Source organism: Triturus cristatus, chromosome 12 (genome assembly GCF_964204655.1).
Source record: "Triturus cristatus chromosome 12, aTriCri1.1, whole genome shotgun sequence".
NCBI lineage: Eukaryota > Metazoa > Chordata > Amphibia > Caudata > Salamandridae > Triturus > Triturus cristatus.
This window is the reverse complement of record NC_140595.1, coordinates 858795182-858867009: the sequence shown is the minus strand read 5'-3', so window position 1 is coordinate 858867009 and position 71828 is coordinate 858795182. Positions and strand designations below refer to the sequence as shown.

At 48.6% G+C, this 71828-nt stretch overlaps 1 protein-coding gene across 1 annotated transcript; it reads left to right on the top strand.

Annotated features, from left to right (window-relative positions):
- The first annotated feature begins 13035 nt into the window (after positions 1 to 13035).
- Positions 13036 to 54185, top strand: LOC146783115 (E3 ubiquitin-protein ligase TRIM39-like). The gene is made up of 3 exons (XM_085638281.1): positions 13036 to 13229; positions 48868 to 48900; positions 52379 to 54185. The coding sequence occupies exons 1-3, from the start codon at positions 13202 to 13204 to the stop codon at positions 52900 to 52902; spliced, it is 585 nt and encodes a 194-aa protein (XP_085494407.1). The 5' UTR covers positions 13036 to 13201; the 3' UTR covers positions 52903 to 54185.
- The last annotated feature ends 17643 nt before the right edge of the window (positions 54186 to 71828 follow it).

Genomic DNA, 71828 nt, shown 5'->3' with positions numbered 1-71828 from the left:
TTGCTCACTAGCCCCCCAGTTGCCTCCCCTCCTATGACAAATTTCCCATCCCTCATCATCCATATTTGTCGTGTGATGGGTTTGCTGCTGCCTTCTGTAGTTGGGGAATTCGCTCCATCCTCTTGCCAACCCCCCACCCATCTCTCTGGATAGGTGCCCTGTGCATTAATTTCAGGGTGCCCTTGGTATTGGCTTCTGGGATGATAGAAGTCTCCCCTTCTTCTGCTGTCTCCCCACCCACCCGGTCTTTGCGTCCGAGCCCCCCAACTCTCATCCTCTCTACCATGTACCAAAGGGGGATAGAAGAAGGAAAGGGGTAAAGATTGGATGGTAGTCCCCTCATCCTCTGAAAACCATCCGCATATGTGCGTGACGGTCCTATGGTCTTTAAAGCTGACTATAACACAATCACCATTAATGGATTTGTTTGAGCTACCCAGCCAGGGCACCCTTCGTACCATAAGGACTGTGCTCAATATGCCTTCTGGGAGCGGTCTGTACGTACATAGCCAATTTATCACCTTATTCTTAAGAGAGTCGGTGGATTCATTGGAGGTAACGTTCAGTTCTGGTACCCCTGCTAAAACTACAGTGTATGGAGCTGCCTCCGGAGGGAGGTGTACTGGTCTAGGCTTCTTCCTCTTATTAACAGCCTCGGTCATTAATTCTCCAGTGTTCGGTGGTTTATTAGGAGCAGGATCGTTTTCCCTGACTTGCTTTGCACTAGTTGGGGGGGGAGGATGGATGAGTATGCTGTTCTGCAGGGTTTTTGGGAGCATTTGCCTTCGGGTGTGTGTTATTACTTTTAGACGGGGTAGGTTTTGCCTGCTGCACTATGGGTATAGCGCTTTTAACCTGATTGGTAGCCTGGGATGGTCCCTTTTTTGCCTCTCTATCGGCAACCTTGGTCCCACCATTACTAGTTGCTTTAAAACTGTCAGCTAGTTGTACTGTCGACTTTTCTATGGACACTAACCTAGCTTCAATTTTGATTAACCTTGCTTCCAGGGGGCTTAAAAGGTTTCTTATAAGGGCACCTATATCAGCGAGGGTGGCGTCCTCCTCGGTGGACTCGGGTGGATTTGGATTGGCGTGGATACTTGTCTCCCCCGGTAGATTGTCTAAGGGCATGGCCTCAGCTCTATCAATTTGCGTGTTTTCCCTAGTGTTTAAACAAGAGCTGTTTAATGCCGGGCACGGGGAAGATTTTGAGGTGTTCGGCTTTCGTCCACCCTCGTTCTTGGGCCCTCCTCTCTTTATCAGGATTGCTCCTTCTCTAGTCCCCTTTAGCTTGTTCACTTCTGGGCCTGCGAGGTTAACAATGTCGGGATCAGGGTTAAGAGTGGTAGTAGATATAGGGTAGGGTTGAGCAGGCGGGAGAGTTAACATACTAAGGTCTACAAAATCGCTAAGGTCCTTCGTGCTTAACTGGGAGGTACAATTTAAAATATCCAAAGTCCCAGAGGGGTCACTTGTGCCGGCTACCCCCATGTCCAACACAATGGGTTCTGGCCTTACCTCAGGAGACTTAGCCTGAGCCAAGGGACCCATAGACGATCTCCTCACCCAGTCTAGTTCCTGCGAAATTCGCCTCTCCAGGAGCGTAATATCCTCTATTAGTAGGGACCCAGCTTTCACAAAGTAGTTGTCCAATGTTCCCTTTGCTGCAGCAGCGGCAGCCGATGCGCTTTTACTCCTTGTTTCCCTGGTCGTCATCTCTGATGGCAAGAACGTCAGATACCCTATGGATCCAGATGAATGGCGTGGGCCAAGGGGGATAGCCCAGGCCCAGCCTCTCCCGTCCTCTAACGGCCTCAAACGGCCCGCCCTTTGCCCGGGCTTCGCCCCGGGCGCTCCCCCGCGCGCTCCCGCGCAGCGGAGATGGAAGTCACAAATATAGTAAGTGTGCCGTACAGGGGGCGGGGCTGACAGGGAGAGCGGGCCAGGTGATTCCAATCGGCCTGGCAGGGACTCCTGGTACACGGAGTCCCTGCAGCAACGCTCGCAGCCCTGCCCAAGTACCCCAAGACACCACAAACTTCACAGGCACTGCGCCCGGATTCCAAAGTCAAGAGACGAGGGACGGCAAAAGGGCTTCCAGCTCAACAGATTGACCCACTGACGAAAGGCAGGCAGGCTCCTTAATGCGATCCGTGTGCAGGGGGCGGGGCTGACAGGGAGAGCGGGCCAGGTGATTCCAATCGGCCTGGCAGGGACTCCTGGTACACGGAGTCCCTGCAGCAACGCTCGCAGCCCTGCCCAAGTACCCCAAGACACCACAAACTTCACAGGCACTGCGCCTGGATTCCAAAGTCAAGACACGAGGGACGGCAAAAGGGCTTCCAGCTCAACAGATTGACCCACTGACGAAAGGCAGGCAGGCTCCTTAATGCGATCCGTGTGCAGGGGGCGGGGCTGACAGGGAAAGCGAGCCAGGTGATTCCAATCGGCCTGGCAGGGACTCCTGGTACACGGAGTCCCTGCAGCAACGCTCGCAGCCCTGCCCAAGTACCCCAAGACACCACAAACTTCACAGGCACTGCGCCCGGATTCCAAAGTCAAGACACGAGGGACGGCAAAAGGGCTTCCAGTTCAACAGATTGACAAATCATCTTCTTGTGTTTGCTTTGTTCGACCTAAGTTTGCAGGGTATGTCCAGACGTGGGTCCCTTGCTCACTTTGCCACTGGATTCAAGCTAGCCTGGCTGAAGAGGGCTGTTAGCCTGAAACCGGTCCCAGGCTCTTGTTTCCGGTCAAGGGAAGACATGGCTTGGCAGTTCGGGCTGGACTATTCCCATGAGGCACAGGGTCAGACTGATTTGCATATGGCCATGTCTGAACTGGGGTGGGGAGTGAGCTAAAGAATAATGATGGATTCAACCCAGATTTGTGACTGGGGGTGAGTGTCTGAAAAGTTTCAGTTCTCCCGTCCATCATCTCAGTTGCAGTGGATTGGGCCAAGACACTAGGGGCCCATGTGCCTCTCTGCCAGACCCTGGGGCCCTGCCGTGGAGAGGGCAGGAGGGCTGAGACACCAGGGCCTGTGTGCTTCTCTGATAGACCCTGGGGCCCTGCAGTGCAAAGGGTGGGAGGAGGGCTGAGACACCAGGCCCCCCCTGCTTCTCTGATAGACCCTGGGGCCCTGCAGTGCAGAAGGGAGGACAGGAGGGCCAATACACCAAGGGCTCCTGTGCCTCTCTGTTAGACCCTAGGGGCCCTTCAGTGGGGAGAGAGGGCTGAGACACCAGGGGCCTGTGTGCTTCTCCGTGAGACCCAGCAGCCCTGCAGTTGGGAGGGAGGGCTGAGACACCAGGGGCCTGTGTGCTTCTCTGTGAGACCCAGGGGCCCTGCAGTAGAGAGGGTGAGGGGGCTGAGACACCATGGCCCCATGTGCTTTTCTGTTAGACCCAGGGACCCTGCAGTGGGGAGGGAGGGCTGAGACACCAGGGGCCTGTGTGCTTCTCCGTGAGACCCAGGGGCCCTGCAGTGGGGAGGGAGGCCTGAGACACCAGGGGCCTGTGTGCTTCTCCGTGAGACCCAGGGGCCCTGCAGTGGGGAGGGAGGCCTGAGACACCAGGGGCCTGTGTGCTTCTCTGTGAGACCTAGGGGCCCTGCAGTAGAAAGGGTGAGGGGGCTGAGACACCAGGCCCGGCTCCAGGAATTTTTATTTGGGTGGGCCAAGGGTGCATTTGGGTGGTCCACTGTGGGCTCAATTTGTCTCACATATGACTCCCAAGAAACATTCCATAATTGTATGCGGGAAATGGGGAGTTGGTTGAGAAACAACTCATTACAGTTTAACAACGACAAAACGGAGATTATGCACTGTGGGGTGGGCAGAGTTCCGCCAGTTTTATCGACTGACTTCTGGCCTTTCTCCACAGATGCCCCCTTGGTACCCACGAGTACGGTACGCAATCTGGGAGTTAGCTTTAATGATAAGCTGAATCTGGAATCCCATGTCAATAGGCTGGTTGGAAGCTGCCACACTCTTACCAGAGGTCTCCGGAAGGTGCTGCCATTGCTACCCTCCCAGGCCAGAGCGACAGTGGTTAGGCGTGTTATCCTGAGCCGCCTGGATTATTGTAACGCCTTGCTACTGGAGTCCCCGAGCTACTTGATGACGAGGCTCCGGAGAATTAAGGCGGCAGCAGCGAAGCTTGCATTGGCAAGACCTCGCCGGTCATGAACAACTCGGGCGTTAGCGGAGCTGCATTGGCTTCCGCTGACCCAAAGGATAGTGTTCAAGTCTTTGTGCGTTGTCTTTAAAGCACTAAATAGACTTGGACCTAAACCTTTGCAGGGGATGTTCGGGTGGTACTCAACAGCGCACAGCTTACAATCCTCCTCAGCCAACCTGCTCAAGATCCCTAGGATAAAGAGATCTACCATGGGGGGATGAGCGTTTGGCGTGGCAGCTGCCCGCCTTTGGAACAGCCTTCCCTTGGAGTTGAGGCAAAGGCAGGATTTACTGTCGTTTCGAAAGAAAGCCAAGACCTGGCTCTTTCCTAGAGCATAATCACTGGATCTGTCACACTGCTTACCCGCCAGCTTCTTACTAGTATCTTAGCGCCAGGATGCCCGTGGGGTTACAGCGCGCTTTATAAATGTCAATACAAATACAAATGTCTAGGTAGGCCTGCTTCAGGGCCCTCCTTTATCTCTTCTTAGTCTTACAAGGCCCAGTAAAACACACTCTTTTCCAAATCTTTCTAAATATTATCACTCTCAAAAAGTGTTTTTCCATGTAATGTTCCTTTGATGGGAAGAGGAGGTTTATGAGGTGGGAGTATCAGGCAAGTGACACTACTCAGGCTCCCTCTGTGCGAGCCTTCAGGGAGAATCCCTCTTCAGTACTACCTCCACCTGACCCCGGACTCTGCAACGCACTCCCTTACAGGCTCCCTCTGTGCGAGCCTTCAGGGAGAATCCCTCTTCATTACTACCTCCACCTGACCCCGGACTCTTCAAGCACTCCCTTACAGGCTCCCTCTGTGCGAGCCTTCAGGGAGAATCCCTCTTCAGTACTACCTCCACCTGACCCCGGACTCTGCAACGCACTCCCTTGCAGGCTCCCTCTGTGCGAGCCTTCAGGGAGAATCCCTCTTCATTACTACCTCCACCTGACCCCAGACTCTGCAACGCACTCCCTTACAGGCTGCTTCTGTGTGAGCCTTCAGGGAGAATCCCTCTTCATTACTACCTCCACCTGACCCCGGACTCTTCAAGCACTCCCTTACAGGCTCCATCTGTGCGAGCCTTCCGGGAGAATCCCTCTTCATTACTACCTCCACCTGACTCCGGACTCTGCAACGCACTCCCTTACAGGCTCCCTCTGTGCGGGCCTTCAGGGAGAATCCCTCTTCATTACTACCTACACCTGACCCCGGACTCTGCAACGCACTCCCTTACAGGCTCCCTCTGTGCGAGCCTTCAGGGAGAATCCCTCTTCATTACTACCTACACCTGACCCCTGACTCTGCAACGCACTCCCTTACAGGCTCCCTCTGTGCGAGCCTTCAGGGAGAATCCCTCTTCATTATTACCTCCACCTGACCCCGGACTCTGCAACGCACTCCCTTACAGGCTTGATTATCCACTACTCCTCTCCAGTGCACCTTCTCACAGCTGACCTTGGGCCCCAGCCCCATATCAGGCACCATCGGGCTCCACTTTAATTTTTCCCGGTAAAAACATTAGTAAAATCACCTTCAAACTTAAAACATTGAATATAGCAGTAAATATAATTAGCACGCACTTTAAAGTATGTTCCACAGTAGCCCTTATGACCCGACTGCTAATTAAATAAACAAAAACAGAAAGGCCATGACAGGGCCGGCTTTAGCGCTGATGCGAAAGTCTTTTTTGGCGCCGCACCAATAACCTCTTTCCCTGTAAATACCTTTACTACCACCTTCCACCAGTGCCCCTCATCCCTCCATGGCCCCCCTATTGACCTCCTCCTCAGATTCCCTCACTGCCTCATGCCACAAGTGCCCTTCATCTCCCCATAGCCCCTCCCCATTATGACCTCCTCCTCGGATTCCCTCACTGCCACCCTCCACTATTGCCCCTCATCTCTCTGGAGCCCATCCCCCTCATGATCTCTTCCTCAGACTCCCTCACTGCCACCCTCCAGCAGTGCCCCTCATCTCTCCCTACCTTCCCCCTCCACCCCATGACCTCCTCCTCAGATTCCCTCACTACCACCCTCCACCAGTGCCCCTCATCGCTCCATAGCCCCTCCCTCTATTAACCTCTTGTCGGATTCCCTCACTGCCACCCTCCAAATAGTGCCCCTCATCGCTCCGTAGCCCCTCTCTCATCTGCATTTCATTTGTTGTACAGCGCTACTCATATCAGTGTAGTGTGTGTCAGTACTTTACACCACGCACACATTATACAGAGACAATGAATCATACAAGTATGTAAATCAGTCTACAGGGAATGTCACATAAGCCAATGAGGATTACAAGGTGTAGGAATCACATGTCATCCATACTGGTGGGACGGATATTTTAAGAGGGTTTCGTCTGGGGAAACACAACCATAGGATTTAAAGAGTATTCCATAGGGGTCAGCTTTACTTATAAAAATGTATATCTGCCCAAACATACTCATTTCAGCAACATTAGAATAATGAAAGACTGAGGAAGTTCTAACTATACCATTCATGCTTGAATGCAGCTCTTTGATGACAGTTCATTGGTCACTGTCCTGTGTTAGGATTGTAACTTCTGAACTGCAAGTAACACAAGGATCTCTGTCACAATGACTGTAACCCACTGAGCTTCCACAGAAAATACAGCTCATCTGCATTTAAAAACTACTAACAGACAAATGATTTCTCTCCAGCAGGATCATTCATCACCAGCGTTATCTGGGCATTTTGTATTCTCTTATTGTTGTCCTGCATCGGCCATAATAAGGATAAAAACTGTTTAAATGAAGCGCACACGAAGTATGCGTCCTGCTGGGCCTGTGCAGATTTTAAAAAGAAAAACAAACAGTAACACATTCTCTTACCTACTCCATGAGTCAAACTTTGTGCCACAGCCTGGTGTGATAAGCAGCTGCAGGGGTCCGGAAAGGTGAACAGGAATAAACAAACTTATTTTCTCCTGCGCTGCAGAGAAAAATAAATATCCACGCAGCAGGACAGTGGGCAAAGGTTACCCCTGCCAAAGAAAGGATTTGTCCCTTTCGCCATGTGGAGATGAAGGGGTGAAAAAATAAACAAAGCCTTTAACATGTAAATGGACTTTGAAAGACCAGTGAAGTACCGGGGTGCGGCTGCGATAATCTCTAAAACTGTCTGTGCGCGCCCGGGAAGTTGTCTCAGCCTGGGCTGACACTCACGAGCGGGGGGGGGGGGGGGGGGGCGTTGAAGCCCTTTGAGCGCTATGGCGTCGCAAGCCCGCCTTGAAGCCCTCACTGTGAGTGCCAAGGCTCATGTTTAGTTGGGCCAGCCTCATGCTTGGCTACAACCGGGCCTGTGAGACACCATGGCCCCATGTTGGCCCCATGTGCTTCTCTGTGAGACCCAGGGGCCTTGCACTAGAGAGGGTGGGGTGGCTGAGACACCAGGGACCAGTGTGCCTCTGCGCCAGACCCTGGGCCCTGCAGTGGAGGGGGGGGGGGGCTGAGACACCAGGGGCCCGTCTGCTTCTCTGCCAGACCCGGGGCCCTTCCGTGGAGAGGATGGGGAGGGGCTGGGGAGGGCAGGGACACCAGTGGCCCTTGTGCTTCTCTGTCAGACCCCGGGCCCTGCAGTGGCATCACCTCCACCGCCCTGGTGAGTCACAGGCGCCTGAACCCTGTGAGCAGTCCCGGGTGAGCAGGATGCCCGCAGGCGCAGAGGGTATATTTAGAGCCGTGTTTGCAGAGCCAGGGAGGCCGCAACTCACCCCTGGGTGCGCCGAGAGAAGCTTCAATGACTGAGAGGCGGAGAGATCCCGCCAACCCCGCCCCGGGCGGCCTCATTCCCTCCAAGAAACAGCATTAAAAGAGGACACGGAAGGAAGCGGGAGTGCCGGCCCGAGAGCTCACTCCGTGATCGCACTCGCTCGTACAGATGGGCGAGCCGAGCCGAGCCGAGCCACGGGTCTGCTTCGGATCTTAGAGCCCGTGCTCGAGTCGAGTCCTGGACATGTGTCACGTGCCATCGAAACAGTAAAACAAACATCACGTGAAATATGATGAAGTCTTTTCAAGATTGAAAGAGTGCATCTCGACTATATGGAAACGTTGACATTAATACGTCACATTATAGCGCTGCGGTGAGTGCCATTAATGAACTAAGCGCACAGGACAATTGTCAAGTCAACCTCGTACCTGGCCAATGCTATTAGAAAGCAACAATATATATAGTCTATTCCATCAAATACATTATATTTTTGTACAACTGGTATTCTGAGCTCAAATATTTGAAAGTGTTTTCATATGCAATAATGAAGAAAAAAATGGAGGGAAATAAACTATTTGCCTAAAATCACACATGTTAAGTGCTGAAGCCATGATTTAGCCAGGGTTTCTGGTTTCACTTTGTACAAATCAGTCAGTGAAAACAAGCTGTGTGCAAAATAGCAATGTGCAGTAATGGGCTGCAGGGAATGGGCCAGACCTCCAGGATAACTCCAGAGAGCAAGACGAGCCCCCGAGAGACACCGCAGACTGTGAATCAACCTCCCACCCCACCAACCCCACAGGGCCCTGAAACAGAGCTCAGGGTGAGGCCACGGCCTATTGCAGACCCCCCCATGACAAAATAGAGAGTGCACAATAGGTCCGCAAGGCAGGGTGCAGGCTAATTCTCGCCTCATCCTGAGACTGAATTCACCCTAAGAGACAGACTTACGGGTGTTTGAGAACCTCCCCTCTTCCCATTCACTCTGAGACAGATCTCGGTGCAAGATCAGTTTATCCCAACCCTCGAAGATAGACTTCAAGTTGTGAGTGGAGATCAAGGCAGCAACGGCTGAGAGACCAGCTTTAGTATATGTGAGGCACGCTTCAGTATATGTAAGACAAGCTTCAATTTATGGAAGGCAATCTTCAGTGTAAGACATGCTTGAGTATATGTAAAACAAGCTTCAGTATATGTAAGACACGTTTCAGTATGTGTAGGAAAAGCTTCAGTAAGACAAGCTTCAGTTTATGGAAGACAAGCTCTCAGAGACAGACTTTGAGCTGTGAGTGGAGATCAAGCTTCATTATATGTAAGATAAGCTTCAGTGTGAGACATGCTTCTGTATATGTAAGACAACCTTCAGTTTATGGAAGACAAGCTTCAATGTAAGACATGCTTGAGTATATGTAAGACAAGCTTCAGTAAATTTAAGACATGTTTCAGTATGTGTAGGAAAAGCTTTAGTATATGTAAGAAGCTTCAGTATATGTACAGCAAGCTTCAGTGTATGTAAAAAAGGCTTCAGTTTATGGAAGACAAGCTCTCAGAGACAGACTTCCAGCTGTGAGTGGAGATCAAGCTTCATGATATGTAAGATAAGCTTCAGTGTGACACATGCTTGAGTATATGTAAGACAAGCTTCAGTATATGTAAGAGAAGCTTCAGTATGTGCACGAAGAACTTCAGTATATGTAAGAAGCTTCAGTATATGTACAGCAAGCTTCAGTGTATGTAAAAAAGGCTGCAGTATATGTGAGGCACGCTTCAGTATATGTAAGACAAGCTTCAGTATGTGTACAATGAACTTCAGTATATGTACAGTGTAGGAGAGTAGGATCTGCTTCACATGGGTACCCCCACTTTTTGCTGGTGTTTCACTGTTTTTCGACATTAGTCTGGCTGTGGCCCTGCTAATCAGGACCACAGCCTAGCTGCTTGCTCTCTAAAATGGTTTGCATGTACATTAGGTACATATCTAATTGGATTCTGGAGTGCCTTAAAAGCCCCTAGTATATGGTATACATGGTAAATGCTAACTTTGGACTGGCTGCATGGAAACATGTCGTGTTTGGTGTCAAGCGCTTTGGAATACTACCCACCCCCGCGGCGGGGGTTGCATTCCACCCTTCTAGAGGGAGAGACATGTTCATACTGGTCTAACCCGGTAGGACTTTCTACAGCCCTGGTACCACAAAATGGATGCCACTGCCACAGACACGGGTCTAGCCTCCTGCTGCTGACCGAAACTCCGGCAGGGGAGGCCTGGACAATAGGTTTCCTGTCCCAGGGAGGTGTAACCACCTCCCCAGAGGGGCAGATGTGTATTGGGGCTGGGCAGGAGCACTCTCTGGTGCTTTAAAGTCCTTCACTGGGGGCACACTTGGTGTCCCTGTGCATAGTCCAGTTCAAACCGGTTGCAGGGGCTACCTGCCCCTGCTCTGGTGCGAAACTGGACAAAGGAAATGGGTGTAACTACTCCTCTTTCCAAACCCTCCCATAGGTGGGTCCCTAGAGTATGTCCAACCCCAAACTTAGTATAAGTATGGGCACCCAGTCCTTGTGACTTCAGATTACCCTGGACGAAACTCCGCATTATATATCCTGGACCTTCGAAGTTCTACTTTGCTTAGAAGACTGAAGAAATCTCCCTTGGGGTCAAGGTGTTACTCCCCTGCTTGGCAGGCACCAAAGAAGCAACTGTCCTGTCCTGTCTGCAATTCCGAAGCTCCTGTTGGATGCCGAAGTCTCTGCATCACCAGAGGTGGATTTCCTGTCTTCCCCGAGGCTACCCTGAGTCCATAGCAAAGCTGAGGCCCGTGGCCCTCGTGGGTGACAAGGAACCGTGACCCCTGTGCACTGCGTACTATTGCTGGTACATGGACTTCTTGTGTTTCCCTGAAGTTCTGCTTTGGGTTCCTAGTAGCCCCAGCCTTGAGCACTATCTGCACTGAAGATCTCTGGCCTCCACTCCACGAGTGACCCGTGGGCTAGTTTCCAGTGCGACCGCTCGAGGCTCCTTCGTGATCGCTAGCCCGTTGGCTAGTGGGTCCCCACGAAGGCAACTCCTCTTCTGCTTGGGCTTTCCTGGTTGCTCCAGATGTGCCTTGACTTAACCTCGCTGGGTGAGTCCCTCAGACCTTGCTGGTCTGCACCGACATCCTTCTTCTCTTTCCACGAGACTTGCCATTGCCAAGGCTTGTTGGGTCCATTCTAGTCGCCAATACCGCAGCACTCAACAGACTTTGTGGGACAGCTCGAATCCGGTTCGTGGACTTCGTCGACGCCTCCTGGACCTCGTGGCCGATGAGTCAAGACACCCATCAACTCACCTGAAGCACCCAACATCTGTGGGCATTGGTCCAGCCTGCCCTCGGTCACTGGCAAGTGACCCAGACTCTGTCCCCTCTGCTTTCAGGTTCTTCACATCCTAGATCCAGGCTTGGATCTCTTATGACACTTCTCCTCTTCCCTGCAGCAGCACTTCTTTGCCAGCTTCCATTGAAATCGAAGAGGCGACCCGACACCAAAAGACACCTATGCACCCGGCTTCCCTGGGTGAGGTAACACGAGAACTCCGGTGCTCCCGTGGGTGCTAGCCCTAGAACTGCTTAAATCCAAAAGGGTTTGGTCCTGACTCGATTCTAAGTGTCCCTAATCTTTAAATTTCCAACCGCGACATTGCCCAGAGAAGCTAACGGGAACCCGCGGCTGTGTTCACACACTGCACACGGCCCCCGTGGGTCCCCTGTGTCACTACCTTGGGTGGTTCCTTGGGGTCCCAGCAATTCTACAGGCTCTAGGCCCTGTGTCTAGTTCAGTCGTGGCTCTTATAGCACTTTTTTGTATATGGTTTGGTACGCCCCTAGTGCCCAAACGGCTATTTGTGCTAATGTTGTTGATAACTAACTTGTGACCTAAGTACTTCGAACTCCAGTCTCATAAAGAGAGTAGAGGGGTGTGTTTGATCTTAGGTACATATTTTTTAAATATATACCTGGTGTGGTTGTCCTTTCATTTGATCATTCAAGAGATCATAGACTGGTAAAACAAACTGCTTTACATTCCTTCAAGACTTAGCCTGAAGGCTGCTCTCCATAGCTACCACTAAGATAGCTTTCAATAAAGGTTGTCTTTAACCAATCACCATAAGGGGTTGTTTGGACTGATACAGGGTGCCCACTAGAACTAATGGACAGTATATATCAGGCCAACGTCTCACATTGGTGTGCAGCGTGTGGGATTCCAGCTTATGTAAGACAAGCTTCAGTTTATGGAAGACAAGCTCTCAGAGACAGACTTCCAGCTGTGAGTGGCGATCAAGCTTCATGATATGTAAGATAAGCTTCAGTGTAAGATATGCTTGAGTATATGTAAGACAAGCTTGAGTATATGTAAGAAAGACTTCAGTATATGTGAGGCACGCTTCAGTATATGTAAGACAAGCTTCAGTTTATGGAAGACAAGCTCTCAGAGACAGACTTCCAGCTGTGAGTGGCGATCAAGTTTCATGATATGTAAGATAAGCTTCAGTGTAAGATATGCTTGAGTATATGTAAGACACGCTTGAGTATATGTAAGACAAGCTTCAGTATATAATAAGACAAGTTTCAGTATGTGTAGGAAAAGCTTCAGTATATGTAAGGCAAGTTCTCAGAGAAAGACTTCTAGCCTTTAGTATATGTAAGACAAGTTTCAATATATGTAAGAAAAGTTTCAGTATATTTATAAAAAGCTGCAGTGTATGTAAGACAAGCTTTATTATATGTAAATGAGCTTCAGTATATGTATAACAAGCTTCAGTATATTTTGGAAAAGCTTCAGTATATGTAAGGCAAGTTTTCAGAGACAGACTTCTAGCCTTCAGTATATGTAAGACAAGCTTCAATATATGTAGGACAAGCTCTTGGAGACAGACTTACAGCTGTGCCAGTCTGGGTTCATATAATAAGAGTCGGCTGTTAATGAAGCTCACAAACAAACAAACCAGAATGATTACAGAACAAACTAATAATTATAGATGAGAGGCAGGCGGCGCCAGACTACTGGATCGGGTTCGCCTCTATTGGGCGTTTTCTAGACTTTATAAATGTTGCATCAGCCCTGTCCCTTAGGGTATCTGATGTACAGCACTGACCGGGCCACTGGTGCAGACACGGTAAACCACAACACGATCAGCAGAAGGACAGCATCAAGCTGAAGCAATCAGTACTTGGTCTGTGTTCCAGCCGAAACGGAAAAGGAAGTGAAGCAGGCACGTGCTGGCCAATTAAAAGGCAGGAAATAAGAGTGGCAATGAAGCAAACGATGAAGCGAACACAAGGTAAGCTGTAGTCATGCTGAAAGCCCCTTGTAAGCAATATAACTCTCAAGCGAGGAGCATGCAGTGCTGTTGCAGGCAAGAGCTAGATTGGGAAACCAAAGGCTACAACATTAAAATCCGTTTTACACATTTGTAAACAAGAGTTTGAAGTGTGGGTAGGGATTTCTCCATAATCTGTGTACAGTTGCATCCATTTTCAGTCCTTTGTTTACAGGCCTGGAACAAATCAATTGCTGTTTCACGTGGAGCATGTGTATGCATTCCTGTTTTCAGTTTCTATTTTTGGTAAATTCAGGTGTTTTTTTTTCAGTGATTTCAATACCTTAAAAAACAGTGGTTATCCGTGGTTACACATTTCTGTGACATTAAAAACAATGGAAAAGTTTTTTCCATTTTTTTATAGAATATTTGGCTTTATTATTGCTTGCTTTCTGCGCTGATAGTGCATAGTGGATAGACAGTGTATATGAGGTCCAAATACATTTTTACAAATCAAACTTATTGTACTACACCATACAATCCTTCTTCAGTGAGTCTTTGGTCAGGCGTGATTGATCTTTCTTTCCCATGTAAACTTTTATCTGTAAAAAAGCCCTCTCAACATTGGCACTTGAGACGGGCAACGCCAAAACCGCCGTTACACAATATGCTAACTCTGGCCACCTACATTGCTTTCCATGCCATTGCTGGTGCACCTGAACATTGTGATTCTCTGCGACAGGTTCTGGAACAAATGTGTTGCACTGGGCGCATATGCCCTCAGAGTTATTGGAGAGGTGAAAAATGAAGCAGTACTTTTCAAAGTGCGGAGTAGAGCACCCTTTACAGAAGGGATCTAGAACGCGTGCAGAGTACCACAGTGAGGCCTCATTGACTTCAGATGCCATGGCTGGTGAAGGGACATGTCTATGCATCATTGTAAGCCATTTCTCATACATTGTAAAATAACGTTTCCTGAATTGTTCCTCAACATTTCTTTGCTGACCGAGTGACAAGAATTCTAACATGGAACATGTTGCAGTGACAAAGTCACTAAAAGTGTCACACAGCCTACTCCAGAGGAGATGTTTAACATCTACACCAATTATGTTAAACCGTTGGTAGACAAGGGTGTTTTCAGACTCTAGTTTTTTCATTATGTCACCTACAGCTGTCATGTTTTCCTGTAAAAAAATGTAAGAATACAGTAGAGTGTACTTTTTTTCACATCACTATCAAGTTGCGTCCGAAGATTCTCTAATTTCTTGACTTTGGCATCATCACTAAGCAAGAATTCTGCAAACGGTCGCCACATGGATAATACGGCATTCACGGCCTCTAGGACTTAGACCCAGTGGCAAAATCACACAGTTGGGATGACTCTTTCTTTGATACCACACAAAGCGAGAAATATTTGCATTAGGTCCCGTGGATAACAAAACCGTGCACCAGAAAGGACTACAAAGTCAGTAGCATTCTTCATTAACTCCAAAGATTTTAAAGATTCTTGCAGTATACTATCTAGCAAGTGGCAAGGATCTCTTACAGGGAAGCACTTCAGCTCAGGTATCGATTTTGACACATTTTGACACAACTTTTTCATATACGTAGCTGAATCACTGAAAATACAAACAATATCACTCCAATCTTTGTTGAATTTGGTAAGAATCTTTTTTACAGCAGCATTCCAATTGACAATGTGTTACGTATTTACCAAGAGCCTGGTCCCATGTTTTAGCACTATCCCAGATGCTCGGTGACAGCGCTCTTTTCCATATATACCCATCACTGCCCCTTGCATTTAATGTTTAAAGCCTGGAGTGTTTTGCAATTCACTTACTATCAATACTGGTTCCCTAGAAAAGGGGGCTGATGTATCAAAGGCTTTCATCCATTCTCCGTCTGTGGGTAAATGAGATGGTAGATATTGGGAATATTCTTATCAAACCAGCCATTTTAACAATTGGTAAAAGAATCAAACATAGCCAAAATATCAAATATGTTCTTGATATTTCCTACTTCTCTAGTTTATAAAATAATCAAAAGTGACCTAAAACATGCTTCTCAACCATGCAATGTGAAACCAAAAACCACAAAACCAAAACAAGCAAATGTGATCTTCCTAAAAAGCAAAGCCCCTTTCTTGCTGCTACCTTGTATAACAAAGTTTCATTGTATTGGCCGTTTCAGGAAGAAATAAAAAACAAGCATTGGCATAGCCAATAGGTCTCGCTTTTGGAACCTTCTAAGTATTTAGTTATGCAGCACAATATCCTTGGTGCAACCACATCAACTGTTGCATGGCTAAACACTTATAAGGTCCCAAAGGCGAGACCTATTGGCTATGCCAATGTTTGGTGTGGTTGTGTGTGTGGTTGTGTATGTGGTTGTGTGTACGTGTGTGTGTGTGTGTGTGTGTGGTTGTGTGTGTGTGTATGTGGGTGTGGTTGTGTGTGTGTGGTTGTGTGTGTGTGGTTGTGGTTGTGTGTGTGTGGTTGTGTGTGCGTGTGTGTGTGTGTGTGGTTGTGTGTGTGTGGTTGTGGGTGCGGTTGTGGGTGCGGGTGTGGAGACGCCCAAGCTCTAATATGGATGGAATGCACTAAGGGTGCAGCGCATGCGCAGTAACATCAAATCACATACAAATGTTTAAGGCGCGGACAGCACAAGAATTCAATTATGCGTAGTAATAACAGATAAAGATGTTAGGAATGGCCTGTAAATGACAATAGGCAAAGGCTACGCACAAAGCTTAAAACGTTCTTACTGCACGCACAACGCATGCTAGAAGTTCGAGTTCAAACAAAAATGCCAAACATCAACAAGCATTGGCCGCGGGAGCGGCCGCGAGACGCGATCTGTGGAGGGGAGGGGGGAGAAGCAGGAGTTCTGTGTGCGCACTTGGCCCCTTCTCTAATTGTTCTATCTGCTGTCGTGTGGATAAGAAAACTGGTGTGAAATAGCAGCAGGGAAGGGGGCGTAGAGGAGGCTCTGAGGGAGAGCGACGTAAAGCCATATGGCTGCTTAGCGCGCGTGCACGCCTCGTGCACTGTAGCTCTATGCCAGCGGTAGCACTTTGAAAACTTCCTTACTAAATGTCTTGCTAGCAGCGCATGCGTGCTGGCTCAGCGAGACCTAAAAATATGTAGGGGCACGATGGCGCCAAACTCACTAGATATGCCGCACTTCTCCCGGGCGTTCCACGAGCAGGAATGGAAGGACTTCCTTCCTGCTCAGCGGCACGCAAATTCAGCCAATCCTGGAGCTGCTCTCAGCTTTAGAGCAGTTCCAAGATTGGGGGGGGGGAACAGGCTAACCCAGAGCTCAATTTGAGGCTGCGGGCGTGTGCCAGCAATCCCTGGGCTGTTTCACAGCCAGGGGATTGCTGGGTCTACAGTGCGCATGTCAGGCTGACCGTATGTAACCACCTGGCCAACCCGACATATGCAACGAAATGGGCAGCAGTAATCCTGCAATAGCAGGGTTCAGCCCCACCCCCTGCCTCACTCTCACGCTGTACACAGCTCGAGCTGTTGGCAAATTAAAATGGCATTATTGGGCCATTTTGTTTTTGTGTTTGCAATGCTGCCCTCACAGCAGGCGGGGCAAGAGCGGAGGAGCCGTCACTGCTGAAAATCTGCAGGTCAAACTATAAAGATAACACAATAAGAAGGTAAATGCAGGGAAAATATAGACAAACTGCCATAAATAATAGTTTGTCTGCTCCTTGGAAGGGATTTCTCTGTGAGGTGAAAATGTTGCTACAAGAAGGCAAGTAGCAGATGAATCTCGCCGAGTTCACGGAGACGCCCAGCGGCGCTTGTGGAGAGGGTGGTTCTCTGTGCCAAAGGCATAAAGCCTTGGAACCAACTGGCGCCCTTGAAAGCGATCACAAGCAGGATAATAATGAAAGACAGAAACAGGAACTCGGTTCAGGCCAAAGCTGCACAGGAATACAGATCAGGGGCAGGAGTGGAGCACACAAACCTGAGTATACTGGAATTCTGCACACTAACGAGGGCAGGAATATGCAGTCCGAGCATCAGCTTTTCACAGGAATATTTATTCAACCCGGAACATTCTAGACCTCCTGACTGGTGTTTCTCTAGCACAGCTCTGGGCGGACAGGACCCTTCTGTCCTCTCTGTGCTGAGGCTGGACTGGAACCAGCCGAACAGAACGCCAGCAGCATCCCTCACTCCTCCCTCACTCCCTCACTGACTCTCACTCCGTCGCAAGGGAACCGGCCGCCTTACTCACTCACTGACTCACTCCATCATGAGGGAAACACCTTTCAGAATTAACCAATGACTTCTAAAAAGTGGTGTTCCCTCTTTCCCCTGCAACCACGCCGTGACATCACGCCCCCTGCACTGGAAATATCCAGAGGAAAACTGCCCACAACCCCAAAGTGCAGTGTTGGAACCAATGCACTGTTCAAAGCAAGGCTGCAAGGAGGCGGGGCTGCCCCTCCCACCAGTGGTCTTTCCAGCCTCCCCTTGTTTACAATCATGTCTTACCTGCTAGGTGCTCTAACATACCAACCTAGGAATAGTAACATTCAGACCTGCCACCTCACACAGTGCTATTGTGTGCCACACGATTTCGGCTCCCATCACAGTCACCCGGTGAGGAGCCAATATCACACGGTGGCAGGGAAAACGAGCGGGAAACCACTGGAAACAGGCAGTAACCAGTCGATGTCCTTTAAGAAGTGTGATAATACCCCAGGACATCGGCGACAGCCTCAATAACCCTCTGGATTTTTTGAGGTGGGGGGAGTGGGTGGCCTTGTGCGGGGCATAGCGTCAGGCGCGGCTGGCCCAGGTAAGAGCGGTTGAGCAGGGAGTGGGGGGGAGTAAGTCGAAAGACGGAATAGGAAAAAAATAAAAAAATAAGACCACTTACCTTGCGCTCGCCGCATCGCCCCGCCCCCACCCACCCGGCCCCCTCTGATCTTACCTGCGCTGGCTGTGCCTGGGCATAGTGCCTCCTAGGTAGCTCTCTGCACATGCCCCGCCCACTCCAAGGCCCCACCCCCTCTTCACACGGGGCATTCGTTTGTAAATTGGCAGGTATGAACATTAACAAACATCAGGCTTATTTAAAAATCTATGGATAGATTTAGCAGTAGCGCGAGGCGCTGCAAAGGTCGACTTGGCACATAGCGTCCCCGTTCAGGGCGCTGCACACCCAATAAAAGCGACGAGTGAACGCACCGAGGCCCATCGAAGCGCTAAACTTGTGAAACTGAAACAGCAACACAGCATCCAAAAACCCATCACTGCCTGAGGGCAAATCGCCCCGGCAGGTACCCAAAATTCATCACTGTCAGAAGGCAACCGCCGCGGCAGCCATCAAAAGCTCATCACGGCCAGAAGACATTTGGCAGACGAATACAAGACTCTGCGACTAAACTTGCTGACACTTCCGCAAACCATATTGACCGCAACCTGCGGCCTTTCACAGCGCTGACCTTGTGATCCAACCTCAACTGTGACAAAGCGTCACATATCAATAAGACAACCGAAACAGCGACTAAAAAAACTCAAAATGAATGTGGAGTAATGAGGCTATCGCCTCGGTATCCAAAAACTCACCGCTGTCAGATGGAATCTGAAAGGCGAAAACAAGACACACTGACTGAGGGTTCATATGGTTTGCAACAATGCTTACAGCTGGCAAACAATGACTTTTGTTGCCTAATGTTACAAGATATTAAGAACTCCATGCGCTGTAAGCTGTAAGCATTGGCCACGGCTGCGGCGCGCGGGGAACAAATACCTTTCCGCATTAACCAGGTGGCCACCTTACTCTAAGTTCTGTTTAGTGTCCTGACCTTGTCACCTACAACTCTTTGCTTTCATGTGTCTTAATATGGCTGGTTTAATGGAAGCAAAGCAAGACTACAACACCCAGAATGCATTTGTAATGACACAAACGTTCAGGACTGGACACAGTGTCCCTGGCGACCTGCTTGCTGCTTCTTCCAGGGACGTGACACCGTTATATGATGGTTTTTCCATTACAAGGTGGGCTGTGGACCCTCCATTGTCTGTTAGCAATCACGGGTCTGTTTCACTGTGGCTTGTAGGCCCAAGGACATACACAAAACCTCCCATGTTTGTTGAGACTGTAAAACCAGGGATGGGAGGAGAGGGTAAAGAGTGTGTCATGGGCCAGAGTGCAAAAAAAGAAACTGGCCCCACCGGAAGCTGTTTAAATTATACACAATAGCAATAATCACGGTTCAGTGGGCCCCGGTGCCACTGCACCTGTTGCACCCATTGGATGAGAGTCACAAAACCTGCACACATGAGGCCCGGTGTTTCCCCTGTGGATGGGTTGCCAGCTCCACTGAGGCAGTGTGTGCACTGTGTGCCAGAGGTCACCCCTCGTGATACACGGTGGCGGCGTGAAGTGACTGGTGTGATGTGTTATTGTGAGAAGCGCGGGGAACGTGCCCTGTGGGAATGATTACGCATTTCTTCTATGGTGGCAGCGTTTAGACGGTGAACTTTCACTCTAACTCCATGGGGTTTGGCAGCACCAACTCAGAGGTGAGATTAGTGAAGTGACCTGGTTCTACTGACATTGAGCTAGCACCTCGGCTCACAGTAGACATCCAGAGATTGACAACTTGGGAGAGGTTCCTCATTTCTTTAAAAAGGCAGCTGCACATTAACACGTAGTATCAAGAGATGTACTGACTTTGGCTGAAATTACAAATATCGCCAGACACCTTTTCTGGTGACAGCTCCCAAACGCTCACCTCACGACTACAGTCCAACACAGAGAGACTGCAGGTACATCTCCTACACGACTGTCACAGGGGCCAGCAGCATTTAAAAAACACCAAACTTGCAGCTCCACTCCTCACCACAGCTCTAATTCAAACAAGAGCAAAAACACCGCAGAAACTGGCACACGGAGGTATGGGCGACCGGTGTTGTGGTCACTGGTGGGGCTCACGGTGCCAGGTAGTTGTGCCACATGAGGAGTCTCTTTTCTTTAAGACAAGTTTCTTCAAGTCACACTAGTTTAGTTACACACCAGTCTATTCAGGTTACACGCATGGTTTCTTTAGTCTCCAAATCATCGCCAATTGAAGTGACCTGGTTCCATAAGTTGATGTGACACAGCAGACGTAGCCAGGATAGATCTTAGGCGTATTTATTAAGTTAGTAAAGTCCATAGACTAGCCCCACCAGGAGCAGCCTGCTAGCTGCTCAGCCCATCCTCTCAACTGTCTCACACCACACCAACCTCCAGCATTCCAGTCACGTCAACATTCCACATGGAACTCTCACACTGGCTGAGCAGCTAGTTACAAGATACAGGAGAACAGTAATAACCTTACATGAAGATACTACAATTAGCTTTCTTGTATGAGTGTAGCTATCATCGGTGTAGACTGTGCAGTGGTACCGGGTTTGGGGGTACAAGGACCAACTGCACCCCAATTAAGCCATACCTTATTTACAGCAAAACACTGTAATGATCAGAGTCCGGAAGGCCGTGTTCCCTGCGAGAGGTAAACACGCGCCCAGCGTCAGCTGCCAAAGGGTGACGGGCAGCAGTGTGAGAAGTTGGCCTGGTATATGATGTTCACTAGTTAAAGTGACCACCTTGTACCATGCCAAGCAACCCTTATGGTGTGGTTGTAAGTCAACCTTTTCGGACTAGCTGCCCTAGTGGTAGCGTAGGCTAAGCAGTCTTTGAGGCTAAACTCGTGAAACGTGTTAAGCAAGCTGTTTTACCAAATGTAACCCCCTTTTATACCAATGAAAGGACACCACACAGATATATATTGAAAATATATATGTATTTATTTCTCAAAGTATCCCCTAGACTCTTTATGAGCACAGGAGCACAAATCGTTAAACAAGAATACGTTAGAATACACAGAAGTTGCACTTTGTATGGATAGGCCCTGGTGGCCGCTCGAACCATATACTAAAATAGTGGTATAAGTACCACGAACAGAAAGGGGAAAAGGCCTAGGGCCTCTAGAATCGCTGGGCCTACAAGGAGCTAACTTTAGTTAGTGACCAGGATGTCCACGGGTTGCGTGTGCAGAGCAGATAGTCACACGCGAGCTCCCATAGGTTTTCAATGGGTGCGTAAAAGTTACAGAGTTACTGCAAAAAGGATCTTCCGGATGGACTATGAACTCAAGATTGGAAACACAGACACTAGAGATGATACTCTATACTTGGGCGCCGGAGTGCCAGCTTTACCTCACCCACAGGAAGCGGGTGCATAGGTCTCGAAGTGCGTCTGGTTTCTTCTATCTGTTCAATGGAGCCTGTAGTCAAAGGTGCTGCAGGCGATCGGTCCGGAAGAGATGCGGTGGATCCAAGAGTGGATCGGAGTTGTAGAAGACCTGTAAGCAGAGGGGACAGTGTTCACAGTCACTAGCCAGTGACCAGCGTGGCACCAGGTGGGTACCAGGCGATGTCGGGTGCAAACAGGAAGAAAGGTGCAGCTTGTCTCTGCAGCCACGTGGTCCCTGAAGGGCGACGACGTCCAGGAGTCGGTTCACGAGCTGTCCCACGCAGGCTCTCGCTGTCGGCGGTGTCGGCGACTTGATCGAAGCAAACAAGCCTTGGCAAAAGCAATTGTTGTGGAAAACGAAATAAGCTGATTGTTCTGACCAGCAAGGTCAGAGGGATTGCTCCTTTGGAGGGGAGCAAGGGCCAGTCTGGAGCAACCAGACCAGCGGTGTAGTTCTTGAAGTTCGTCGCCAAGATGGCCACTAGCCAGCGGGCCAGCAACCGGTTAGGCGCATCGAGTGGCAAAATGCAGAAGGGCCCCACGCAGATCGTGGAGATGCTGGAGGGCTCACCTTTGGTGCAGATGCTGCTCGGGTGTTGGGCTTCTCAGATCCCAAAGCACAACTTGGAGGGAGCCTCGGTTGTTGCACTTGCAGCTTGTCGTGGTCTTTTCAAGATGGATGGCTCCACGTGTCTCGGTGCCTCCACGGGTTCCTTCTTTTCAGGGACTGTGGATCGGGCGGTGAGAGGTCTGGAGGTCCAGGTCTTGTCAGTCTCTGGGCTCGGGCTCCGGCGGGAGGCGGCGGCAAAGCAGACGTTGATTCGCTGGATGGTGCTTGCGTTAGCAAGGTGGTCACTCCCTGACCACAGGGGAGATTGGCTTCAGTCCTTTGTGCGGCAGAGCGTCGAAGTTCCCGTCTTCTTCTTGTAGTTAAGTTGATTCCAGGATGTCTGAAGTCTTAGGACACAGCTCCTACCTTTAAGCGGATTCTAGGGGCCGGACTACCTGCTAGGTCCCTCCCTAAGGGTGGGACCAGGAAGGGGGGTGGTTACACCCCCAATCCTTTGTCCAGCTCGCCACAGGTCCGGGGCTGGTGTGCCCCAGGACCGGTTTGAACTGGCATATGCACCGAGGCTCCTTGTGAGCCTCAGGCATGTCTGGTTTCTTTCAAGCCCTACCTGACCAATACACAAAATCCTGTCTGGGGTGGTGCACGCACCTCCCCTGGCAGGAAACCCTTTGTCCACACCTCCCAAGCTGGAAGGACTCCCAGCAGCATGAGGGCAGACTTGTGTCTGTGGTGGCAGCATCCATTTTGTGGAGCTGAGGCTATGTCTGATTTTACCCGGGTTTCAGGTACTGTACATGTCGTGTCCCTCTAGAAGGGTGGAATGCTAACCCCGTCGCCAGAATTGGCGAGGGGTTAGTATTCCAATTCGTATGACACCTTACTCGACATGTTTTGATAAAGTCAAACCAAAGATAGCATTTAACCGCGAGGTTCATAATGCACTTAAGAGTATATGGTATGACGATATCTGGAAACAGTAGAAGGAAGTGGTTCCGACCACTGCAGACAGGCTCAGCTCATGCCAGAGCACCATCTCACATGGAACCAAGCACTCTGCCTTCAGGATTGTCAAGGCCTGCTATGGGAGTGGCTGATAGGTTACCATGTGTTCCATTTAAGGTTAGGTATAGGTATACTACACCTAAGTAAGAGGTGGTTACACCAACTTACCCCAGCTGAATGATCAGCCAGTTGTGTCAAATTTGTTAGGCCAGTCCAGGGGTGGCATAATACATGCTTCAGCCCCTAGTAGGCCTTAGATACACCAATGCCCTGGGTACCTAGTGTACACTGGTACAGGGGCTCACAGGGTGATCCACTTCCAATTGGTTATGCACCTAGGGTGCATAGTGTAAATTTAGTAGAGAGAACAGCAGGCTGGGGGTCTGATTGGCAGGCCCACAGCCTCAATATGTCAAAAACCAGTGAAGCAAAAAGCAAAAATTTGGGGTGACCATAGGATAGCAGACCCTACTCTCCTACACAACCCCCCCCAAACGCAGGGACATTAAACTAGCCTTGACCAGTCTCGTCTTCATGTCCTAAGTGGAAGTACCTGGAGAGACCATCTGCATTCCCATGGTCAGTACCTGGCCGGTGCTCCACTGTAAAGTCCATCCCCTGTAGGGAAATGGACCACCTAAGCAGTTTGGGGTTTTCACCCTTCATCTGATTTAGCCACAAGAGGGGCTTATGGTCGGTCTGAATCTTGAAGTGAGTGCCAAACAAGTATGGCCTCAGCTTCTTCAGGGCCCACACCACAGCAAAGGCCTCCCTCTCAATAGCTGACCAATTCTTCTCTCTGGGGGTCAACCTTCTGCTAATAAAAGCAATGGGTTGGTCTTGACCATCTACATTAAGTTGTGACAGCACAGCTCCCACACCCAACTCAGAAGCATCTGTTTGGACAATAAACTCTTTGGAGTAGTCAGGACTTTTCAGGATAGGTGCAGAGCACATGGCCTCCTTCAGGTCATCAAATGCCTTTTGACAGCTTACTGTCCACTGAACCTTTTGGGGCATCTTCTTGGATCTCAGATCGTTAAGAGGAGTCACAATGGACCCATAGTTCTTAACAAACTTCCTGTAGTACCCAGTCAAGCCCAAGAAAGCTCGAACTTGAGTCTGGGTGGTTGGAGGAGACCAGTCCTTGATGGATTGTATCTTACTCTCCAGTGGTTGAACTTGGCCTCCACCTACAAGGTGGCCCAAATACACAACCTTACTCTGCCCTATCTGGCACTTAGTAGCCTTGATAGTGAGGCCTGCCCTTTGCAGAGCCTCAAGAGCCTTCTTCAGGTGGATCAGGTGATCCTCCCAGGTGGAGCTAAAGACAGCAATGTCATCAAGATATGCTGCACAAAAGTAATCCAACCCAGTAAGGACTTGATTCACCAACCTTTGGAAGGTGGCAGGTGCATTCTTCAGACCAAAGGGCATCACCACAAATTGGTAGTGCCCACCTGGGGTTGAGAATGCTGTTTTGGCCTTAGACTCCTCAGCTAATCTGATTTGCCAATAGCCAGCTGTCAAGTCAAATGTGCTCAAAAACTTAGCAGAAGCCAGTTTATCTATGAGCTCATCTCCCCTTGGAATAGGATGTGCATCTGTCCTAGTGACAGCATTGAGACCCCTGTAATCCACACAGAACCTCATCTCTCTCTTGCCATCCTTGGTGTGAGGTTTGGGGACCAGGACCACTGGGCTAGCCCAGGGGCTCTCTGAGGGTTCAATGACACCCAACTGCAGCATTTTGTGTACCTCAGCCTTTATACAGTCCCTGACGTGGTCAGGTTGTCTGTAAAGCTTGTTCTTTACAGGCAGACTGTCACCAGTGTCCACCACATGGGTACACCAGTCAGTACGGCTAGGTATTAGGGAAAACAGATGTTGAAATGATTGTAGAACTTGTCTACATTCAGTCTGCTGATGGGCAGTGAGGTTGCCTCCAAGGGTCACTCCTTCAACTGAGCCATCTTCAGGGTTCTGACAGGTCTGGGAGAGGGTCACTCTATTCCTCCTGTCCCTCATCCGTAGCCATGAGCAAGCCCATGTCTGCCCTGTCAACATATGCTTTTAACCTGTTAACATGGAGTACCCTGTGGGGACTCCTGGGAGTTCCTAGGTCCACCAAGTAGGTGACCTCTCCCTTCTTTTCCAGGATTGTATGGGGTCCAGACCATTTGTCTTGGAGTGCTGCTGGGGCCACTGGCTCCAACACCCATACCTTCTGTCCTGGCTGAAACTCAACCAAGACAGCCTTTTGGTCATGCCAAGCTTTCTGTAAGGCCTGGCTTGCCTCAAGGTTTTTGGATGCCTTCTCCATATACTCAGCCATCCTGGAGCGGAGACCAAGTACATAGTCCACTATGTCTTGCTTAGGCTTTTTGAGAGGTAACTCCCATCCTTCCTTCACTAAACACAGTGGGCCTCTTACAGGGTGCCCAAACAACAATTCAAAGGGGCTGTAGCCAACCCCCTTTTGTGGGACCTCTCTGTAAGCAAACAGAAGGCAGGGTAGACGGATGTCCCATCTTCGCCTAAGCTTTTCAGGTAATCCTTTGATCATACCCTTTAGGGTCTTGTTGAATCTCTCAACAAGCCCATTGCATTGTGGGTGATAAGGGGTGGTGAACTTGTAGTTGACACCACATTCCTTCCACATAGCTGTCAAGTATCCTGACATGAAGTTGGTACCTCTGTCAGAAACTACCTCCTTAGGAAACCCCACTCTGGAGAATACTCCCAGCAGGGCCCTGGCCACAACAGGTGCTGTAGTGGTCCTAAGGGGAATTGCCTCTGGATACCGGGTGGCATGATCCACTACCACCAGTATAAATCTGTGCCCAGATGCAGTGGGAGGATCCATTGGACCCACTATATCTATTCCCACTCTTTCAAAGGGGACCCCCACCACAGGTAGTGGTATTAGGGGGGCCTTTGTTGTGCCACCTGATTTGCCACTGGCTTGGCAGGTCACACAGGAGCGACAAAACTCCTTTGTATCTTCATTATTGTGAGGCCAGCGAAAGTGAGGGACAAGCCTGTCCCAAGTCTTGTTCTGGCCTAAGTGTCCTGCTAAAGGAATATCATGGGCCAAGGTAAGAAGGAAGCCCCTAAATTGCAGAGGTATAACCAACCTCCTGGTGGCACCAGGCTTGGGGTCTCTAGCCTCTGAATAAAGGATCCCTTCATCCCAATACACTTTATGGGTACCTTGAGCATTCCCAGCAGCCTCAGCAGCAGCCAGCTGTCTGAGGGGTTCAAGAGAGGGACAGGATAACTGAGCCTGCCTCAAGTCAGCCCTTGAAGGTCCCCCTGTCCCCAGAAACTCAACCTGATCAGGTTCAAGCTCTTCAGGGACAGTTCCTTCAGGGTTCTCTAGATCAGCTTCCTGGGAAGGTTGATCATCACTCTGAGGCAGGGGGGAAGGCACAGCCTTGACCCTCCTGTTCTTCTTCTTGGTAGGTGCTTGGTCCATTGTTCCAGGATCCAAGACCTGAGGTTCAGTAAAGCACTTTTTGGCCTCTGACCTGGTCACAGCAAGGACATGTGGTGATATACCTAACATCTCTGCATGTGTCCTGTACTCCACTTCAGACCATAGAGAACACTCTAGGTCATTGCCCAACAAACATTCTACTGGGAGGTCTGCACTAACCACAACCCTTTTGAGGCCAGTTACCCCTCCCCATGAGAAGTTAACAACTGCCACACTATGTGAAGTAGTGGCATTGCTGGCATTGGTCACCAGGTAATTCTCACCTGGTATGTACTGTCCAGGGTCCACAAAGCCTGGTGTCACCATGGTGACACTGGCACATGTGTCCCTGTAGGCTTGAGCCACTTTTTCATTAATTAAAGGAGTCTGTCTGTACTTGCCCAGGTTACTGGGGCTCACAGTCAGGGACAAATCTATGTCCCCATCACAGATCAGGACTGCCTGTGTCAGGGTTCTGTCTAAGTCAGAATCTCCTTCAGTTCCCATAGTGATTCCCACTACACCCTTTGTCTGGGGACCAACACTGCTAACAGTAGTACTGGGAGCAGGTGCCTTAGGGGCAACAGTGTTGGGGGCTCCACCCTTTTTGCAATCACTAGTCCAGTGAGTTGTATTCTTGCAAGAATTGCACCAGGGTTTCTTTTGACCTTCTTTCTTCTTCCCTTTAGGCTGGGACCCACCCTCTTTAGTACTAGTTTGGGGCCCTGTTGAAGACTTCTGGTCTTTAGATTTCTGATCTCCACCCTTTTGGTCTGTTTTCTTCTGATCACCCCCTTGGCCCTGGTTCTGGTTCTTTTGCTTAACCCTGGTTCTGACCCATTTGTCTGCCTTCTTTCCCAATTCTTGAGGAGAGGTCAGATTAGAGTCAACCAAGTGTTGATGCAGTTGCTGGTTTTGACAGTTATTTAAAATCTGTTCTCTCATCATCAAATTGTACAATCCTGTATAATCAGATACCTTACTTCCCAGCAACCAACCCTCCAAAGCCTTAGTGGCACATTCAATGTATTCAGACCAGTCCTGAGTCTGTGTCTTCTGGGTGTCTCTGAACATTAACCTGTACTGTTCAGTGGTTAAGCCTAACCCATCAACTAGGACACTCTTCAGGACTCTGTAATTTCTGACATCCTCTTCTCTAACAGTGAGGAGTCTATCTCTGCCTCTCCCTTCAAAGGAGAGCCATAAGATTGCTGCCCACTGGTCTTCAGGAACCTGCTGCACTTTGCAGGCTCTCTCAAGAGCAGTCATCCATTTGTGGATGTCATCCCCACTTTTGTAGGGGGGCACAAGCTTGGACAGGTTCCTATTATCAAAGACCCTATCTTTGGCCTTAGGGACAATGCTGCCACCAGTGGGTATAGACCCACTCTCTTTATGCTGCCTAGCCTTGCTCAGTTTCTCTTTCATCAGAGCTACTTCTAGCTCCTGCTTCCTGATCCTCAGCTGGGCTTCTTGCATTCTGGCCTCATGCTCCCTCCTCTGAGGGGTGGTCATCCTTCTCCTGGAGTGACCTTGAGAGCCTCTAGAGGTATGAGAAGCATTAGAGTCACCTGAGTGATTCCTTTGCCTCCCAGACCCCTGGTTAAGTCCACTGGGGAGATCCAATGGAGTGATCCCATTGTCAGTCCCCAATAGCCTTAAGTTAGCTGGGCCACGTATAACACTTGGCACTGGGCTAGGTCTCCCTTCATCCTCACTACCTTCTGTATCCCCACTACTTTCCTCCTCTGTAGTATGATTCTCATCTAAGGGATGACTATTGGAAAGGGGTACTTCAGTAGCATCTTCAGAAGGGGGGCCTCCTGTTCCTGTCCCTAAGGGGCCTAACTGGGAGGCTTTCCTGAGAGCTTTCTGATCTTCATCAGCCTGTAAAAGCTCTCTGAGTTCAGCAGAAGTAGGGTTCTTGGGCTGTTTAAGGCCCCTGATATTTGCCAACTGCCTGAGCTCATTTTGATTAAGGGTAGCAAAGATGGATGGTGCCCTCTGGGGGTCACTCTCAACAGAGATGGGTACATTGGACCCCTCTGCCCCACCCATTGCTCTTAAGTGTGGGTGGATGTGTTGCAATCTACCTACACTTGGGTTTACCTACTAAACCTATCTAGTAGTTGTAGTCAGGGTGTGCTACTCCCTTTGCTCTACAACAACTAAGTTCAGTAGAACTTAAGTATATCTATTCTTGTTTTATATGTACCTACAGGTACCTATGTGATCTTTCAATTGGTAACCAAGAGATTACAATGGTAAAACACAGCAAGCTCAAATCCAACCGCTGCTCACCAATGTGAGAAGTTGGCCTGGTATATGATGTTCACTAGTTAAAGTGACCACCTTGTACCATGCCAAGCAACCCTTATGGTGTGGTTGTAAGTCAACCTTTTCGGACTAGCTGCCCTAGTGGTAGCGTAGGCTAAGCAGTCTTTGAGGCTAAACTCGTGAAACGTGTTAAGCAAGCTGTTTTACCAAATGTAACCCCCTTTTATACCAATGAAAGGACACCACACAGATATATATTGAAAATATATATGTATTTATTTCTCAAAGTATCCCCTAGACTCTTTATGAGCACAGGAGCACAAATCGTTAAACAAGAATACGTTAGAATACACAGAAGTTGCACTTTATATGGATAGGCCCTGGTGGCCGCTCGAACCATATACTAAAATAGTGGTATAAGTACCACGAACAGAAAGGGGAAAAGGCCTAGGGCCTCTAGAATCGCAGGGCCTACAAGGAGCTAACTTTAGTTAGTGACCAGGAGGTCCACGGGTTGCGTGTGCAGAGCAGATAGTCACACGCGAGCTCCCATAGGTTTTCAATGGGTGCGTAAAAGTTACAGAGTTACTGCAAAAAGGATCTTCCGGATGGACTATGAACTCAAGATTGGAAACACAGACACTAGAGATGACACTCTATACTTGGGCACTGGAGTGCCAGCTTTACCTCACCCACAGGAAGCGGGTGCATAGGTCTCGAAGTGCGTCGGGTTTCTTCTATCTGTTCAATGGAGCCTGAAGACAAAGATGCTGCAGGCGGTCGGTCCGGGAGAGATGCAGTGGATCCAAGAGTGGATCGGAGTTGTAGAAGACCTGTAAGCAGAGGGGACAGTGTTCACAGTCACTAGCCAGTGACCAGCGTGGCACCAGGTGGGTACCATGCGATGTCGGGTGCAAACAGGAAGAAAGGTGCAGCTTGTCTCTGCAGCCACGTGGTCCCTGAAGGTCGAAGACGTCCAGGAGTCGGTTCACGAGCTGTCCCACGCAGGCTCTCGCTGTCGGCGGTGTCGGCGACTTGATCGAAGCAAACAAGCCTTGGCAAAAGCAATTGTTGTGGAAAACGAAATAAGCTGATGGTTCTGACCAGCAAGGTCAGAGGGATTGCTCCTTTGGAGGGGAGCAAGGGCCATTCTGGAGCAACCAGACCAGTGGTGTAGTTCTTGAAGTTCGTTGCCAAGATGGCCACTAGCCAGCGGGCCAGCAACCGGTTAGGCGCGTCGAGTGGCAAAATGCAGAAGGGCCCCACGCAGATCGTGAAGATGCTGGAGGGCTCACCTTTGGTGCAGATGCTGCTCGGGTGTTGGGTTTCTCAGATCCCAAAGCACAACTTGGAGGGAGCCTCGGTTGTTGCACTTGCAGCTTGTCGTGGTCTTTTCAAGGTGGCTGGCTCCCCTTGTCTCGGTGCCTCCACGGGTTCCTTCTTTTCAGGGACTGTGGATCGGGCGGTGAGAGGTCTGGAGGTCCAGGTCTTGTCAGTCTCTGGGCTCGGGCTCCGGCGGGAGGCGGCGGCAAAGCAGATGTTGATTCGCTGGATGGTGCTTGCGTTAGCAAGGTGGTCACTCCCTGACCACAGGGGAGATTAGCTTCAGTCCTCTGTGCGGCAGAGCGTCGAAGTTCCCGTCTTCTTCTTGTAGTTAAGTTGATTCCAGGATGTCTGAAGTCTTAGGACACAGCTCCTACCTTTAAGCGGATTCTAGGGGCCGGACTACCTGCTAGGTCCCTCCCTAAGGGTGGGACCAGGAAGGGGGGTGGCTACACCCCCAATCCTTTGTCCAGCTCGCCCCAGGTCCGGGGCTGGTGTGCCCCAGGACCGGTTTGAACTGGCATATGCACCGAGGCTCCTTGTGAGCCTCAGGCATGTCTGGTTTCTTTCAAGCCCTACCTGACCCATACACAAAATCCTGTCTGGGGTGGTGCACGCACCTCCCCTGGCAGGAAACCCTTTGTCCACACCTCCCAAGCTGGAAGGACTCCCAGCAGCAGGAGGGCAGACTTGTGTCTGTGGTGGCAGCATCCATTTTGTGGAGCTGAGGCTATGTCTGATTTTACCCGGGTTTCAGGTACTGTACATGTCGTGTCCCTCTAGAAGGGTGGAATGCTAACCCCGTCGCCAGAATTGGCGAGGGGTTAGTATTCCAATTCGTATGACACCTTACTCGACATGTTTTGATAAAGTCAAACCAAAGATAGCATTTAACCGCGAGGTTCATAATGCACTTAAGAGTATATGGTATGACGATATCTGGAAACAGTAGAAGGAAGTGGTTCCGACCATTGCAGACAGGCTCAGCTCATGCCAGAGCACCATCTCACATGGAACCAAGCACTCTGCCTTCAGGATTGTCAAGGCCTGCTATAGGAGTGGCCGATAGGTTACCATGTGTTCCATTTAAGGTTAGGTATAGGTATACTACACCTAAGTAAGAGGTGGTTACACCAACTTACCCCAGCTGAATGATCAGCCAGTTGTGTCAAATTTGGTAGGCCAGTCCAGGGGTGGCATAATACATGCTTCAGCCCCTGGTAGGCCTTAGATACACCAATGCCCTGGGTACCTAGTGTACACTGGTACAGGGGCTCACAGGGTGATCCACTTCCAATTGGTTATGCACCTAGGGTGCATAGTGTAAATTTAGTAGAGAGAACAGCAGGCTGGGGGTCTGATTGGCAGGCCCACAGCCTCAATATGTCAAAAACCAGTGAAGCAAAAAGCAAAAATTTGGGGTGACCATAGGATAGCAGACCCTACTCTCCTACACAACCCCCCCCAAACGCAGGGACATTAAACTAGCCTTGACCAGTCTCGTCTTCATGTCCTAAGTGGAAGTACCTGGAGAGACCATCTGCATTCCCATGGTCAGTACCTGGCCGGTGCTCCACTGTAAAGTCCATCCCCTGTAGGGAAATGGACCACCTAAGCAGTTTGGGGTTTTCACCCTTCATCTGATTTAGCCACAAGAGGGGCTTATGGTCGGTCTGAATCTTGAAGTGAGTGCCAAACAAGTATGGCCTCAGCTTCTTCAGGGCCCACACCACAGCAAAGGCCTCCCTCTCAATAGCTGACCAATTCTTCTCTCTGGGGGTCAACCTTCTGCTAATAAAAGCAATGGGTTGGTCTTGACCATCTACATTAAGTTGTGACAGCACAGCTCCCACACCCAACTCAGAAGCATCTGTTTGGACAATAAACTCTTTGGAGTAGTCAGGACTTTTCAGGATAGGTGCGGAGCACATGGCCTCCTTCAGGTCATCAAATGCCTTTTGACAGCTTACTGTCCACTGAACCTTTTTGGGCATCTTCTTGGATGTCAGATCATTAAGAGGAGTCACAATGGACCCATAGTTCTTAACAAACTTCCTGTAGTACCCAGTCAAGCCCAAGAAAGCTCGAACTTGAGTCTGGGTGGTTGGAGGAGACCAGTCCTTGATGGATTGTATCTTACTCTCCAGTGGTTGAACTTGGCCTCCACCTACAAGGTGGCCCAAATACACAACCTTACTCTGCCCTATCTGGCACTTAGTAGCCTTGATAGTGAGGCCTGCCCTTTGCAGAGCCTCAAGAGCCTTCTTCAGGTGGATCAGGTGATCCTCCCAGGTGGAGCTAAAGACAGCAATGTCATCAAGATATGCTGCACAAAAGTCATCCAACCCAGTAAGGACTTGATTCACCAACCTTTGGAAGGTGGCAGGTGCATTCTTCAGACCAAAGGGCATCACCACAAACTGATAATGCCCACCTGGGGTTGAGAATGCTGTTTTGGCCTTAGACTCCTCAGCTAATCTGATTTGCCAATAGCCAGCTGTCAAGTCAAATGTGCTCAAAAACTTAGCAGAAGCTAGTTTGTCTATGAGCTCATCTGCCCTTGGAATAGGGTGTGCATCTGTCCTGGTGACAGCATTGAGACCCCTGTAGTCCACACAGAACCTCATCTCTCTCTTGCCATCTTTGGTGTGAGGTTTGGGGACCAGAACCACTGGGCTAGCCCAGGGGCTCTCTGAGGGTTCAATGACACCTAATTCCAGCATTTTGTGTACCTCAGCCTTTATACAGTCCCTGACGTGGTCAGGTTGTCTGTAAAGCTTGTTCTTTACAGGCAGACTGTCACCAGTGTCCACCACATGGGTACACCAGTCAGTTTGGCTAGGTATTAGGGAAAACAGATGTTGAAATGATTGTAGAACTTGTCTACATTCAGTCTGCTGATGGGCAGTGAGGTTGCCTCCAAGGGTCACTCCTTCAACTGAGCCATCTTCAGGGTTCTGAGACAACAGGTCTGGGAGAGGGTCACTCTATTCCTCCTGTCCCTCATCTGTAGCCATGAGCAAGCCCATGTCTGCCCTGTCAACATATGCTTTTAACCTGTTAACATGGAGTACCCTGTGGGGACTCCTGGGAGTTCCTAGGTCCACCAAGTAGGTGACCTCTCCCTTCTTTTCCAGGATTGTATGGGGTCCAGACCATTTGTCTTGGAGTGCTGCTGGGGCCACTGGCTCCAACACCCATACCTTCTGTCCTGGCTGAAACTCAACCAAGACAGCCTTTTGGTCATGCCAAGCTTTCTGTAAGGCCTGGCTTGCCTCAAGGTTTTTGGATGCCTTCTCCATATACTCAGCCATCCTGGAGCGGAGACCAAGTACATAGTCCACTATGTCTTGTTTAGGCTTTTTGAGAGGTAACTCCCATCCTTCCTTCACTAAACACAGTGGGCCTCTCACAGGGTGCCCAAACAACAATTCAAAGGGGCTGTAGCCAACCCCCTTTTGTGGGACCTCTCTGTAAGCAAACAGAAGGCAGGGTAGAAGGATGTCCCATCTTCGCCTGAGCTTTTCAGGTAATCCTTTGATCATACCCTTTAGGGTCTTGTTGAATCTCTCAACAAGCCCATTGCATTGTGGGTGATAAGGGGTGGTGAACTTGTAGTTGACACCACATTCCTTCCACATAGCTGTCAAGTATCCTGACATGAAGTTGGTACCTCTGTCAGAAACTACCTCCTTAGGAAACCCCACTCTGGAGAATACCCCCAGCAGGGCCCTGGCCACAACAGGTGCTGTAGTGGTCCTAAGGGGAATTGCCTCTGGATACCTGGTGGCATGATCCACTACCACCAGTATAAATCTGTGCCCAGATGCAGTGGGAGGATCCATGGGACCCACTATATCTATTCCCACTCTTTCAAAGGGGACCCCCACCACAGGTAGTGGTATTAGGGGGGCCTTTGTTGTGCCACCTGATTTGCCACTGGCTTGGCAGGTTACACAGGAGCGACAAAACTCCTTGGTATCTTCATTCATGTGAGGCCAGTGAAAGTGAGGGACAAGCCTGTCCCAAGTCTTGTTCTGGCCTAAGTGTCCTGCTAAAGGAATATCATGGGCCAAGGTAAGAAGGAAGCCCCTAAATTGCAGAGGTATAACCAACCTCCTGGTGGCACCAGGCTTGGGGTCTCTAGCCTCTGAATAAAGGAGCCCTTCATCCCAATACACTTTATGGGTACCTTGAGCATTCCCAGCAGCCTCAGCAGTAGCCAGCTGTCTGAGGGGTTCAAGAGAGGGACAGGATAACTGAGCCTGCCTCAAGTCAGCCCTTGAAGGTCCCCCTGTCCCCAGAAACTCAACCTGATCAGGTTCAAGCTCTTCAGGAACAGTTCCTTCAGGGTCCTCTAGATCAGCTTCCTGGGAAGGTTGATCATCACTCTGAGGCAGGGGGGAAGGCACAGCCTTGACCCTCCTGTTCTTCTTCTTGGTAGGTGCTTGGTCCATTGTTCCAGGATCCAAGACCTGAGGTTCAGTAAGGCACTTTTTGGCCTGTGACCTGGTCACAGCAAGGACATGTGGTGATATACCTAACATCTCTGCATGTGTCCTGTACTCCACTTCAGACCATGGAGAACTCTCTAGGTCATTGCCCAACAAACATTCTACTGGGAGGTCTGCACTAACCACAACCCTTTTGAGGCCAGTTACCCCTCCCCATGAGAAGTTAACAACTGCCACACTATGTGAAGTAGTGGCATTGCTGGCATTGGTCACCAGGTAGTTCTCACCTGGTATGTACTGTCCAGGATCCACAAAGCCTGGTGTCACCATAGTGACACTGGCACATGTGTCCCTGTAGGCTTGAGCCACTTTTTCGTTTATTAAAGGAGTCTGTCTGTACTTTCCCAGTACTGGGGCTCACAGTCAGGGACAAATCTATGTCCCCATCACAGATCAGGACTGCCTGTGTCAGGGTTCTGTCTAAGTCAGAATCTCCTTCAGTTCCCATAGTGATTCCCACTACACCCTTTGTCTGGGGACCAACACTGCTAACAGTAGTACTGGGAGCAGGTGCCTTAGGGGCAACAGTGTTGGGGGCTCCACCCTTTTTACAATCACTAGTCCAGTGAGTTGTATTCTTGCAAGAATTGCACCAGGGTTTCTTTTGACCTTCTTTCTTCTTCCCTTTAGGCTGGGACCCATCCTCTTTAGTACTAGTTTGGGGCCCTGTTGAAGACTTCTGGTCTTTAGATTTCTGATCTCCACCCTTTTGGTCTGTTTTCTTCTGATCACCCCCTTGGCCCTGGTTCTGGTTCTTTTGCTTAACCCTGGTTCTGACCCATTTGTCTGCCTTCTTTCCCAATTCTTGGGGAGAGGTCAGATCAGAGTCAACCAAGTGTTGATGCAGTTGCTGGTTTTGACAGTTATTTAAAATCTGTTCTCTCATCATCAAATTGTACAATCCTGTATAATCAGATACCTTACTTCCCAGCAACCAACCCTCCAAAGCCTTAGTGGCACATTCAATGTATTCAGACCAGTCCTGAGTCTGTGTCTTTTGGGTGTCTCTGAACATTAACCTGTACTGTTCAGTGGTTAAGCCTAACCCATCAACTAGGACACTCTTCAGGACTCTGTAATTTCTGACATCCTCTTCTCTAGTAGTGAGGAGTCTGTCTCTGCCTCTTCCTTCAAATGAGAGCCAGAGGATTGCTGCCCACTGGTCTTCAGGAACCTGCTGCACTTTGCAGGCTCTCTCAAGAGCAGTCATCCATTTGTGGATGTCATCCCCACTTTTGTAGGGGGGCACAACCTTAGACAGGTTCCTATTATCAAAGACCCTATCTTTGTCCTTAGGGACAATGCTGCCACCAGTGGGTATAGACCCACTCTCTTTATGCTGCCTAGCCTTGCTCAGTTTCTCTTCCATCAGGGCTACTTCTAGCTCCTGCTTCCTGATCCTCAGCTGGGCTTCTTGCATTCTGGCCTCATGCTCCCTCCTCTGAGGGGTGGTCATCCTTCTCCTGGAGTGACCTTGAGAGCCTCTAGAGGCATGAGAAGCATTAGATTCACCTGAGTGATTGCTTTGCCTCCCAAACCCCTGGTTAAGTCCACTGGGGAGATCCAATGGGAGGATCCCATTCTCAGTCCCCAATAGCCTTAAGTTAGCTGGGCCACGTATAACACTTGGCACTGGGCTAGTTCTCCCTCCATCCCCACTATCTTCTGTATCAGTACCCTTCTCACTTTCATCCTCTGTAGTATGAACCTCATCTAAGGGGTGACTATTGGAAAGGGGTACCTCAGTAGCATCTTCAGAAGGGGGGCCTCCTGTTCCAGTCCCTAAGGGGCCTAACTGGGAGGCTTTCCTGAGAGCTTTCTGATCTTCATCAGCCTGCAAAAGCTCTCTGAGTTCAGCAGAAGTAGGATTCTTGGGCTGTTTAAGGCCCCTGCTATTTGCAAACTGCCTGAGCTCATTTTGATTAAGGGTAGCAAAGATGGATGGTGCCCTCTGGGGGTCACTCTCAACAGAGACGGGTACAGTGGACCCCTCTGCCCCAGCCATTGCTCTTAAGTGTGGGTGGATGTGTTGCAATCTACCTACACTTGGGTTTACCTACTAAACCTATCTAGTAGTTGTAGTCAGGGTGTGCTACTCCCTTTGCTCTACAACAACTAAGTTCAGTAGAACTTAAGTATATCTATTCTTGTTTTATATGTACCTACAGGTACCTATGTGATCTTTCAATTGGTAACCAAGAGATTACAATGGTAAAACACAGCAAGCTCAAATCCAACCGCTGCTCACCAATGTGAGAAGTTGGCCTGGTATATGATGTTCACTAGTTAAAGTGACCACCTTGTACCATGCCAAGCAACCCTTATGGTGTGGTTGTAAGTCAACCTTTTCGGACTAGCTGCCCTAGTGGTAGCGTAGGCTAAGCAGTCTTTGAGGCTAAACTCGTGAAACGTGTTAAGCAAGCTGTTTTACCAAATGCAACCCCCTTTTATACCAATGAAAGGACACCACACAGATATATATTCAAAATATATATGTATTTATTTCTCAAAGTAACCCCTAGTCTCTTTATGAGCACCGGAGCACAAATCGTCAAACAAGATTACAGTAGAATACACAGAAGTTGCACTTTATATGGATAGGCCCTGGTGGCCGCTCAAACCATATACTAAAATAGTGGTATAAGTACCACGAACAGAAAAGGGAAAAGGCCTAGGGCCTCTAGAATCGCTGGGCCTACAAGGAGCTAACTTCAGTTAGTGACCAGGAGGTCCACGGGTTGCGTGTGCAGAGCAGATAGTCACACGCGAGCTCCCATAGGTTTTCAATGGGTGCGTAAAAAGTACAAAGTTACTGCAAAAAGGATCTTCCGGATGGACTATGAACTCAAGATTGGAAACACAGACACTAGAGATGATACTCTACACTTGGGCACCGGAGTGCCAGCTTTACCTCACCCACAGGAAGCGGGTGCGTATGTGTCGAAGTGCGTCGGGTTTCTTCTATCTGTTCAATGGGGCCTGAAGACAAAGATGCTGCAGGCGGTCGGTCCGGAAGGGATGCGGTGGATCCAAGAGTGGATCGGAGTTGTAGAAGACCTGTAAGCAGAGGGGACAGTGTTCCCAGTCACTAGCCAGTGACCAGCGTGGCACCAGGTGGGTACCAGGCGATGTCGGGTGCAAACAGGAAGAAAGGTGCAGCTTGTCTCTGCAGCCACGTGGTCCCTGGAGGTCGACGACTTCCAGGAGTCGATTCACGAGCAGTCCCACGCAGGCTCTCGCTGTCGGCGGTGTCGGCGACTTGATCGATGCAAACAAGCCTTGGCAAAAGCAATTGTTGTGGGAAACAAAATAAGCTGATGGTTCTGACCAGCAAGGTCAGAGGGATCGCTCCTTTGGAGGGGAGCAAGGGCCAGTCTGGAGCAACCAGACCAGTGGTGTAGTTCTTGAAGTTCGTCGCCAAGATGGCCACTAGCCAGCGGGCCAGCAACCGGTTAGGCGCGTCGAGTGGCAAAATGCAGAAGGGCCCCACGCAGATCATGGAGATGCTGGAGGGCTCACCTTTGGTGCAGATGCTGCTCGGATGTTGGGCTTCTCAGATCCCAAAGCACAACTTGGAAGGAGCCTCGGTTGTTGCGCTTGCAGCTTGTCGTGGTCTTTTCAAGATGGCTGGCTCCACATGTCTCGGTTCCTCCACGGGTCTCCTCTTTTCAGGGATTGTGGATCGGGCGGTGAGAGGTCTGGAGGTCCAGGTCTTGTCAGTCTCTGGGCTCGGGCTCCGGCGGGAGGCGGCGGCAAAGCAGACGTTGATTCGCTGGATGGTGCTTGCGTTAGCAAGGTGGTCACTCCCTGACCACAGGGGAGATTGGCTTCAGTCCTCTGTGCGGCAGAGCGTCGAAGTTCCCGTCTTCTTCTTAGTTTCAAGTTGATTCCAGGATGTCTGAAGTCTTAGGACACAGCTCCTACCTTTAAGCGGATTCTAGGGGCCGGACTACCTGCTAGGTCCCTCCCTAAGGGTGGGACCAGGAAGGGGGGTGGTTACACCCCCAATCCTTTGTCCAGCTCGCCCCAGGCCCGGGACTGGTGTGCCCCAGGCCCGGGACTGGTGTGCCCCAGGACCGGATTGAACTGGCATATGCACCGAGGCTCCTTGTGAGCCTCAGGCATGTCTGGTTTCTTTCAAGCCCTACCTGACCAATACACAAAATCCTGTCTGGGGTGGTGCACGCACCTCCCCTGGCAGGAAACCCTTTGTCCACACCTCCCAAGCTGGAAGGACTCCCAGCAGCAGGAGGGCAGACTTGTGTCTGTGGTGGCAGCATACATTTTGTGGAGCTGAGGCTATGTCTGATTTTACCCGGGTTTCAGGTACTGTACATGTCGTGTCCCTCTAGAAGGGTGGAATGCTAACCCCGTCGCCAGAATTGGCGAGGGGTTAGTATTCCAATTCGTATGACACCTTACTCGACATGTTTTGATAAAGTCAAACCAAAGATAGCATTTAACCGCGAGGTTCATAATGCACTTAAGAGTATATGGTATGACGATATCTGGAAACAGTAGAAGGAAGTGGTTCCGACCACTGCAGACAGGCTCAGCTCATGCCAGAGCACCATCTCACATGGAACCAAGCACTCTGCCTTCAGGATTGTCAAGGCCTGCTATAGGAGTGGCTGATAGGTTACCATGTGTTCCATTTAAGGTTAGGTATAGGTATACTACACCTAAGTAAGAGGTGGTTACACCAACTTACCCCAGCTGAGTGATCAGCCAGTTGTGTCAAATTTGTTAGGCCAGTCCAGGGGTGGCATAATACATGCTTCAGCCCCTGGTAGGCCTTAGATACACCAATGCCCTGGGTACCTAGTGTACACTGGTACAGGGGCTCACAGGGTGATCCACTTCCAATTGGTTATGCACCTAGGGTGCATAGTGTGAATTTAGTAGAGAGAACAGCAGGCTGGGGGTCTGATTGGCAGGCCCACAGCCTCAATATGTCAAAAACCAGTGAAGCAAAAAGCAAAAATTTGGGGTGACCATAGGATAGCAGACCCTACTCTCCTACACAACCCCCCCCCCCAAACGCAGGGACATTAAACTAGCCTTGACCAGTCTCGTCTTCATGTCTGTATTTACTGCTGGTCCTTGGGTCCTGGGTGCGGCCTGGGACCTGCTCTTACACTGCCTGTTTCACAGCTTCATGAACTTTGCCGTTCTTAGTTTGTCTGGTTCTGGTCCCTCTGAAAGTTCCCGATATGGACTGGGTTGATCACGGAGGTTGGTCTCTGTTTGTTAGGCATGTTGCCTCTTTCTAGCTGTTGGTGAAGGATGCGTACATGTCTCAATCTGGTGTGGGGGTTATGGATGGGGCTTGGAGTTGTTTACGGGGGCTGAGGGGGTGAGTTGTTTGTTGTTGCTATGTATGCTGTGCTATCTGCAGATGTGGTTGTTGTGCGGCACAATACCAGGGGGAGCGGTGGGGCATTTGTAAGGGGCTAGCATACCCCTTGGCTGCTCATCTATAGATGGGTTGGCTGATTACCTCCGACTCATAACCTGGAACATACAGGGGCTGGCGTCACCCTCCAAGCGCTAATAATGTTCTGGCGAATTTGAGGTGGAGAGGGGCGTGAATCGTTTTTTTGCAGCAGATTTATTTAAAAGCTGCTGCGGGCAGGGCGCTGCACAGGCGGTGGAGTGGCCAGCATTATTATTTAACGGTTTACTCTGCCTTTGCAGGGGGGAGCTTATTTGGATTAAGCCGGGGGGTACAGTTTTAACTCCATAGATCAGTAGTAGAGCTGGAGAGTAGGTTTGTGCTTGTGCTAGGACGAGTGTAGGGTAAGTACGTGGTGCTGCTTAACGTATCTGCCCCCAAGACCGACCAGGCACTCTTTCTGGACAGCCTCACAGCGCTTCCTCCTTCCATGTTTCCCTATACCAGAATAGTAGGTGGCGATTTTAACTGCACGGCTGACACTTGCATGGATAGGTCCCATCACCAGCTGCACCCGGCACCAGGGACTAAAATGGCGGCTGTCTTCTCTGGTTGGGTACCGCATTGGGGGTGAGGAGCTATGGTTTATTATTTCCATTCTAGTGTGCACGACTTAGAGATACAGCTGGATAAAGTGCTTGGCTGCCTCAAGGGATGTGAGAGGGTGCTGGATGCGGAATACATGGTGTGGACCACTGTCCACTGCTGTCGGACATCCATTCCCTCTTGGAGGACCAAATGTTGAATTCCTCACTGCTAGAGAAAATCTCTCATATTGGGCTAAGAGCCAGGGATCTGCAACATCAGTAAGGGTTGAATGAGAGGCATTTAAGGTGATCATGCCGGGTTACAGTGTAGCAAATAAGGTGGGGTGCGTGCCCAATTGCATTCTGATATACGTCAACAGAAGGTGGTTTTTAGAGCGGCTTTGTGCTGGGCTGGACGGCACACCCGGCGGCAGAGAGCGACTGCTCACCGGGCGTGAAAAGCTGTTCACCTCGGTGGAGCGGTTGCACCAGTATGATTACAGGGCGTACATGGCGAGGGCCCAATCTGACAGGAATAAATCGGGGTGTATGTTAGCCTGGCTTCTCAGTGAGGAGGCTGGGGGCCACATCATCCTCCAGACCCAGGAGTCTAACAGCCGGCATGTGTTGGCACATGAGGATATTGATGCAGTTTTCCTGCGTTTCTATTGAGCGCTGTATGCTGCGGACGTAGAGGTCGATGAGTGGGATATGTTCTGCTATATTGTGAATGCGTTCCCGCCCAGCCTTGACCCTAGCTGGCTCAACAGCGGGGGCAGAGGTTACAGTGCAGGAGGTTTGTGGAGCCATCAAGGAGATGACAAGGGGCAAAGTGCCTGTAACTGACGGCCTACCTATAGAACGCTACTCTACAACCTGGTGGTGATTGGCGCATGGTTGGTGATGGTTTTTAATGACTCAGGCGAGGAGCGTGGGTGTGCTTCTGCCATCCTTGTGTGAGGCGTTAATAGTATCACTGCCAAAGAAAGGCAAAGGATCATTAATGGTGGACTCCAACCATCCGTTATCCATGCTCAATGCGTACTATAAAATATTGAGGGGCAGATTTACAAGCCCCTTGCGCCACCTTTAACATGGGAAAAGTGACGCAAGGTGCTTGTAAATCTGCCTCTGAGTAAACTCTTGGCCAATAGAATGCTTCCTCACATGACCAAACTAGTACACCGTGATAAGACGGACTTTATCCCAACCCGTAGCACGCTGCCAAATATCTGACAATTTATACAAGTCCTAGATCCTCGGGAGTCGCTGCGCCCCAACGCCTTGGCCCTCTCAGTTGATATACGTAAGGCATTGGACTCCCTACAGTGGGATTTTTGTATGCCTTGCTTTTTGGGGAGAGGGTTCAGAGTGCCCTTCGTTAGGTGAACCAAGCTCCCGTGCTCCCAGCTGCGGGCAAGGGTCCAGATGGGCCCATGATTTCTTAGGTGTGTGTTGTGAAGCAAGGTACCCGGCAGAGCTGCCCACTGTCCCCACTGTTGTTTGCAGTTGCCCTGGAGCTGCTTGCATTAACGGTGCGGCAGGGAACACACTACCGGGGGTCTACAAGTGTCGGGGATCAAGTCCACATCTCCCTGTACACAGATGACTTGCTTTTTATATGTGTGTGGTGCCACTACTGACCTGGAGGGTGCTGTGGCGGCCTTGTTAGACATTCAGACATTGTCTGGATTGGGGTGAACTGGCTCAAGACGTGCACCTATCCCCTCCAAACTGACTTGGACGAGATACAGTGCTCCTTTGCCATCCCGGAGTTGCACTGGAAGGGTGCCACTCTGGGAGTGGATGTCTACAGAACTCCAGAGCTACTCCACGAAGGCAACTTTGCCAGTGCCTTATCGACTGCATGTAGTTCAATATCTTGTTGGAGCACCCTGACGATTTTGGTTCAGAGGTGCATTGCCATATGGAAAAGGATTGTGTTGAAGCAACTATTAGACCTCTTTGTGGCATTGCCACTTGAACTCCTAAGGTCCTTTTTCCAGGAATTGGACACCCTACTTATCATGTTTGTTGGACTTGGCCCTTCTGGCAAGTTCACCCCTAGAACTTTTTGCAGTATCCTAGCTTTTTTTTTCTGCGTTGTACTAGTGGTTTTTGGCCTCTAGGCGCTTTCACACTGTGTCCCAGTGGAAAGCGCGTGCGCTCTGTGTATGATTTAGTGAGACTGACCTGCCCTCCCATAGGAATGCATGGGGGATCTGTGTGCCCATGGTAGTGCCTGATGCGTGGGGAGTGCAGGGTCGAGTTGTATGTGCGAACTCGTGAGAGTGAATGCTGCGCGATGATGTGTGCGGCGTTACTGTGGCTAGTGTAGAAGTGCCACTTCTAGACACTGGCATAAATGTGCAGTGACTGCCTGGCGTGTGATTGGCTGGTGTGCCTGGCCCCAGGAGTCAGGATGGGTCTGCCCCAGTGGTGGGTGGAGAGAGCTGCATGTAGATGGGTGGGAGGAGTACACCTGGGACCTGAATAGGGCTGGGCTTTCCCCACACAATGCTGGCTCCGCCCCCTGTGGTGCGACTGATGACCCTGGCCTGCCCTGTGCTTAGGGAGAGGGGCTGAGCAAAACAAAGTGCTCAAGAACCAGTTGCATCTGGTTCGCCCCTCCTCTGCACCTTGAGACAAAGGTAACGTGTATAAAAAGGGGCTGTGTCCCCTTACAAAATGTTCTGCTTTGGATCCTAACAGGAGGGGGCTTGCTGCTGGTGGGGCCCAGGAGGGACCGCCATGGGGGCTGCCTCCTTGCTGGAGGGCCCTGTGTGCTGGCCCCTGGGCCCTACATTGCCCCCCCTGAGGTCTCCAGGACCTTTTGGTTGCTATCCAAGCGCCTGGGGGGTGCTTTATCTCTTTTCCTTGCTCCTTGCGCCCTGTGAGCGCTCTGCTTTATTTTGGAAGGCACCTGGCTCCTGTCTGCTAAGGAGAGCTCTGTGCTTCTCTACCCTGTGTGTTACCGAGGAGCGTGGGCGATGCAGCGCGGCACTGCCCGTCCCTTTAGAGGGAATCTCCCACTGGAGGGATTCCCCGTGATGGCTGCCGAGCGGGAGCCCACCCCGCTCAGTGATCGTGCTTCCGCGGGTGCCCACCCCACTTATTTGGTCTTTAATGGCGGGTGCCCCCCCGCATGTTGCCTGGTTCGTTTTATTTAATCTAATGCGGGAGCCCACCCCGCGTTTCACCGCCGCAGCCCGATCCGAGTGAAAAGTGCACTGGCCGGAGGGTGCCAATCACAGAGCTGCTGGAGGGGAAGTCAGGCGGTGTGATGCCTGATGCGAGGCGGGAATTCCGGCTTTCCCGAGGGAAGCGCCGAAGAAGTCCGGAACCTCGCGATCTACATGCGGCAGTCCCGGGTCCCAGGAGGGGGCCCGGGTGAAGAGGAGAGCGTTACCTGAGGACAGCGCCTGCCTGTGCGGGGCTCCCGAGAGTGAGGGAGAGCCCCGCAGGCGCCAGCAAGCCAAGTGAAGCCCACATGCGGAGTCCGGTGAGTGGGGCCAAGGCCGTCCTCCTTTTCCTGGGTGTTGGTGCCGGTTCGAGGCACAGGGCCCAGGCCGATTTCCTGAGCAGCCCCCGCCTGATAGGGGGGCCGCTCCAATGAGGTGGGCATGTTTGGATTTTAGAGCCTGTGTGTGGCTCTAACGTCAAGGGCACAGATGTGCCAGGCCCCCGCTTCAGCGTGGTATTTCAGCTCCAACTTGGGGGCAGATATGTTTTTAAGCGCCAGTGCGCCCTACGTTTCATCGGCCTTCTTCTTGTTTAAGGGCCCAGAGGGGCCCGTGCTTCCCCCTTTTGCCGCAATGGTCACAGTTGCCCCGCTAGACAGTGGGCAACTGCAACGATGTTGAAAGGCCCAGAGGGGCCCATGCTGTTATTATTTGGGCACATTTGTCTTCAGCCCCAGGGGTGCCCCAGTCTTTTGGGGCGGTCGTGATTTAATAGCCTCAGTGAGGCCCCGAAGGCACAGATGTGCCAGGGCCCTTTGCTCCTTCCACAGCTGCCTTGCGAGAGCGCAGGCAGCTGCAACATTTTGCCTAACTATGTGTCCAGATGGTACAGTGGTGCCAGGCCTCATTATAATCGCTTCACAGCTGCCCAGCAAGTAGTGGGCAGCTGCACGTTTAGGTCTTGTTTTTCTGTAGGGGACATGGTTAAGCCAGGAGTGAGACGCACTCCTTTGTCCCCATCTTTGCCTGCTCAGCTGCGCAGCACTTAGTGCCAGCTGCTACGTTTAGGTTCTGGTGCGACCTGGACCCTAATGCGATTGAGGTGTTATTGTGATGCATATATTAATGCTTATGGTGTTAGGAAATGTACTGTATGTAGTATGTTTTGCGCACCCTGTGTTTTATACCTCTAAATGTGGTTATTTCTGCCTAGGAGGTTGTTTTACCTGTTTACGTTGATGTTAGGGAGATAATACTTCCCTGTGCGATATACGCCCCTAGTGTAGTTATACTTAGGTGGTTAGGTCTAATGCGTTAGACTAATGAGAAATTGCATAATGCGTTATGCCCCTGTGATGGATGCAGGATAGGTTTTATACCTGATGGTAGTGTGATGACGCTGAGGTCATTATTGCGCCAGTAGTGACTGGTTGTGCTCTACAGTGATAATTTGTGCTACAGTTAGTATAGGTTCTACATGTACAATTGGTGATTTGTGCTGATTCTGACAGTGGTCCATGTGGCCCTGTCCCGTGTAAATAGTCCCTTGTAAAATTCTGCCCAGTGCCAGTTGGCACAGTGTAAATTGTGTGAATATTATCTAATGTGTTTATTATAATACAAAGGCTATTTTTATATAATACCTTGTGTGGAGTTTCTTTTGTGGTGGGCCTAGGGTGTTGTTGCTGTGTGTGTTGCACAAACGCTTTACACATTGCCTCCGGGATAAGCCTGACTGCTCGTGCCAAGCTACCAAGGGGGTGAGCAGGGGTTATCTTTGGCGTGTAACTCCCCAGCCCTGACTAGAGTGGTGGTTTCTGCCTGGCTCTGGCGCAAGCCCTAGCCAACCAGAAATCCCATTTCTAACAATGTTGGACTGGAACACTTCTTGGTGCAGGATGGCTCTCCAAAAGCTGCGCTTGCCAGTAGATGAGGGGGGCTTGGCCGCACATTGCTTTGAGTTATGCTACCTAGCTGCCCAACTTCAGTGGGTCACTCAATGGAGGTTGGCACATTGAGACACGATAAACACTCATGAGCACGGGATGCCTGCCACAACACTCCTCACTCATACCCATTCCTGATGCGCCCCACTCCCACCTTAGTGACTCGAGGGGAGAACGTTCTTATCCATGTGGAGCGGTATGAATGGGCGAGGGCCCTACAGAGCACCTGCACTAGAACTCCATACCCGTGCAGACTTCTCTTGCAGATTAAGAGGACTCGCCACTTCCTGGATGCCGAGTCAGCCTGAAGGTATGGCCTGACGCAGTGTGAACATTATGGGGGATCCTTTTACTGGAGTTGAATCGGCTTTCTCCCAGGATCTCAGGGAGGTCTATGATATACCAGCGGGGCATTTCTTGTTGCATGGTGAATTGATGGGTTGGGTTCAAGCATGATGGAAGAAGGGTTCCTTGGAACCCATTGAACATAAATGTCTCCGTTATCTTCTTATTTATGCAATGACTAAGGTGATTACCCTATTGTGTCGGGCTTTGTTAAGGGGAGCACAACCACATCTTCTGCCCCTGAGCCCCCAAAGGGAGGCGGACCTGGCCAGTGCTCTCGGATTTTGCCATTAAGTCAATACTGACGTCTACACCCAAGGTATCCCAGAATGCCAGATTCAAGCTTAATCAATTCTTTCTTCATCAGGCGTACCTCACACCCTGGAGGTTGCATACTGTTTTCCGGGGCATCAGCGGACTGCCCTCGCTGTCTGATGTCAGAGGTGGGGTTCTTCCATATGGTGGGGTCCTGCCCAACCCTAGCCCTGTATTTATCTTCGGTCACACTGGTGGTAATAGAGCGGGCCATAGATAGGCAGTTCAAGTGCACTCCGCAACTTTGCCTAAGGGACGGACCGGTTTATGGACTTGGCCCTACTACTAGCCAGGAGGCAGCTAACGATGTGTTGGAAATCTGCCTCTGGCCCTGATTTGTGTGGCTGAAGCAGAGCATTGACCAAGTGGGCAGATTGCGAGAGGGAGGCGCTGCACAGAGAAGAAGCTCATGGTCTGCGGAGAGTCCCCTTGTTGCCCTCCTGGGATGCAATTCTGGTGGCTTGCCCACGTTTAGATAGACATAGGAGAATCAGGGATACTGTGGTATTATCTCCCGGGTTCCCCCGATCACCTGCTGCGTCAGTATGCTCTAACTCTATTCCCGTTGTGGCTGGCATTCCCGCTGCCCCCGTGGAGCGGCTCCGGGTGGCATCAACATGATCCAATCATACGCTGTCTGAAAGGTGTGGCTGAATGGCGTGTTCATTCGAGGCGCTTGTGGGATGTGATGGCGATAAGTGCATGAACATGTTTGGTATGGCGCTCTGAGGCCCAGCTCCCGGGATCTGGAGACCATCCTCTGGTGTATCTGTACCTGTGTCTTTGGTCCATTCCCTCTCCAGTGACCATTATGATGAGATTATTCCCCTGTTTATTACTGCTCTGCTGCTGCACACCTGCCTGGTTTATTGGGATTGTGTTTGTTTTTATCTTTGTGTATTTTATTTGTATGATTTATTTTTTTTAACTGTTCTCTGTATCCAAAAAGACGATAAACAGATTTGCCCCCCAAAAAAAATGAAGACTGGGTTTTAGGTCTTGCCTGTAGACACTTTTACCTGTGAAAACCAAAGGGGATGATGGACGGAGTGTTGAACATTGCAAGCACTCGCCCCCAGTCAACTGATCTGGGTTTAATCCATCATCATTCTTTAGCTCACTCCGCCACCCCAGTTCAGACATGGCCATATGCAAATCAGTCTGACCCTATGTCTCATGGGAACAGTCTGGCACGAGTTCATTTCTGCACAGAACACACAACATACACATGTGAGTATGTGACGTTATAACGCGATCAAAATGATCGCCGTATGTTACATCGCAGTTTTTACAACGCAAGTCGTTACAACGACTTGCGCTGGAGGGCGCTGGACTTAGGAATAGTATGATTTACTATTCCAACTCCAGTCTACGTACAGTAGGGAAGGTGTTGGAATAGTAAATCATACTATTCCTTAAGTTAAAGCGCCATCCAGTGCAAGTCGTTGTACTGACTTGTCGTGTAATACCCGCGATGTAAAGGCATTGCGATGCAATGCCCGCGTGGTAATGGATGTTTCCCTACACATGTATACAGAAAGGGATATTTGGCCAACCCCTTTCATCCATTGACTACTGTGGTCCAGCTGGCATGAGTCATTGGTTGACAGGGTTGTCCATCCATACTGGTATCAGCCCATTGCATTTTGAGGCTTGGAGCTGCCTAAAAGGGCTCAACAGGCACTTTGGCATTTATAGGTTATCTTTCTAGGTGCTTAAACTCCTTCATTGCCCCACCCCCTCCAACCTCTTGTCCTCTTCATTAGGGTGCTCTTGGGCGTGCTTTAATACTATGATTGTGCTCATGCTGAGGCCTCGCACTGTCCATCTACATTTCGATGACCATGTGTCATTCTTCCGGATCAAAGTACTTGACAAAGCAGAGAATGTTGAAAACAAGACATGCAAATGAGCCAAGTGGAGTGAGCCAATGAGAGTGGCTCTAGATTTCCTCGAGCCGGCAGCAAGTCCGGAACATATAAAAGTGCCCAGGGCCAGAGTTATCAACACTTTGCTTGGGTGCAAAGTCAGCAGAAGTGAGAGAAAATCGTACAAAGGGTTAATTTCGGATTTTCTTACCAAAGGAAAACTTGTTTTGCACTGAAAGGTGCCTAAAAGTAACACAAAGTAGTGTTTTGTGCTGCCTTGCATTACTTTGCACCAAGGGGGCATTCTACGGGTGGTACATGGGTGTTCCCACTCTACCTCCCTTAGTTCTTTAACACAAAGTCCTATTTTTATCAATGGTAGACAGGGCTTTGCACCAAATAGTTTATCTCTTATAAACTAAAACTTGTCAAAACAAGTATATGACTTTCAAGTGATGGGAAACTGAAGCATTGAACCACATTTACAAATGACTCCTCTGAACTAAATGAGTGACAGGTGATCAAATCTTTTAACTGCTGCAAGGTGAGATCGACTAAACTTGGGCTTCTGTTCTCCTGTAGGTCTCAACGGCGGCTCCTGTGAAAACGCCACTGGTAAGTACTTCTCTACTGAGACTACTCATGTGGAATGCGTGTGTGATCCCGAGTCAGCACCTCAGGATAAGAGATCATGTGGAATATGTGTCTGATCCTAGAGTCCGCACCCCGCGGTAAGAGATTATGTGGAATGTGTGTCCTGATCTCCGGAGTCATCACCGTGGAATAAGAGATCACATGGAATGTGTGTCTGATCCCCAGAGTCAGCACCCCGGAATAAGAGATCATTTGGAATGTGTGTCTGATTCCGGGAGACCACACCCTGGAATAAGAGATCACATGGAATGTGTGTCTGATCCGCGGAGTCCTCACCCTGGAATAAGAGATCACATGGAATGTTGTCTGATCCCCAGAGTCCACACCCTGGAATAGGAGATAACGTGGAATGTGTGTCTGATCTCCGGAGTCCATACCCTGGAATAAGAGATCATATGGAATATGTGTCTGATCCTCAGAGTCCGCACCCTGGAATAAGAGATCACATGGAATGTGTGTCTGATCCCCAGAGTCCGCACCCTGGAAAAAAGAGATCACATGGAATGTGTCTGTCGCCCCAGAGTATGCACCCTGGAATAAGAGATCACATGGAATGTGTGTCTGATCCCCAGAGTCCGCACCCTGGAAAAAAGAGATCACATGGAATGTGTCTGTCGCCTCAGAGTATGCACCCTGGAATAAGAGATCTCATGGAATGTGTGTCTGATCCTCCGGATTCATCACCCTGGAATAAGAGATCACGTCGAATATGTGTCTGATCCCCAGAGTCAGCACCCTGGAATAGGAGATCACGTGGAATGTGTGTCTGATCCCCAGAGACCGCACCCTGGAATAAGAGCTCATGTGATCAAAGTGTTGTTTTTCACACTTCAACATTTTATAAAATGCCTTTATGGCCGAGTTTGTTTGACAGCTCTTAAAAACAGGACAATTGTTACTGCTTGCCATGTGGTTCCATACTCCACACCAATGACACTGACCCTTGAACTTCAGTGTAATCCTTATTCCCAGCTTTGGCTCCACTGTCCTCACATCCCTCTTAGGCTCCTCAACACAACTTAACATGTGCTCCATCCATTTGCTACATAAATAGCATTCACCAATGGAGATTCATCCTTCAACCAACGCTCCTCTCTGAGTAGCCACTTTTGCAAATAGTAGGAATTGCTCCTTAAAACGCTCGTCAGTGAAAGATCCAGATTTACAAGTGTAGCAATGTACTCTACTAGAGGTTCACTTTCCTTCTGCACCCTATGCCTGATGTGAGACCCCTCCAGGATGGTGCTAACACAGGGTAGAAAGTACACGCTCAGTTTTTTGATGACTACATAATATTCATTTAATCCATACCCCTCGCCCTGACTTAATTCTGGCTGGTTCTCTACTACTTCATTCCTTTCGGCACCAAAGCAGTGCATCAAACGGACTAACTTCCTTTTCTGCTATCCAGATTTGTACCACATACAAGTACATCACAAAATAATGGGGTAACCTAAAAAGTTGAAGGACCTGGGTGCAATGCGGTACAGGCAACAAAACTGTCCTAAGGTAGATGCTAAAAAACACCTAGAGTGTACGCATTGAATCAACTTATCTCAATCTTACAAAGGGAACAATTTTAGAAACATGGAGGAAGGTGCTTCAATTGGGAAGGAGAGTGAATAAGAGAAAATACAACAGGGGAGGAAAAGTGTATGCAAAACTATTAAATTATATTCGAGATCTGTAATATAAACACATAGTTTCTGGTGCAATGGTTGCTTCATTATGTGAAAAGAAAGAGCTCAAAGAAGTGCTTGTGTATAAGTGTTGGCAGATAAAGAAAATTCAAAACAATAAACAATTAGAGTTAAATCAGCAACTCTTGCAGAAAAGTGCACAATTCCTGTCTGAAGTCCTGTGAAATGGCAAAATTCACATCCATGGAATAAAGGTCGCTGCTTCAATCAGTTCACCTCCTCTTTGCAGATATTAGGTTCAGTTCAGGGCTGATACAGGAGATTGATGACATTTCGACCCAAAACGGGAGGGGCCAGTTAGAACCTTAAATGTAGGTCTTCATCAGGACAGAAAGGAGAAGGGGGCATCCTTTGGGGTGGGATATTTACAATTAAAAAACCATAATGTGTGTTATAAGAAAAAAACCTTTATAGCTTAATCCTCTACGTGCAACAACTCGCCTGGAGTTGTGGGCTGTCCAACTAACACACTGACGAGTAACTTGTAGGGGCAGCGAAGGTTCAGGGGGCTTCTTCTAAAGGAAATAATACTCTAGACTCTGTGAAAGTGAGAAATCACAAATGAATATGGAGTCCACTGAGGATCAGGGAAAAGGGGGTGAAATAGATAAAGATTCCGCTCATCTGAGCATGCTCGAATACGGCCTCAAGAAAAGATTTCAATCGAGGTCCGCGCTATAAAAAAAATAGAAGCGCAATATGTAGGCTAATACATAAAAGTAAAAGTGCCCTTAAACAAACTTAAAGTGGCAATGAATACTCACCGAGAATGCAGAATAAATCTGTACGTTTCAGAGTGGGAGATCCCTTTCTGTATGAATCAGCGATTTGGCTCTATAAAAATGCCAAAGTGAGGTATTTATTGATTGAAAATGTGAAACAGATTGCCTTATTAGAAAAGAAAACAATTGGGTGGCAACGCGCACCGCTTACCTCTTGTGATACAAAGTATCATTGTCTGCCTCTCGGCTCTGTCACAGCCTGATGAAGACCCACACTTAACGTTCTAACTGGCCCCTCCTGTTTTTGGGTCGAAACGTCGACAACCTCCTGTATCAGCCTTGGACTGAACTTAATATCTGCAAAGAGGAAGTGCACTGATTCAAGCAGCTGTCTCTGTTCCATGGATGTGAGTGTAGCCATTTGACACAACTTCAGAGAGGAATTCTGCAGTTTCCTGCGAGCGTTGCTGATTGAACTCTAATTGTTTATTGTTTTGAATTTTCTTTATCTTCCAACACTTATACATAGGCACTTCTTTGAGCACTTTCTTTGCACATAATGGTGCAACTGCATCAGAAACTATGTGTATATATTACTGATCTCTAATACAATCTGAATAGTTTTGCATAAATGTTTCCTCCCTTGTTTTATTTCCTTCTATTCTCTCTACTTCCCAAATGAACCCCCTTTCCCCATGTTCGTTAAATTGATCACTTTGTAGGATCGAGATACGATAATTGAATTTGTATACTCTGTGTGTTTTTTAACATACCAGTGCACAGCTGTATAGCATCGACAAAAAGCACTGGCAAAGCCAATAGGTCACAAAGTCAAGACCTATTAGTTTTGCCAGTGCTTGTTTAAAGATGTACTACTTTTAGAGTTTTGTCTTGGCATGCAGTGATCTTCTCCACCCCCATCCCCCACTTAATATGTCTGCACATTGCGAGGAGTCTGGCCAGAGGTAGATTTTCTTGTCTGATTTTCTCGCTCACTGTCGCTCTCATTTCCTCCAGGGCTTGTACGGCTGGATGCTGACTCTGCCAATGCCAAACTGGTTGTGAGCGAGGAGGGCAAATGTGTGAGAATCGCAGATGCTGAACTCCCAGTGGCAGAGAACCCGAAGAGGTTCATGAAAACCCCCTGCGTGGTGGGGCGAGACGGCTATGAATCCGGGACACACACCTGGGTGGTGGAAGCCAAGAGGCTCTGTGGAAGCAACCAGCTCTTTTGTCTAGGAGTCATTGGGGCATCTGTGAACAGGATGGAGGAGTTCAAGGAGTCACCGCAGACACAGGTGTGGGCTTTGGAGGAAAGCGACGGTATCTACACAGCGTACACCGATCCCCTGACACCGCTACCCAAAAGAGAGCTGGTCACAAACTTCAAGATAAGTTTGGATTATGAGGCGGGCACCTTGGACTTCAGCAATGCTGACAACCCCGAAGAGCTCCTCTACACCTTCAGTGGCTACCCCTTCAACGAGGTGGTGTATCCGTACTTCTGGCTGGGCAAAAGTGTTGAAATGTGTGTCAAGTAGTGGCGATACTGCGGCTCCTGGCTTGTGTTGCAATGTTTGCCATGGTAGAGCTGGGCAATGGTGGCTGTGAATCTCCCCTGCTTTTCCTGCTGGCGGGCTTAGATGGAAATAATCTGTTTGAGGTTGGACTTCTCCAGTCGATGTCACAGGTCCAGGATTGGAGCTGGTGGTGCCATGGACCACAGTGAAGAAAGCCTTAAACACGAGCAATGCTCATGTCAGTAGCAGGAAAGATGGTGATGGGTCAGAAGCGAAAAAAATCAATAATCAGTTTGTAGCTTCACTGATTTTCACATTTGGAATCATTACATTGTGGTAAGTACATCAGGAGTACCTTTACATTGCGGTTTCTTACACCAGGAGGGCCTTTCTTCACAGATATGTTAGTAAGTGTTATTTGTAGCCCTGTAAACTGTAACTGAGACTCTGTTGAGTCGAAACGTGTTAATTCCTCCGCCTGGAATGAAAGAACATTGAAGCATGACCCGCACTCCTCCCCAACTACTCTCTGAAGCTCTGAAGAAAGACATTTGCAAAGATATGTTCAAAGCCGATCATGTATGTCCAGGGCAGCGCTTGGCCGACAGCCAGGGGCCAGTCAGTAGATAGGAAACTGCTGACACATTCAAAGTCTATCCTTTATTTCAGCAGAAAATATGAATAAATGACATTTTATAAATGTATTACAGTGGCGGTTGGGACTGTGCAGTTATGATTAGGATAGAGTTTCCATAGGAAAGGCATTTTTTGTTTCTTATAATTCATTTTGGTGCCATTTGATGAAGCTCCAAGAAGTGCTAAAAAGGAGTCACGCTCCACTCCTTCATGGGGAGTTTTGATCTGATCTGTCAAGCGGGCGCCAAGCCAAAAAGGGGAGGGGGTCCCAAAAGCGCAATTTTGCATTTTCATTCTCATAAGAAAGTTTACTCTTAAATGCAGAAAAACTGCTGAACTGAATTTCACCAATTTTGGCAAAATGTTAGAACTTCACTAAGAAAGCCTGCTTTTTGTTATGAATCACTTCAGCTGTTTCTGAGAAATTTGCTTGCAATATATGCATACATGTGTGTACACGAAACATATATTTACAAATGTATATGTGTATATATAAAGATATATACACTAAAGCATAAATATATAAATATATTTATATAATCTCTCTCTCTCTATATATATATGTCTTTGTCTATGTAAATATATCTATATATCTGTATCTTATCTAACAATCCATCTCTCTATCTATCCATCTCCCTCTCCCTCTCTCTCTCTCTCTCTCTCTCTCTCTCTCTATATATATATATATATATATATATATATATATATATATTTATATATATATTAAACTTACCTGTGAAGTAAAGTAAAAAACTGCAAAGTAAAACACTTAAAACTGACCTGCAATGCAATGACTCCCAGTGTAACGTCTGCGCTGTAGAGACTCCTGAGGGAGAGCCTGCGAAGTAACGGTAGCATACACAAAAAGTCATGTAACCAGGTCTCGCCTTCTGCTGGTGCTTGTAGTGCTTGGAATAAAGCTTTCTTGAAAGCTTGCCGTCACTTGTTGGTTCAACCTGTCTATGAGTTTGTGTTTACTACTGCAAGTGGGAATGGTGATATTAATACTGGGTGTGAAAACAGGTGATGAAAAGTAAACACAGTACATTTAGGAGGAGTACCTCAAACACGCAAAATGCACATTGTTGCAAAAACTAATTTAAATGTTTAGATGTAGTAAACACCACTCAAACCCCAGAAGACCCAACCTATTGTAGCCAGAGCTCCCTCCCTACCATAGCGTCTTCACACTGAGACTCAGCGGCTGCTGGCCTTACAGGCTGTGCTCTGTTTGTGTGCTTACACACTCCCCCGTTGTGGCATCCTCCTGCTCCCACAGCTGAGCCTTTTCTTCCTGAGGTCTGACTCATCTGCCCTTTCTTACAGTAATTCAAAACCCAGATTCAGAGGGTCAGACTCCTCCTTCTCACCTGGCCTTACACTGACATATGACACCCGCCTGTGTGTAAACTGAGCACAACTCACCTGGTGCCACCCACCCTCTGCTGCAGAGCTTGGTATTTGCTGTGCTGTTGCCTGACCTCACACTGACATCTGTTGGTCGCTTGTGGTAATGCAGGGTGCGTACAAACAGTACAGCACATCTGGTTCCCATGTGATCCCACTCACGCTGTGCTGCAGAGCCTGGTATCTATCTATCTATCTATCTATCTATCTATCTATCTATCTATCTATCTATCTATCTATCTATCTATCTATCTATCTATCTATCTATCTATCTATCTATCTATCTATCTATCTATCTATCTATCTATCTATCTATCTATCTATCTATCTATCTATCTATCTATCTATCTATCTATCTATCTATCTATCTATCTATCTATCTATCTATCCATCCATCCATCCATCCATCTATCCATCTATCTACCTATCTATATTATTTTTTTTTGCTAATTTATATAGCGTGAACTCGACCTGAAGGTATTGGAGTGCTTTTACCAGGGGGCGCTCCTCCGCTATGGCAGAGGGACGTTGACCAGCTGCTTTTAAGCCGTGCACTGCAAAGTAAAGGACGCATACAATGATAATAACTTAGATTTATCATCATTTTCCGTTTCCTTCTACTTTGCAGGTGGGCAGGCGGGAGGAGTGGTTTTCCCTCTCCTAAGTACGCAATGGCTATTTGGTCACCCTCTCGGGCCACCCAAACATGTCATGGGCACTTTGCCTGTTCTCCATGCAGGCTGCATTACAGCCTGCATAGAGAACAAGCCCAGGCCCCAATTCCCTGGTTGAGTGTCAAACCAGGACGCTCAAAACCAATCACAAAGCTGCATTGTAGCATTGTGATTGGTCGGGGAGCTTTTTCTGTGCTTCCTGTGCCTCGGTCTGACGAGGAGAGCAGGAGCAGAGACGCGGGACCAGCACAGTCAGGTAAGTGTTTCTTTTTTTTTTTACTCCGGCCCTCACCACCCGCGAACCATGCCGGCCGCCACTGGCTTTTACATGAGCACCAGTTACGTTACACAAGGACACATTCATTTTTGGTAGGCACGGGGAGAAAAAATTATTTGCCCAGAAACATAGGATGCTCAGTGGATGCTGAGGCTTGCACCCGGTTCCCCAGCTCCAAACTCGGCATCTCTGGCCGTAAGGCTACATCCTCCCCCCCCACTGCTGCTGGCTGACTATACACTGACCACTGGTGTTGGCCTGGAATACTGCACTCTTTTTACAGACTCAACACTGGGCATCTAGCGCAGTCTGCGCTCTGGAAGCCTGGCAGTGCTGGTGCCTGAGCCCACAATCACACACAGCACTTCCAGCCTTGCACATGTGGTGCCTTACACTGACATCTTTTGGTAGTTTGTGGTACTACAGCGTACATGAACATCGGGTCTGACACCAGTGTGTGATGTGGACGCCTGGCAGTGCTGGTGCCTGAGCTCACAATAACACCAAACAACAGCCAGTGGCACTGCAGCTTACGTGGAAACTAACACAGTACATCCAGCCTTGCACATGTGGTGCTGATGCATGGTCTTACACTGACATCTTGTGGTTGTTTGTGGTACTACAGTGTATGTCAACACCGCATTTGACACCAGCGTGTGATGTAGATACCTAAAAGTGCTGGTGCCTGAGCTTACACTCACATGCAACATTGGCCTTAGTATTGCTGCCTGTGTTCAAACTGAGCACAGCACAACTGACCCCAGCCCATCCTACAGAGCCTAGCACCGAGATCTTCAAACGCTTTGATGCCAAGAACCCACTGTCAAATATTTATAGCCGTATGGACCTAGTATTCCTCCTCATCGACAACTATCGACAACCATAAATGCCCCCAATTCCCACAGCAAATCATTTTTACGATGTGGAAATAATATAATGCAGTATTTAGCAAATCAAAGGTCAGTGAGCTTGGGGGTGTAGTCAAAGGTGTGTCAAAAAACAAAGGCCCTCATTTTTGAAAACTGGCAAAGGCTGCACCGTAAGTCTTCTTGCTGCGCTGACTTATGCCAATGTGAAAGGGCAAGGATGCACCATAGTTATGAAATACAGTGCCCATGGAATGCCTCCTTGACAGAGAATAAGGAAACACAGCGACTTGCGCCGCCTTGTCTTACTCCGTATCTACGAGGCCAATGAAAGCCTCGCAGGGCGCCTTTGCACCGCCATGTCTTACTCCGTATCTACGAGGCCATGCCAAGCCTCGCAGGGCGCCTTTGCGCCGCCTTGTCTTACTCCGTCTCTCTGAGGCCATGCCAAGCCTCACACGGTGCCTTTGCACCGCCTCATAGCTATGATGGAGGCGCTGGTATCACTGGAGCACCAAAAAAAGTGACACTCCGGAGGCGCACGCCTCTCATAAATTAGCCCCAAAAAATGTTGTGCATTTTTTAGGTCTTTCACCATCAGGTAGCTAAGATATAAAATAATGGACGGCTTAAATGAAAAATATATGTTAAAAAGTTGTCACACAATGGGAAATGCACTGAGTTCATTATGAAAGCTCTATTAGTTAGTGCACTGCAGAGGTCTGTGTGTCACCAGAGAGCCACAGAATTAAAACTTGGTTAGTGCAGTGGAGACTAGTGTATTTTTAGTGCTACGAGGTCCCAGCCGGTGTCAGAAGGCACTGTAAATATGTAAATCATTATTTTATACTTGCATTGCATTACATACAGTAGAAGATAGACTGCTACAAAATGTGAAAATAGTTTTACGATAAAATGGTGCTTCCAAAATGTAGATTTTATTAATAGCAGACTGTATGTAATGCAATTGTTTTTTTACATAACTGTCCCTTCAACACCTCCTCAAGGGCACTAAGCGCTGTGTAAATACAACTAAAATTAAAAGCACACACTTTATAGCTCAGTTGCTAACGCTTTGCAATACCAAATTACCTTTGTCATCACGAAGCATGGAGTGATTCGCTCAATGAAAGCACGAACCGGCTCCGAAGCATCCTTTACATCTGCAGATTACCTCAGTGCACATTTGCATTTCATTCAGGCAAGCAGGCACCCTGGCAGGAAGGCTCATTTAGCTGTCTGCCTGGCTCCGGTTTCAGAGCACAGGAGACTCAATTAAGGATGTGGAGAGGGGGAGGGGATGTGGTCCATCGGCTTAAACTGGCAACTTTGGTGCTGGAAAACCAGAGTTCGAGCCTCGAGGTCGCGTCCACTTCCTGCGATTCTGGGCAAATCACTTCATCTTTCCGTGCCTGAATGTGTGATGTAAATACGGTGCTCATGTAAAGCGCTCCAATCAGGCGCGCAACACCCATTGGACTCAAAGGGCTTCAGCCCCCCCCCCCCCCCCCGCGTCGTGTGTGGCAGCCCGGGATGAGACACCTTCCCGGGCAAAAAAGCAGCCGCACCCGAGCACTTCACAGGTCTTTAAAAGACCATTTGCATGTTAATGAGGCCTTGCTGTTGTTTCACCCCTTCCAAGAGCCACTGCAGCTCCACTCTGCCTATTGCTTAAAGTTCAGCCCCCCCCCCCGAAATTTTTGCTCAGCCCCCCCCGAAATTTAGCTCTAGTTGCGCCTCTGGCTCCAATACCTTCGGGTCGAGTTCGCGCTATATAAATATGAATTGATGAATCTTTATTGAAACTTCAGCTGAAGCATTAAAACTATCGGAATGAACCATTCCAGGATGGTTGTCTTTTTCCAAAGCAAAGAGCAAACGTTTTAGATTCCAGTGAGACGTGAGGCTGAGGAATGTGCCCCCCCTTCCTTCCCATGGCTCCACATCCCCCCTGGCGGTCGCCCCCCACATACTGAAGCCCTCTGGTACATGCATTGGATGTGTGTACGTAAATGTGTGGTACTTCTACTGGTGCCTGGCCTCACATTGCCATCAAGTGGCGGTCTGTGGTATTGCACCTTGGCCAAAGTGATATTGCTATTTTCAACGCCTGCTGCTCCAGTATGGCTTCTATACGCCAATGGAGCATCATTTATACACACAGTTGTGGTATCAACTGATAGATCCATATGCTGGCATGAATTCTTTCCTGCATTCTGTAAGATTTATGTACTCATTTATTTCATAAGATTCCGCCAATCAAAATATTTTTACAATGGCCACAAAATTGCTTACATTTAAAAATTAAAATGTACCTTTCCAGTGACCTGTATATGCTGAGTGTGGCCGCCTGTTCCTTCCACTCACCCACATTCACTTCTCAGCCGTTAGGTGCTGCGTCTCCTTGCTGTGCTTTGTCCAGTCTTTGCTCGTTGTCTCCCATATTCTTGCTCTAAGCCTGCCCTGCTTAGTCCATTTCTCAATCTGCCCACAGCCGGAACAGGGAGCCAAGCACCAGGCCCAGACTCTCATAAGGGTTGTTTTGCACTGGCGTCACAAAGAGCAATGCAAAGGCAACACAATCCGTAAGTCAGATAATGTGTGGCTTGGTAAATCTGAAGTAACACAAGGTAGCACAAGTCGTTACTTTGCGTTACTCTGCCCTGGGAAGGCGTCGCATGTGTGGTGCGTAGATGTTCTCACCCATCACCCTTGCTTTTTGGCACTTTTCCAGATATACCAAGAATGGTAAACCTGGAAATGAGTCAAATTGTATGACTTCCCGATAGATTCGCAATGAGGAGTAATATCTTTATTTCTCCACATTATTTCCTCTTTCTTATGTTTTCTGCATTGTGCAGCACACTTAGAAAGAGGAAAATGCTTCCAATGATTGTTTATGTGCAGGAAGGTGTCCCTTCCTTTTACAAAAACGATCCTGCTTGCAACGCAGACACCCTTGCACCATGGTGGAGGTGATCATGATACTCAGCCTTCACATACCTGTTCTAAAGAATAGATTTGTCATCCTAAGGGAAGACTACTTGTAAAAACGAACAGAGCACAAACTACGAGTTCCTTATCATATGGATGACGAGTGTGAGACCGACAAGTGAAAAAAAGAGATCATATGGATGACTCTGTGTGAAACTAACAAGTGAAAAATATGAGTTTGTTATCCTATGGATGAGTCCTTGTTAAAACCAGCCAAAGGCAAATATGAAGACTCATTCCTATTGACAACTGCTTTAAAACTAACAAGTGCAAAATATGAGTTTGTAATCGTAATGTGTTTATGAAACTATCAAAGTGCAAAATGTGCGCTCACTGTTATATTTTGTTATGTTGTTGCCTGTGAGGGAATCTAGGCACTGTTTAGCAGGTGTGTAAGGCCAGCCCTGGAAGGCTTACTCAAAAAGACAGGTCTTTAGATTCTTGTGAAAGTCACGATGAGAGCACGAGGCTCCAATGTGCTGTGGGAGGTCGTTCCAAGCTTTAGGAGCCAAGTATGAGAAGGAAGGGCCGCCTGCCCTGCTTTTGTGTATGCGCGGGCTGCTAATGAGAGACCGGCAGAGCGGAGGGATCTGGACGGAAAACAACCTTTACAACGCAGTCACTACATCGCAACATCCTTTACAACGCATGTCACTACAACGCAGCCATTACATTGCATGTCACTACAATACATGACACTACAACGCATGTCACTACAAAGCAGGCATTACATCACATGTCATTACAACGCATACCATTACAACGCATAGTACCCCTACACTATCCAACACTTACCCTACTGTTGCACTCCCTGGAGATAGAATAGTAATTTTTACCCCTACACTATCCAACACTTACCTTACATGCAAAGTTACTGTGACGCCACAGCCCTGCCTGGTCCTTGAGTGTTGCTTGATTAACTGCCGTTCCTTAGCAAAACATCATCAGGAAGTCTCTAATATGGTGGAAGATCTGCACTTGGATGTGCTATTCCTCACGGAGACGTGGTGTAGTAATGACTCCTCGGTGGAACTAGGGCTTGCCTGTCCGGAGGGCTATATGATCTTCCACAAGCCCAGAGCTACTGGACGGGGTGGAGGGGTCGGGTGATGTTTAGGACACGTGGGGCTTCGCCCCATTTAAGGTTGATGAGGTGGCGGGCATCGAGTTACTAGGATTCTCCCTACAAGAACAGAGAGGGAGGCTCCTTACAGGGATGGTCAGTTACAGACCCCCAAGTTCCAACACACAGTACCAAACGCTCTTAGATGTCATTGCGGCCCAGTCGTTGACTCACTCAAGAATGCTGCTTCTGGGGGATTTCAATATGTGGGAGAATGGTACCTTAGACGGCCACCTAAGAGATCTCAGGGAAACCTGTGAGAGTTTTAGCCTGCATCAGTTGGTCCAGCAACCTACCCATCAAGGAGGGCATACTCTGGATCTCCTGTTTGCTGATCTCAATGAAACTGAGGTGGTTAACATTCTACCTCAGACCTGGACCGACCATTTGCTGATCCAGTTTCGGATCTGTATACCGGACGGAAAAACAACTAGACTGCCTCCTGTCACTTATCGTATGGGGAGAGACAAAACTCGTGAGGAGCAGGGCTGAGCCACTTTTTCACAATTTGCCTCCTTTTGATCCTCATGAGTCAGTGACCGTGAATTACCGTCTGTACCAGAATTACATCCTTGATGTATTAGATCAGCATGTACCTTTGAAACGCCTGAAGGCCAGATTAAAACATTCTGCACCATGGTACACTGAAGAGCTGAGTATCATACGTAGATCTTGCCGACAGGCAGAAAGGAAACGGCGCAGGCATTATGCTGAGCATGATAAACTGGCCCTTAAAAAGGTACAAGCTCAGTATAAAGAGTTGATGGCTAAGGCTAAGGCGGACTTTTTCATCAACTCCATTCTGTCAGCACCAAACAGCACCAGAGCCCTTTTTAAGATCATTAGAGACCTCTCTAATCCCACTAGTATGGGAAATAAAGTGATCGCGTCACAGGTGCTTTTCTGATAAAATCGCCTCTCATTTTGATGAGAAAATCGCAAAAATTGTAGGGGGGCTAAATATGTGCGACCCCTCCCCTCTAAATGATAATGGACACACGTCCCCGGAAGAACTAGGGATGGTGACCTCACTGGAGCACTTCATACCACACACTAATGAGTTGTTTAACAACTGTGCACAGAATGTAAGGTCAGGGTCTCCATTAGACCCCCTACCCAATAAGATCTGGAAAGAGCATGCTTCGGCTCTGCTCCCTCGGCTGCGGCAGATATGCTGCCAATCTTTGGAGGAAGGGGTGGTGCCCGAAACATGGAAGCTGGCAGTAGTTAGTCCATTATTAAAGAAGCCCTCTCTGGACCCAGGAGATCCTGCTAGTTTTAGACCTATCTCCCTGCTGCCTTTTCCTATAAAAATTATTGAGAAGGTAGTGAGTAGATCTCTCTCTGGGTATCTGGAGGAGTTCCATCTCCTGGATAAGAGCCAGTTTGGCTTTAGACCAGGTCACGGAACGGAGACAGCTCTGGTTATGGTGCTGGATAACCTTCGGATGCGGGCTGACAGAGGCCTTTCGTCAGTACTGGTCCTCTTAGACATGTCAGCCGCATTCGATACGGTTAACCACCGAATTTTGTTGAATAGGCTGGAGCATTTGGGAGTGAAGGGATGTGCCTTGATATGGATACAATCCTATCTCACAGGGAGACAACAGGTGGTTTCTCTGCCCCCATTTATTTATTTATTTATTTATTTATTTATTTATTTTAGCAGTTTTGTATAGCGCGAACAAGACCCTTGCAGGTATCAGAGCGCCTTACAGTACAGAGAATCAAAAACAAAAACATATAGGTGACGTATAGTAGGTTAATACAATAAAGATGAGCATAGCGAACAGCATGTATTGACATGGGAATATCAGAGAGTCAAGTGAATTTGGATAGAAGAAAAGATTTCACTTCTTTTTTGAAAAACGCTGCGGATGGATTAAGTCTCGTTTCATGTGGCAAGGCATTCCAAATCCTGGGAGCCATTCCTGAGAAGTTTTCTTCTTGGAGAACCGTTGTGGTTTAAGTAAAAGATTGCTGGAGCTCCTAGTGGATCTGTTGCCACCCGATAGTACCAATTTCTCCCCTAGGTATCTCGGTGTTTTGTGATGTAAGGCCTTATGCGTCATACAAGCGATTTTCAGTTGAATTCTGGCCTCAAAAGGAAGCCAGTTGAGGGCACGAAGGTCAGGGGAGATGTGTCTGTTTCTTTTGGAGCCTGTGATGAGCCTAGCAGCTGTATTGAGTGTGGCTCTTAAAGGAGCGGTCGTTGATCTGGGTAGGCCGCAGAGAGCAATGTTTCCGTAATCCACTTTGGGAATTACTAGAGATTGAACTGTCTGTTTAAAGTCACTGGCCGGTATGAAGGGTTTCAGTTTTCTCAAGGTGTTAATCTGGAAATTAGCTCCTTTGGTTGCAGCGCTGATGCGCTTCTGCATATTTACTTTATTGTCCAAGGTTATTCCCAGTGATTTAGCTGAGTCAATGATGATAGGTTGTCCATCGAATGCTGTAATGTGCTTCATCCATTCAAGGATGGTGGCCGTTTGGTTGGGAGGGGCGATTAGTAGAAATTCAGTTTTTAGACTGTTTAGTTTTAGATGATTTTCTGCCAGCCAGATCTGTGTTTTAAGGAGTGTTGAATTAAGGGACTTGATGTCATCAAGAGAGTGGATCTTAATGTAGAGTTGTGTGTCGTCGGCATACATGTGATATTGGATGTTAGATGAATTGAGTAGCTCAGTGAGAGGTTCCATAAACATATTGAAGAGTGTCGGGGAGAGCAGGCGCGGTGCGTCCATTGGGGCGTGGGGGCGTAGCCCCCCCGCCCGCGCCTCGCGCCCGCAGCTCTCCCTCTCCTCTGTGAAGCCCGCGCCTCGCGCCCGCAGCTCTCCCTCCTCTGTGAATGTCAGTCAGCATGACGTCGGACCGTGGGCGGTCCGCGTCATGTTGACTGACATCATTGTCAGACACATTTGGGAAAGGCAGCACAAGTGCGCATGAGTGGGCATGGAGCTTATTATTTTACTCCGTGCCCAGTCATGCGTACTTGTGTTTTTGCTGCCTTGCGCATGCCCATTAGGAGCCCCTCGGTCTCCTAATGGGCAGGCGGCGGGCGAGGAGTAGGCGGTGCCGTCAGCCAATCCTGGCGCTGCTGCAACGCCAGGATTGGCTGAGGGCCGGGTTGCCAGTCACTTGCGCGTCACGGTGTTCCGGACCGTTTGAAGGAGCAGAGAGGCGCCAACGCGGGCCAGGAGAAGGCGAGGCGGTCACCGGTCAGGTAAGTGTTTTTTAATTTATTTTAGGGTGGTTAAGGTTTCCTGACTGTGACCCGGGCCGTCGCTGGTGTATGTCACGTGGTTCCTTCTGTGCACGTTTGAACTATTAGCAGTGGTCATTCTGCCTTTGTGCATGTGGTGTTAAGGACCTTGTTTCTAGTTTTAGTTACCCTTGAGGACATCTTTCATGTAGTAAAAAGAGTGGAAGTGAAGTTGAGGAATTCTAAATGAAAGGTGGGATTCCTGCTTTGAGGGTAGTAGATGTTTGAAAATAAATGTCGTAAGTGTGTGTAGTCATAGTGAAAATGGATATTCCCATACGAGTGCCACTGGAGTATCTATTGTGAAAGTGGTTAACATCCACAAAGTTATTCGGTAGCATTGGCAGTGAAGTTAGTGGTGTTTTTCAAAAAGGGAAAGTGTATGGAAAAGGTGTACGTGAATGGATTTATCCACAGTGCTTTAAATGGGCCGGTACTATCCGGTACGGAGTACCAGCACTTTTTTGTTTTGGAAGAGAGAGTACCGGCACTTCTCAAGAGAATGGTATACTTTTAATTGGAGAGTACCAGCACTTCTCAGAAACAAGCAGGTACTCTGGTACAGAGTACCTGCACTTCTCTTGTTCCATTTCAAGCACTGTTTATCCATATGGAAAAATGTTTTTCATGTCGAAATAAAAAAGTGCGAAAACGTCCTAAAATGCATTTTCTTTCACCCTACATCTATGTGTGTATTGTGTTCGACCTGTCTGTATGTTACAACTGGGAGGCTTACACTTGAAAGGTTCTATTTGAGCAGGTCTACTGGATTTTATATGCAGGGGTGGGAGTAAGAAATGCAAGAAACTTATAAATAATAATTTTGTTTCTTCAAATAACTACATTTTGATTTTTTAACTGTATTTTATAAAGCGCGCATTTACCCGAAGGTGTCTCGGCGCTAGCGGTTAATCGACAGAATCTGCCGAAAGAATATGTATGTTTTATTTATTTATTTATTTATTTATTTATTTATTTATGGGATTTTTAATGCGCAACTAATACCCTAGGGTGTCTAGGCGCAATGAGATGCTCTAGGATACACAAAAATTGAGGACAGGAACTTATTGATTAAATAGCCAAGTTTTCAGAGCCTTACGGAAGGCAATGAGTGTTGGTGCTGTTTTAATATACAAGGGGAGTGTGTTCCACAGTATGGGGGTCGCTACCAGGAAGCGTCTATCTCCCCATGTGGCCGTTCTTGTTCGGGGAACATGCAATAGGTGGCTTGCTGCTGATCTTAGATTCTTTCCAGGTATGTACACCTGAAAAGCTTCCTTTAAGAACTTTGGTCCAGTCTGATGAGTGGCCTTGTAGGCGATGCAGAGAGCCTTGAATTTAATTCTGCTCTCCACTCTTAGCCAATGTAGATGGCGTATGGCTGCTGAAGTAGAGTGTCGCCAAGGAATATTAAGCAGAATTCGTGCTGCCACATTTTGCACGGACTGCAGTTTGTTCAGGATGTATTTGTGAGTGCTAAGGAAGAGGGCGTTTCCATAGTCCAGCTTCGAAAATACTAAGGTGGTAATCAGTGTTTTCCCTGCCGAAGCGGGTAGGTATGGCATGAGTTTTTTTATTTTCTTCAGCACGAAGAATGCAGCAGAGACCACCTTGTTGACATGATAACCAAAAGATAGCCTGTTATCAAAGATCACTCCCAAATTCCTAACCTTGACAGCTGGAATCGGGGGGGAGCCCATCTGACTGGGCCACCAAGTTGGGGACCATTCGGGGGAGATCTTACCGAAAGTCATAACTTCGGTTTTCTCTGCATTAAGTTTCAGGCAGTTACTGTGCATCCATGATTGTACATCCAGTAACCCCTCCTGAAACTTAGCTGCTACCACTGGATCGTTCTTATGCACCGCCAGCACAAGCTGGGTGTCATCCGCGTAGGTAGTTAATCGCATCCCATGTGATTTAATAACCCTCGCCAAGTCCGCAACATAGATATTAAAAAGCGTGGGACTTAGCGAGGATCCTTGAGGGACTCCACAAGGCAGTTCAGAAGTGGGCGAGTAGTAGTTGCCCAGTTTGACTGCCTGTTTGCGATTAACAAGGAAGGAGGCTATAAGGTCTTTAGCCAGATGACTAATTCCAAGGGCTGCGACACGGTCGACCAAGATGACGTGGTCGACCGTGTCAAAAGCAGCTGACAGGTCCAATAAGATGAGCACTGCAGCACCTCCCGAATCCATGATCTCTCGAATTTCATCCGAGGCCTTTATCAATGCTGTCTCAGTTCCGTGTCCCTTCCGGAACCCGAACTGAGTGTCATCTAAGAGCTTATGTTGTTCAATAAACTCAGAGAGCTGTTTATTCATTATTGCCTCCACTATTTTGGCAGGAAATGGAAGGCAGGCAATTGGCCTGTAGTTGGAAGTGATGGTAGGGTCTAAAGATGGCTTCTTAATCAGGGGTTTAACAATAGCCTTCTTCCAGGTCTGTGGATAGACACCTGTCCTAAAGATGGAGTTGCATATATTGGTCAGCGGCTGGGTAACCACATTGTGTAGTTGGTTCATTATGGTCGGAGGACATGGGTCCAACGGAGAGCCTGATTTAATTTTGCCAACAAGTGCGTTGACCTGTTCTTCGGTAGCTGACTGAAACTGAGTAAAGGAAGGGTGCTTCAGTGCTGGTTGAATAGTTAAATCAGTGGTTCTTCCTACCGGCTCTTTAGAAAAAGTGGAGTAAATATCCATTACTTTAGTAGTAAAAAATGTGGCTAGGGCGGTACAGAATTCCTGCGAGTTCTCTATTGTGGAGCCAGCTGGAGGACTAGACAGAGAGTTCACCACCTGAAATAACATCCTAGCTGAGTTCTGGGCGTGCTCAATACGACCAGTGAAGAAAAGATTCTTTTGTGTGGTGATAGCTTTCTTATATATAGCCAGAGCACTTTTGTATTCTTGCTTAGCCAATGGACTATAGTGCTTTCTCCAGCGCCTTTCTAAATTTCTGCAGAACTGACGCTGAAGTCGCAGCTCTTCTGTATACCACTGGGCAGATGGAGTGGTTCTATTGGGGCGATAAGTTTTTTCAGGAGCAACTTCGTTCGCTGCTTTTAAGATCCATTCCTGAAATTTAATGGACATAGTTTCAGTATTGTCTCCGCTTTCTGGAGCAGATGACAGCAAGAGATTTGAGAGATGTGGTATGTCTGCGTTTTTCCACATCCGCGCCCCCACTGGTGCCCTATCTTTGGTCTGAGGGGGTTTGAGTGGTAGCATCCGGATCCTACAAATAATGGCTTGGTGGTCAGACCAGATCAAAGGTAGTGTTGCTACCAACTCAATGCCATGGTCATTCGTAAACAGGCCATCCAGCGTGTGTCCGGCTTCATGCGTGGGGCCCTTCACCAGCTGCTGCAGTCCTATTGCCTGCATATCAGTGATAAGTTGGAGTGTATCTTTGTTTTCCAAGTTTTCCAGAGGAAAATTAAAATCCCCAAGAATTGTATAAGTCGGGGATTCTATTGCTGATTCCATAATTTCAATGAGTGCAGCTAGAAATTTGGTTCGAGCTCCAGGTGGCCTGTACACCAGGGTTCCTTTAAACGCCTGTTTGTGTGTAAGATTGATAGTAAATGCGAGAGCTTCGCAATTGGTACTTAGAATGGGCTCAAATTTAGCGCGATAAGTGTCCCTATGAATAATGGCTAAGCCTCCGCCTCGCCCCAAGGCTCTATCTTGTCTAGCTACACTGTAACCTTCAGGAGTAGCTTGAACAAAGTCAGGGCCAGATGCATCATCTCCCCATGATTCTGTGATGAATAAGATGTCCAGTTCATGATTAATAATGCTCTCCCTGATGTCCAGACTATGTTTGGGGAGAGAGCGTGAATTAATGAGTGCAGCTCTAGTATACTGTGTCGCTAAGCGAGGAGCGCTGGCAGTTATAAAGGGGTGGTCTATAGTATTTGTCACAGACAGGGGAGGTGGCAGAGTATAAGAGCAACCTGCACATGATATGGGTGTGGATAATGAGTGTTTTAATAACGGAAGTACTTGACAAGACATACCCAGTCCTGTGTTCCATTCCTGCAGCTGTGTGGAAGTATAGCGTAGGGTGGAAGCTGTATGTAGGATACCAGCAGGACCAGGGGGAGTGGCCCTGGGCCCGGATCTGGCTCGGACGGGCGCAGACGGGCTTGTCTTAGGCGCGTCTTCGGCGCGCGCCCGCTGCGCACGTCCGCTGCGCATCCTAGTCGAGCGAGGACTAAATAGCTCTCTCCCGGAAGTGGAGAAGAGCTAGACCGCGTCCCGACCCTGCCCCAAGATGGCGGCTGGTGCTCGTGGTCAAGTGCCCTATTCCCTTCGCTCTGGCAGGTCAGGTAGGCACCAAAATACTGTGCAAATCACGCTAGGGTTAGTGCAATATTAAAAACATTGTTATCACAATTAAAAAGACGTTTTTTTAAAATTTGTTCGTTTTTCCAGAATTCATTCAGCTTCTCTCTAAAATTCGTTTCTAACACCCTACAGGGTAACTGTGCAATTTCTAGTCTAAAATAACAGCGCTAGTGGGGGTAATCCGTTCCAGTTTCAAGAAATGTGTAAATGAGAATCAACAGAGCAGAGGGCTCGCTCGCTCTAAATAGCTCTCTCCCGGAAGTGGAGAAGAGCTAGACCGCGTCCCGACCCTGCCCCAAGATGGCGGCTGGTGCTCGTGGTCAAGTGCCCTATTCCCTTCGCTCTGGCAGGTCAGGTAGGCACCAAAATACTGTGCAAATCACGCTAGGGTTAGTGCAATATTAAAAACATTGTTATCACAATTAAAAAGACGTTTTTTTTAAAATTTGTTCGTTTTTCCAGAATTCATTCAGCTTCTCTCTAAAATTCGTTTCTAACACCCTACAGGGTAACTGTGCAATTTCTAGTCTAAAATAACAGCGCTAGTGGGGGTAATCCGTTCCAGTTTCAAGAAATGTGTAAATGAGAATCAACAGAGCAGAGGGCTCGCTCGCTCTAAGTAGCTCTCTCCCGGAAGTGGAGAAGAGCTAGACCGCGTCCCGACCCTGCCCCAAGATGGCGGCTGGTGCTCGTGGTCAAGTGCCCTATTCCCTTCGCTCTGGCAGGTCAGGTAGGCACCAAAATACTGTGCAAATCACGCTAGGGTTAGTGCAATATTAAAAACATTGTTATCACAATTAAAAAGACGTTTTTTTTTTTAAATTTGTTCGTTTTTCCAGAATTCATTCAGCTTCTCTCTAAAATTCGTTTTGCCAATTTAAATGCAAGTACCCTAGTACAATTCATGCTACTAAAACACAATACTTACCCACTGCCCACCCGACGTTTTAACACGTTTCCCCTCTCTGTCATTTATTGTTCTGATGGATGCACCGTCCGCAACTAAATGTCACCTGAAAGAAATGCATCAAAACTATGCAAAGCGTTCTGTATAGTGCCAATGGGTGACCAGGACGGAGTACAGTATTATACTCAACACATGAAATGTTGATGTGTGCTACAGTCTTGTAGCCTAGTCCTTTTCTTTCCTACTTTAGTACGAACCAGTGCTTAATTTGAGCCGGCGGGGGCCACCCGCGCTCATGTTTGGGAAATGGCACTTGTTTTTCAGCAGCCGTCAGACATTTACCGAGCACGGGAGATAAAAACAAGCAAAGCAAAAAGACGGTGAACGAGAAGAACGGAAAAAACTGTCGTAAAGGGAGGAAGCGGGAACCTGTGTGAATGGGGCAAAGGGGCAGAGTATCTGGCAGTTGATTAAAGCCGTGTGAGGTGGATTTAAGACTGCGCAGCCTTGCTGTTGGATGTGCCCACATGTCATTGCACCAGAATCAGGCTGCTGATGTAATTTAACATTTCCAAAACCTGTTTTACGGGTTTACTTTTCAACTGTATTTACCAAAGGCGCATGCTATCTGCTTTCAAAGGTGTTTTGTTACCAATTGTGTTAACCATAGGACTTAGCCACTGCCTGTAAACGAGCGGGTAAGCCTCTGATTTTCACGAATACGGTTGGGTATCGTCTCCCTGGTATTCGGCAAGTTTGGCTGGCATCCCCTTCCTGACTGTGTTCTGTTTTTTTTTATAACTGTTTTAATTATCCCTGTACAAAATGTGCATAGTGGTTTTGAAATGCAGGGAGCCTCGTTCTGTAACCTGTACTCCAAGGCACTGTAGTAGAAGGGTGCCTGCTCTCATTTTGGAAAAGTTGCAGCTGATAGTTGACGGTGTGAGCGGTTCGTAATGCACCGAAAGCTGTGCATGTTTCGGGTGTATTGGTGTTACCATCGTGTTATTTTACAGCGTCCAGCATGATGTCGAGGCTGTACACCCAGATTACCCCTGAGTGTTTGGTAAATCCATTGCTGCCATGGTCCTGCGGCTGTTTAATGGGTCTGCTACGTATGTTTCGAACGTGTCTTAACATTAGGCTAAAATTAGATATGGACAAATTCCGTTTAGTAACTAAATTAGCTTTTTTAATGTTGTGTGTTTAAGCCCATAAACCGGCTCCCTAGCATTGGCAGCATATATGCCTAAAGCGCATGAAACAGGGAATATCTATGTCGCGATGCTCTTGCAGGTGGGTGCTCTGTCGTGCCCGCTGTATGTTGAATGCATGTTGTGACTTCTCGGTAAGTAATACTTGAATGCTTTAAACTTTGAATGGAATTCCAGTCCCACGTCTTTGTTGTTGTTCACCTCTCGGGTTGTGGCACTGTCTGTGGACTGAGTGCAACAAGTACAGCATTGAAAACCTTACAGTTGAAGTGGGTTTGATGTTCTCTTCGGAAGTGTTCTGTGGAGAACTGTGATTGTGCAATTGTTTTGCGTCACGTGCGCATAGTAACATAACATTTACCAAAGGCGCATGCTATCTGCTTTCAAAGGTGTTTTGTTACCAATTGTGTTAACCATAGGACTTAGCCACTGCCTGTAATCTAACGTTTTGTGTCTTGTACAACCAAAGCTGGGTGGCTTCAAACTTGTCCTGATATCACCCGATACTCAGTTATACATCATGTTCATCAAATAAGATTGGCTACGTGTTTCACAATTAGCATTTGGTGTTTTAAATAAACCACAACATGCAACACTTATGGACAAAGCCAATAATCATACATTTCACTGGTAGATGTAAGTCATTTGTGTGGATCCCATTTGTGTGGATCCAGGCCTGGAACTGGAAGTATGAAAGGATAGTGGAGCTGGGGCAGTGACGTTAGACTTACTGGCAGGCCTGGGAGTGCTAAAGGGTGTACAGGAGTCTGTAAGGACAGCTGAGCTGGAGCAGTGCCGGCAGATTTATTGACAGGCTTGTGAGTCTGAAAAGACACTATGACCATTGGTTTATTAACCTTCTTGCTTTTGCAAATATGCTTTAAAATGCACCATTTGCTCACTCTTTTTTCAAAATTTTCTCGGGTAAAACCCCCCGAACCCTCCCTATAACATTGGAGCTCGCTCGCTACGCTCGCTCGCCACCGCGCACTCACCACAAACTTTGCGCCCCACCACTTTCAAATGTCACCAGCCGCCCCTGGGGGAGAGGGATGAACCCTGGGGTACTCCCAGAGTGACCGGAGAGGGGTTGGAGAGTGATTGGTTGATCTTGAATCTTTGTGTTCTGTTTTGGAGGAAGGACGTGAACCAGTTTAACACAGTACCAGATAGTCCCATCCTGTGTTCCAGCCGGTCTAGAAGATTGTCATGTTTGACTGTGTCGAAGGCTG

What these genes read in the sequence shown, in the direction of transcription:
- LOC146783115 (XM_085638281.1), top strand. Translation starts at nt 13,202, where the DNA reads ATGAAGCAAACGATGAAGCGAACACAAG. An exon ending in AACGATGAAGCGAACACAAG is followed by an intron (nt 13,230 to 48,867) that starts GTAAGCTGTAGT and finishes GTTCTCCTGTAG; the next exon opens with GTCTCAACGGCGGCTCCTGT. An exon ending in CTCCTGTGAAAACGCCACTG is followed by an intron (nt 48,901 to 52,378) that starts GTAAGTACTTCT and finishes CATTTCCTCCAG; the next exon opens with GGCTTGTACGGCTGGATGCT.